Source organism: Aulonocara sp. 'chitande type north' Nkhata Bay, linkage group LG22 (assembly GCF_057382095.1).
Source record: "Aulonocara sp. 'chitande type north' Nkhata Bay isolate Kocher_YH1m ecotype deep benthic linkage group LG22, A_spYH_male_GT1.1, whole genome shotgun sequence".
NCBI classification, from domain to species: Eukaryota; Metazoa; Chordata; class Actinopteri; order Cichliformes; family Cichlidae; genus Aulonocara; species Aulonocara sp. 'chitande type north' Nkhata Bay.
Window position 1 is genome coordinate 233,737 of NC_141364.1, and position 70,551 is coordinate 304,287.

The window sequence follows — 70,551 nt, forward strand, 5'->3', positions numbered from 1 at the left end:
CATCCAAGCCTCACATTTTAGACAATCCACAGTATCAATGAACTAAATTACTCAAATATGTTTTTCTCACCTTTCCAGTTGGTCCTGATAATGCTTTCATTCAGATTTGTGATGATGTCCTCACCACCAGAGAGCTGAAACACGCAGTCGTACCTTCCCCAGTCTTCAGGTGTGACTGATAATCAGTGTTGGGACTAACGCGTTATTAAGTAACGCGTTACAGTAACTACGTTATTATTGTGGTAACGAGCACGGTAACTAGTTATTATGCCAAAATCAGGAACGCGTTAGTCGTTACTGGGATTTAGATAGGGTCGTTACTCGTTACTTCGTGTGGTGGCATCGCGGAGCTTCCACAGATTCAGTAACATTAGCAAGTGGTGGAGGCCAGCAGGTGGATGAAGGAAAAGGGGACGCAGAAGGAAAAGAGACCCGAGGCGGCCGCCGGTCCAAGTGTGAACTGAACTTCAGGTAAGAAGTTATGACCTGCAGTCTCTCTGGGTCAGATATAAACCAAGTTTAGGTGGAGTTTATTTTCGTTATGCTGACTTTTTCCGTACTGCGTGCTAGCTAGCATGACAGAGTTTCTATACAGCTGGGTGGGTGCTATGAAGTTAATGATGTTGAACTTTATTTTGTTCATAAGTTATTAGAGTTGCCAACCGTCCCGTCTGGTATTCAGAGAAAATATTATGCGTTTCTTATTGAGGTGAAAAGGAACAGTTTGTCCCGTAATTCAGCTACAATGAAAAAGACACAAAGCTGGAGTTATTCTGTGTCTTTGCTGCACAGCTGCCTCTTCTTTCATTCTCCCCCCTCCCTCTCCCGTTTCTACTTCAATCATGAAAACTGATCAATGATCAGCTGATCGGCTTTTCTCTCTTGTTTGTTTATCGCTCACTTTGCGCCGAAAGAGGAAACCAGCGGATGTCGCGCTAAACAACAGCAGCACGTTTAAGCTTGATCAGCTGTTGTTAGAATTAATTTAATATTAATTTCTAGTATCAGCTGATGTTTGCTGGAGCCACAGCTGCAAAAAAGCTGCTGGTCATGATATTGGTTTGGTTATCTGGTGAGAGGGAAACATGAAGATGAAACCAGGAGATGTCCTTACTGGATCATCAGAGCTGAACAGGTGATGGAGAAACAGGTTTATCTTTTAGGTGACATGAATGAGTTGAAGGGAAGTTATGAACTGTTTCTGAGAGACAAATAAAACCAGGATCCTTTTTTAGGTAGCTGACAGCTGGTAACTGTGCAGGTGCGGATCTAGCAAAGTGTTGCCAGGGGGGCATGTAGGGCATTAACAGGGAGAGGGGGGCACAAAGAAATACTTTTCTTTCTTATTCTCATTTAAAATGTCTAGCTTTCAAAAAATAATTATCTGAATCTTACAACAAACGATTGATAGATTGATGCATATATACCATCAGAACAGTGTACATCACTGTCACAACAGTGTTTATTTTCATTCAAAGGCTTTATGATTTTTCCTATAATGGTGTATCTCTAGTCAAAATGTCTGGGCCAATTTTCTGTCCCAGTCCAGCTCTGTATGCAGCTCATCTGCAGTCTGGTGTTACCTACATCTTCCTATTCAGAAGGCAGAATTTCCGAGTTCTGAGTACAATCGAAAGCACCACGACTACAGTTTTTGTGTTGGATGTAAAAGGCGCACATGACGCTGTGACGTAGGCTAGAATCATGGCAGCAGTCAATGACGGTCCAGGCGTGGGATTTCTCTCGTGGAAATATGCACATTATCTTTTCCTTTCTATTGGTAGGTGGCACAGTGCACTTGTGGCAAGTAAGCAAGCTAGAAGACTGGCAAAGTTATGGAAGAAACACATTAACAAGAGAATTCTGAGTAAAACCAAAGTTACTTTCCCTAGTAACTTACTTTGAAAGTAACAAGTAACTTGAAGTAACTGAGTTACTTTTGAGAGAAGTAACTAGTAATGTAACTAAGTTACTATTTTAAAGTAACTTACCCAACACTGCTGATAATACACTCAGGTCAGCATTCATCTGGAAGGTCTCATCATTGTTGGGGAGGATTTCTCCAAGATAAACATCTTCATGAATCTCCTCCCCATCTTTCCTCCAGAACATCTTGGCTCTGCCAGGATAGAAACCTCTAGCGTGGCAGCTGATTGGAGAGGAGGGAGTCTTCTGGAGGAGAGACACTGATGGAAGAACTGGAGAGAGGAAGATAGAAGTTGTGTAGAGTGAGTGAACGTGGATGAAAGTAGTAGAGAAAGTTGAGAAAGAAAAACAGGGGGACTGCTGTATTGCAGCATTGAGCAACTGAGAGAGTGCATGTGAATAATCTTGCAGGTCTTCCCCATCTAGTTGGCGGCATGCATAGAAAACATGCAAGAGCTGTGGTGTGGTGCGCTTCCCTCTAAATGCCTCCCTCAAATATGAAAAGAGATCACTAAAGATACAATCACCTTTTCTCTTGGAATGTACACAAAAGATCTGGTTGGAACATTACCCATGTTAGCAATAGACATAACAGCATCATGTTTCCTACTCAGTTCGTTAACCTTTGTTTGTAGCTGCACCAACGGGTTACCTGCACTGTCAAACAACGAGGCAGCTTGACTGTCTTCAGTGGGGATAGCTCCGGCCCCTGAAGGACCTTCCTCCTCGTCCTCTTGCGACATACTGCAATGTCTCTGAGTCTTTACTGCAGCAGATTCCCACAGTCACTTGTAGATGAGATCAGTCCAAAATCTGTGTCAGGCGCCCTCCTCGTCCAATGGCTGAAGCAGGCTCCTGTTGTACCAACTGCCACTGCACAGAACCACCTCGGGACATCCACACTGCGGTTGCCGCCCTCTGGGAAGGACTGGGATCTTCTCAGCCATTACTGTTGTCTATAAAGCCCCACTCACTGTGTCTCTCTATACTGAAACTCAAAACTAAACTGAGAATCCCACTTCTGACACCAAACTATGTGGCCCAGTCATGGGGAATGAGACAGGACACAGGAAATACTCTTTTGTGGGGTTTTTTTTTCTCCAACTGTACTCGGAGGAGCACAGTTTTAATCCTGTAGTTTTGAGTGAAACGGCAAAATTTAACTATTCCACTGGCTCAGCCTAAAACTGTCTTTCAGGGTCTGAGACAACAGTAACTATCATATGTACACGTTGAATTCAAACAGTATAGACAACAGTAGTGACCTGTCAAGAAACAAATACAAAAAAAAGAGAAAACAAAACAAATAAACACATTGTTTACATCCCACAACTTCGCAGGTCAACTGGCAATAAAGTACACTGTAAACTCTCTTTTAAACATACATTTCTATGGGAGAACATCATGAACTTTCTTCGGTTTCTCCACACAGTTACTGTGCTAGGACAAGCACACACACAGGAATCACACAGCAAGTGATCTCCCCTCTGAATCAAACAGAAACATACAGAGTTATGCAATGTGAATAACAGTATAAACTTAACAACTTTGAAATCTGTTAGGACACTGTCACTACTCACGCCAACGCGCTCTTCAGTCCCTTTCACAGCACGTGACCATTAAACATACACCCGTCGCGCATTAAGAACTCTACAGAAATGGTCACAAACATGGGGTCATCGCTAAAGAAACGTAGCTAATTACAGTCTACTACAACACTGGTGACAATATTTTGCAGTATGCTACACTTTTTAGCACATTTACCTCTTGTGTAGCTAGCTACAGAATCTTTTGCAGTCTCTAACTCTCCAGTGCTCCCGCTCACAGCGTTCAGTGTGTGACGCAAACTTGAGTGCATGCGTGCTCTGGCTTACGTCGGCTCTTAATGGGACAGTATACCCCCAAAATGCGAGGTCTAGTCATCACCATGACAACTCTACAAAATACCTCTGGTAGACAGGCAGCCAGTCAAAAACACAATCCCCTCTTTTTAAACCCTTTCCATGTGTAGTATTAGTTCACTTGGCTACATAGAGAAATCAAATGATATGATGTGGAGCGATGGTCTATTAATTAAAATTAGGGAAATGGGTATAAATGGTCAAATGTTCAGATGGATTAAGAATTTTTTGGAAGGAAGACAAATAACAGTATGGATTGGGAGGGGTTATTCAGCAAGTTTGCCAGTAGAAAATGGGACACCACAAGGGAGCATAGTTAGCCCATTATTGCTTTCATTGCTGATAAATGATGTGTTTAAGAAAATCGAGGGTGGGATGGGGTTTTCACTTTTTGCAGGTGATGGGGCAATGTGGGCAAGAGGAAGAAGGGTAGAATTTTGGGTAAAGAAGGTACAGGGGGCAATTGCAGAAGTAGAACAGTGGTCATATAAATGGGGGTTTAAATTCTCAGTTGATAATGTTTTTACAAGGAAAAGAGTTGGAGATGAACTCAAGGTCAGATTATATGGACAAAAACTGGAAATCATAAAACAATTTAAATTTCTGGGTTATGGGTTGATGAAAGGTGTCGTGGTCCTGGGACTTCTGACTGGTGTTTTGAGTTTTGTGTGTTTTTTGGTATTCTGTTAAGTCCATTTGTTGTTCTAAAGATTTATGGTAGGGTTCTTAGGTTCTGTTTAGTCTTGTTTATTGACTTTTCCACCCATGTCCAGCGGAGACAGGAGGCTAAACGGACCCCTCGGACCCTCCTGCGGAGACAGGAGGCTGAACGGGCTCCTCGGGCCCTCCAGCTGACGAGGCATGAGGCCGGACGGGCTCCTCGGGCCCTCCAGCTGACGAGGCATGAGGCCGGACGGGCTCCTCGGGCCCTCCAGCTGACGAGGCATGACCAGTAGGTGCAGAGGCTACCGGCCGAACAGAAGGCTGAGCGGGTGACGGAACAAGTGACTGAGCTGAACAATGGGGAGCTGGCTGAGCTGCACAGTGGGCTAAGGGCTGAGTTAACGGAAGCACAGGAAAGTGTACTATGGACTGGGCTGCCAACAGCGCTAATAACTGAGCCAAAGACTGAAAGGCATGCAGTAGTGATGGTGGTGTTGGTTGCGGACTGAACTCTCCTGAGCCTTCAGTAGAAACAGGAATGGGTGCAGGCACCTGCTGGACACTAGCCACTCCCACCCGAGGAGTAGGTACAGGTGCGGAGACGGGCTGTATCCTGGCTGACCTCACCCTGGGGACCGGCATGGGTGCAGGGGTGGACTGGTTCACAGCCCCCCTCACCCCGGAAGCCGGGACAGGCACCGGCAACGGCTGGGCAACTGCCCTTCCCACCTGAGGAGCTGGTACGGGTGCAGAAATGGACAGAGCCTCAGCCGGCCTGGAAACCAGAGCAGGGACCAACTGGGCCTCAGCCTCCCCCACCCAAGGAACTGGTACGGGTGCAGAGGTACGCTGGGCCTGAGCTGCCCCGGGAGGAGGAACACGAGCAGGAAAAGGAGCAGGCTCAGAAAAAACAGACTTAGAATCGGCAGGCTCAGGGTCAACAGGTATTGGGTCGACAAAAACAGACCTAGCAAAAATGAATCCGCCATCCTTCCCACCATGTTTTACAGTCTTTGTATTAACAGGCTTCGAAGTCCTTGGGTTAACAGTTTTAGAGTGAGTTGACTCGGGGATGACTGAACCAGACCTGACAAAACCTGAACAGACGGGATCTGAACTGAGTGTGTTAGACCTGGTAGAAGTGTTCACAGTTTTTCCTTTAACCGCATGTGCAGACTTAGGCGAGCGGGTATTGTCTTTGATCTCACCCTGTTCAGAGGGAGCAAAGCAAAATAACTTTTCCCAGTCCATGTTATCATCCATAAGGGAAGTTCCCCACGGATCAGAGGTGAGGCTGTTACTTTTAATGTCAGACGGGACGTGAGAATAGGAGTCATTGTCACTCACCACCGTGAGTTGCTCAGCAATGTCCAGTTTATGGCGGCAGGCGCGCCGCTTCCTGTGAACAGAGGAAGCTGGCGGAGCGAGCGACTGAGCCTCTGGTGCACAGAACGGTGACACCGAGGCTGGAGCGTGAGCGCCTGAAGCCACACGGAGGACTCCCACCTGAAGCGGGCGAGGCTTGGATGCAGGCAGAGCAACAGGCGGGGACTTTCGGCAGCTCTTGGGACCTCCGAGAGCTAGCCGAGTCCCGTGGAAAATGCACTCGTAGTCGGGGGCACGCCACGGCTTCCAGCGGAGCTCTTCCTCCAGTTGGGCGAAGGCTGCCTCCCGACGCTCATAGAGCTCGCGGTCTGCTGAGTCCATAGTAGGGTCAGGTCGTACTGTCACGGTCTGTCTAGGGCAGACTGTATGTGTTGCAAAAGAGGACTCAAACGCAGACCAAAAACGTGGCGTGGATTAACAAAAACAAGCCGTTTATTGAGGCTAGCAACGAGGGTACAAACAATAGGGCATTGGTGAACACTAAACACTAACCTAAACTGGGTGAACTAAAACTAAGCATGAAAAACCTTAAGCATAGTAAACTGACAGAGATACCTGGAGATGAGACATGGATGAGCAGACGACCTGACAAAGAATGACTGAAAGCACACGGACTAAATAGACACAGGAGGATAATGAGGAAAGTGGCAACACATGGAGAAACAGCTGACACATGAACATAACGACGTCACAGTGGAAGAGTAAAACTGAACACGATGAACCCAGAAACACCAGACCTCTTCACAATAAAACAGGAAACATAATGAGACGCAGACATGACAACCAGAACTTGACAACGTAAGACACAGACATGAAACACATGAAGAGCCGGGGAGACTTAACAAGGGTTGGAAACGCGAGGGGGAATTAATAAGAACTAGAACCACCTAGGCATGGTAACAAATGAACCTAGAAAACCTGATGGGCTTCAACATAAACTAAAACTCAAAACGCTGGGTCAATAGACCCAGGATCATGACACCCTCTGTGTGTCTGTGTTTATATTGTGTGAGGTCCCGTACCTTGTTTCCCCTTGTGTTTTATTCCGTCTTGTACACACAATCACACTCCCCAAGCGTACTCTACAAACCGGGTCTAGGTACCCTTGCCCCTGGAGGGGGGAACTGCACCCAGACCCAAGTGGTGTTACCCTTTTCCCTGCGGTGGGGAGAAGCAGACCGCCCCGACTCAGCAGCAGCAGGGAGGCCCCACATTCCAGACCCCAGTCGGATGGCCAACTCCTCCTCCTAGCCCCCCGCTCCAGCAGGCCACAGAGAATGGGGGTGAGAGAAGACTCCAAACCTCCCTCCACCCGCTCATTGTAGTGTTGATGCATGTGTGTTCTAAGGTGCATTTAAAACCCAGGAGGGCTTGGAGCTACCTGCCAGAGAGCAGCAGGTAAGCGCATAGTCCCTCCTGTTAGCCCTCAATGTCTACGTGTATTTAAAATTGAGAGGTGGGCAACGATGCCAGGGGTGAGGTGTACACCCTGATGGTAATTTGGATTCCGTGTAGCGTGCCCACCCCCAAGATCCTATATGTATGTGTAATGAGAGTGTGAATAATGTGAATGTCTAAGTTGTGGGATAAAATTGAGGCAGAGGCAGCCAGAAGGGGACAGAGGGGGGGGGGGGTAGCTTCCTCTGCACCCTGGTGGCACACCCCTACTCCAAGGCCCTGCATGTGTGGGTGGTTGTGGTGGAGCGGGAAGAGGGAGGCAGCTGGAGATGGGGAGGGAAGGAAGGGAGGGGCAGGTGACCCCCATACTCCGCGACCCGCCAGGGAAAGGGGGCCCAGGCCCATCCAGACCGGGGCCCAGTGCAGCCGCGCTGCCCGGCCCCACAGAGCCCGGGACAGTCCGCCCAACCCCACCACAGAGAAAACTGCACCCACCCCATCATCCACTCATCTTCCAGACTACATAAGACAATAGACACCCAGGCTGAGATCTTCCTCCACCTCTTCTGTATCTCCCCCTCCTGCAGAGAGAGTTCCTGAAGAGAGGAAAGCTCCTGCAAGATGTGACAACCTCCCCCACCAGTTGAAGAGCCCCCCAGGTGGCTCGATGCACCGGCGGCACCCTGCGCCAGGGCTGGGCCCCCATGCACCCACCCGCCCACAACCCCAGCAACACACCAACCAGGACCCAAGCCCCCGAGGCCCGGCCAGGGCCCCAGCCCAGAGCCGGAGCGCCACCAGAACCTCACGCCCATCCCGGACCCACCCAGGGGCAGCCAGGCTACCAGGTCAGTAACCCACGTCCGTCAGCAAAGACCCTCCCCTAGCCCCGCTGCACGCAGCCACGAGGAAACCGTCACCTAAGAGCCAACAGAGCCCCTAATTGGCCATGACCGCTACCCCGGGTTGAGCCCCCCAAGGAAGATGTCTCCGGGGAACCCCCCGACGCCCTAAGCCTGTCCCTACCCCCACACCAATCACAACAGTGAAGGCGGGACCAAACTATGACCCCCCACCCCCACTAGGTGATGGAGCTGATCAAAGGAGCCCAGAGCAATTGATCTGATGTGGTGGCAGAAGCTGTATCAAGACTAATGTAATCTAATAGATAATTTCTATATTGGTTAGAATTAAGATTATTTTTATTTTTCCAGTTCATGAGGACTGTTTTCTTGGCTATGCATAGGGCAGTGAAAACCATATGGGCGATATTCTTTTCTGAAGTGACATTATCTAAGCTGCCCAACAAACACACTAAGGGGGAAGTTGGAATGTTACATTTCAGACACTTTGATAAGTCTTCACATATCTCGCGCCAAAACTTCTGAACTGGTGGACAGAACCAAAGAGCGTGGATATAATTGTCCGGTGAATTGGTTTGGCAGTGTGAGCAGTTGTTGGTAGACGTAAAGCCCATCTTGAACATCTGATGACCTGTATAGTGCACTCTATGTAATATTTTGTATTGAATTAATTGAAGACTGGGATTTCTGATTAGATGAAAGGTTTTTAAGCAAATCTGAGACCAGAAGTTTTGGTCTAAGTTAACTGATAAATCCGCTTCCCATTTTGCAATAGGAAGTGATATTGATTCATCTGTTTTAGAAAGCATTCTGTATATTTTGGATAGTAATTTGGGGGTTTTAAGAGTAAGAAATTGAACCACACTTGGTGGTGTTTGTAGTTCAACTTGACCCGGTTTGAATTTCTTTTTTACTATGGATTTAATTTGTTGATATTCTAAAAATCTTTTCTTGTTGATCCCATATTGTGTAACTAGTCCATCAAATGAAATAAATTCTGTTCCTTCTAGTATATGTTCTAAATATTTGATTCCTTTACCATTCCAATCTGAAAAGTTTATCATATTATTGTTTTGTAATATGTCAGGGTTGTTCCAGATAGGTGTACGTTTGCATGGGATTAATGAAGACTCCGTCAATTTTAGAAACTGTTGTTGATGCATTTAAAGCATTCATGTCGTTGGATGTTTGAGCTGATAAATGGTAGGTCTGAGCTCTCTAGATTATTGCAAAGTGCTTGTTCTACATCTAGCCAAGGTTCATCTAAGAGGGTATGTTTTAGCCATCCTGAGATAAACTGAAGCCTGTTGGCTAAGAAGTAGTGCTGAAAGTTATAGTTCTGGGGTGGGGGTTTATTTTTCCAAAGGAATTTGGACATACATGAATCTAGAGATCTGAACCAATCTTGTGGCGGTTTAGTTGGGATCATTGAGAATAAATAATTTATTTTTGGTAAGACCATCATTTTTATAGCGGCAACCCTTCCCATGAGTGATATTGGTAGACATTTCCACCTAGCCAGATCACCTTCTTCCTTCTTTAAAAGTGGGATATGGTTTAATTTAGTTAGATCTGCAAGCTTGGGAGAAACATTAATACCTAAATATTTTATATTTCCCGATTGCAGTGGTGTAGAAGAGGAATTATGGAGGGAGCAATTAATCGGTAGGACTGTAGATTTTGACCAGTTAATTGAGTAATCTGATATTCTTGCAAAAGAGTTTATCAATTCAATCACCCCAGAGATATTGGTTTGTGAATTTTTGAGAAAGAGTAACACATCATCCGCATAAAGGCAAATTTTATGTTCCACGTTCTTGCATTTTATGCCTTTAATTACTGAATTCTGTCTAATTGCTGCTGCTAGTGGTTCAATAAAAATTGCAAACAGTGAAGGGGAGAGTGGGCATCCCTGCCTGGTGCCCCTCAAGAGACAGAAGCTGGAGGATGTTTGGTCATTTGTTCTGACACAAGCTGTTGGGGAATTATATAATATTTTTAACCAGTTGATGAAAGAGGATCCAAAACCAAATTTGTGTAAAGTTGCAAATAGAAATTTCCAGTTAACTCTGTCAAATGCTTTTTCTGCGTCTAAAGAGAATATTGTAGTTTCTAGGTTTTTACTGTATGAGTAGTCTATCAAATTAAGTAATCTGCGTGTATTTGTTGATGAGTGCCTACCTTTTATGAAACCAGTTTGGTCAGGATGAATTAAGAGGGGGGTTATTTTCTCCAGTCTCTTTGAGAGAGCTTTGCAGATTATTTTAAGGTCTACATTTATAAGGGATATTGGACAATAGCTTGAGGGATATAGAGGGTCTTTGCCTGGTTTTAGCAGGAGATTAATGTTTGCAGAATTCATATTTGATGGAAGTCTGCTATGCTGCCCTCACGACACGTGACCCTGTGAGGTTAGACAGCTAGCGAACAAATAGAAGAGGTCTTCCACACAAGGCTTGACTTTCTTGTTTTTATGTAAAAAGACGAACGTTTTCCGAGGTGCGAACGTGTAGAGCACTCTTAGCGTGAACATGAACTAGTCCCTATTTAATAACTGCCGGAGCACTTTTTCACGACATCATAAGCGAAAGGGTACATCAAAGATAGGTTAGTGAACAGGACGCTCCCTCGCTCCATTTCCGCACATAGGATACAAAGATCTCTTGTGGAAATGATGTCTCACTCTGAGCTTATTTATCACTCTGCTTATGTGGCTCAATCAGCACACACACCAACCGCTGACTTTTGACTCAAGGGCATAACACTCCCCGCTTGATATACACACATTATATCACAATAAACATCAATACAACATATTCAAACATCATCTAGCATTGAAGAATATTCATTCAGTCTCTGCAAGCAAAACAACAATCTCTGAAACTGGTCTGAGAAACATTTTAACAGTCCCATCTTTTACAGTCCGCACTTCCACTTTTCGGACCTTCTTGTCGCTGCTGGGGAATGTTTTTACTATTAGTCCCATGGGCCATTCGTTCCTGTTGGCTTGGGGGTCCTTTAGCAGGACCACATCTCCTTGTTTGACATTAGGTCTAGTCTCTGTCCATTTTGCACGACTTTGTAAGGTGGACAAATATTCTCCTTTCCACCTTTTCCAAAAAGTGTCAGCGAGGAGTTGAACATGTTTCCATTGTTTCCCAAACAGCTGCCCTGATGAGAAGTTCCCAAGTGGGGCGGACACAGCACTCATCTTCTGCGTTAGTAGCACTGCTGGAGTGAGTACTGCAGGACTGTCAGGGTCGGTGGATATGGGAACAAGAGGCCTTGCATTAATAATTGCCATCACCTCGGCCATGAAGGTGCACAACACTTCATGAGTAAGACGTGTTTGTTCAGTTCGTAACAACATTGCATCCAGAATGCGCCTGGCAACGCCTATAAGGCGCTCCCACGAGCCTCCCATATGAGACGCATGAGGGGGATTGAAAGTCCAAACACACCCTCTCTCTTGCAGGTACTTTCCTACTGCTTTGTTTCCTGAGTTTAGGTCTAATTCCTTACAAGCGCCCACAAAATTCGTGCCTCTGTCCGAGCGCATAACATCTGCCCTTTTCGTTGATTTCCAACAACGTTCTGTAAAAAACTCGTGCTAGAATCGACCAGAATTCTTTGTAGAATTCTGCAGGAAAGCCGTCTGGACCTGGAGCCTTATTATTGGGCATACTTATCAGGGCTTCCTGGAGTTCGCCTGGTGTCAGTGGTGAATCCAGTGCCATTGCTTGAGTGTCTAATAATTTTGGAAGAGTTATGTTGTCCAAAAACTGATCAATTTCTTTTTTAGATGGGTTTATTTGTGGTGAATACAACGTTTTATAGAAATCCCTGAAAATGTTGTTTATTTGTATCGGTTCATATATTGTGTTCCCAGATGAATCTTGAACAGCACATATAGTTGTTTTTTCTTTATTTATTTTTAGCTGGTTTGCTAGAAATTGACCGGATCTATTACCATGTTCATAATTTTGTAAGCGTAGTCTTTGTACTAAGAATTTTGCTTTTTTATCAATTATGTCATTTAATTCTAGTTTTGTTTTGCGTATTTTGTTTAATGTTTCCTGATCTTGGTGGGACGCGTAGGCATCTTCTAGTTATTTTTTATTTTTTTTTCTAATTCCTGAATATTTTTGTTTTGTTTTTTCTTTTTATGTGATGAGAAAGAAATTATTTTACCTCTCATTACAGCTTTCCCTGCTTCCCATAGAACAGAAGCTGATGTTTCGGGAGTGTCATTATAGTCTAAATATGAAGTCCACTCTTTTTTAAAATATTTAATAAAGTCTTCATCTTTAAGTAGTGATATATTAAATCTCCAGTTTTTACTTGGCGTAGTATTATTCTTGTGCATTAGTGTTAAAGATACAGGACCATGATCGCTGACAGCTATAGGGTGAATCTCAGTGTCTGAAATGTCGTTCAGCAGTGAGCTGCTGACCAAAAAATAATCCAGACGAGAGTAGGAGTGATGGACATGTGAGAAAAAAAGTATATTCCTTACTGGTGGGGTGAAGGGAGCGCCATGCATCGCAAAGACCAAAGTCGCTCATATACTGTTTAATTACATTTGTGGACTGCCAATTACGCTGAGTTCCTGCTGTATTGAGCCTATCCATTTCTTCATTTAGTCCAAGGTTGAGGTCGCCTCCAAGAACAAGTGTGCCATCTAAGTGTTCAGAGAGTGCACTGAAAAAACCGTGAAAGAATGAGGGATCATCAACATTTGGACCATATACACTTGCAATACATAGCTTTTTATCAAGTATAGAGTAGGCTTGGCTTAATTGTGTGTATCCTATACGACTGTGTGCGCTGTCTGACTGCTGTAAATGTGCTGCCGTTGAGCTGATGTTGTTTGTGGATGAGTGTCGAAGCAGGTGATCGAGGCAGTGAAAGAAATAAAGAAAGAAACCAAGGACAGGGGTGAGCAGCATAAAAACAAGAGGGGGAAAAGAGAGAAAAAAAACGAGAAGAAAAAAAACAAAATGTAAACATTCCAATTAAATCACTGACGGAGAGTGACGGTGTTAATTCTGCTATGAAATCACACTTTAAGATGCGATTTGATACTGGTAAGTTAAACAGATGTTAATGCAAGTTAGTGTGAGTGGATAGGGAAAGGGTGTAGCTGATTCTTATCTGTCCATCCATCCATTCGCTTCCGCTTATCCTTTTTCAGGGTCGCGGGGGGCGCTGGAGCCTATCCCAGCCGTCATAGGGCGAGAGGCGGGGTACACCCTGGACAGGTCGCCAGTCTGTCGCAGGGCCAACACACAGGGACAGACAACCATTCACACCTAGTGACAATTTGGATTTTCCGATTAACCTATCCCCACAAGCTGCATGTCTTTGGACGGTGGGAGGAAGCCGGAGTACCCGGAGGGAACCCACGCAAACACGGGGAGAACATGCAAACTCCACACAGAAAGACCCTGGCCTGATCGTGGAATTGAACTCAGGACCTTCTTGCTGTGCGGCAACAGTGCTAACCACTGTGCCACCGTGCTGCTCTGATTCTTATCTGGTGTGAGGTTAATACAGCCACGGAGTGATGTTGGGGTCGCGGTGGAGCTGTCCGTCCACGTGCAGCCGGTCCACAGCGATGACAGCGCGGGAGCCCTTCTGGATGAAGCCGAGTCGGATTGGGAAGAGGACCCTGCGTCGTTCCAAGATCTCTTTGGGGAACTGGTCGTTCACGCTGAAGTCCGTTCCTTTTAATTCCCTGCCGCGGCTTTTCACATGTTGCTTTTGTTTGAAGTGGCCGAATTTGGCCACGATAGGACGTGGGCCGTAGCCCGAATGGGGCCGAGGCGATGCACCCTATCGAAAACGATGTTCTTCACCTTCACACATGTCAAGTTCTCCTAAGTACCACTATGAAAGCATGAAACTCATAAATCTTACAACACAAAATTATTATTATTAAATTAGTAAAATTAGTATCTGCAATAAAGATTTTTCCATACATTGAATACATTCTACCACAGGCAAAGTTGCCTCCATTTTTATAGTTTTTATTAATATTTTGTAATAATTTATTCTGTTTTGGGAGTGTTTTTTATGTATCTGTATTATATTATACATACACATTAAAAGTGAATCTCTGTCCAAAAAATGCACTCAGTTTACTTTTTACTCACTATGAGCTTTATTCATTATTCTCCCCCAGTAATTAAGGTTAGGATATGTATTTTTTCTATTCCAATCCATTCTTCTTTTGCAGCATTTAAATAACCTTTATCAAATTTGATGGTTTTGTTACAGACTTTTCAAAAAAGTGTTTTGCTTTTCTTTCACAAATGTGGGGATTAAATTGTGTTAAAATGCACAAAACAGTGATGTCATGTTTTGTGATGAGGACCCAGGCACAGAGAGACTTGATGAATTAAGAATCTTATGATTTAATGAAAAAAAGAAGTCTAAATATCTAAAGTCAAGGGGAGTCACGTGAGCAGACTGTGTCTTGCAACCCATGAGGAAGTTTAAAAAAGGAATAAAACACTCAAGCAGGTCAAGCAAGTTTTTATGTTTGGTTGAGATCACTATTACTGACAAGCAGCCCAAATGAAAAAACTGAAATACATAAAAAAAAAAATCAACAAAAAAAAAGAAAGATGTTTAGTTTGTGTGTATGTTTTTTTTTCTTAATTGTATTTATCTCCTTTTAAGTGATTTATATCTTTGTTATAAACAAAGTTGAAAAGTTGCTTTGGATTCAGCCTAAAATACATAAAGCACAATTATAATTAAAAAGCCCTACTTCTTTTTTAAATTTTACTGTGTAAGCTCAATGATGAAACAGGCTGATGCTTTGGCACATCCAACTGTATTGCACTCTTCATTTTAAAGACAATAAAACAAGCGAGTCTTAATATTGTTTAAGCAGCATGTGTGAATTCAGAATCAGGCGAAGTTCAGAATCCACTTAAAAATCACGTTTTTAACATATAAGGCTCCACATGGACAGACCAAGCTTAAATATCAAAGCTTTGGCGACCTTATCATTGAAGCTTTGCCTTTCAGGTCCTCTAACTAGAGTGCATAACTATCATTCACTCTAATTTTCAAACCAAAGGTGTGTCGGAGCCTCCCTCTGCCTATCAGGTCTATGTTTGTTTTAAACAATGGCTGACTGCTTATAGGTTAGTGTTCCCTCAGTCTTTTTTCCTTTCTTTTGGGCTATAGTTTACAACTGTTTACAGACTGTTTACATTACACGTGTATATGTTGGAATGAATGCCTGATTATGTGTCTGTTTATGTCTCTAGGTCTATGTTTGCACATGTATAGTTTTAATGTGTTCAAACTGTGAAACACTTTGTAACTCTGTGCTTTGAAAAATGCTATACAAATAAAGTTATTATTATTATCATTAATTATAATAATAATAATGATGATGGTGATAATAGTGATCATAATAATACATTTTTCCACTAGCACAAGTAGGACAGTGAAAATAAGAAATACCCCTTAATTCAGTGTTTCACCTTGATAGTTGTGAGTCATGCACAGACCATTAAGTCCAGTAACACAAAGACATCCAGAGTGGAGTCTAGACTAGACAAGACACTTACTGTGAATTTATAGAATAGGTTTGCTTTACATATCAATACATATAAAATACTTACTGATTCCTGAAAGTACTTAATGTTAAACAGTGCTGAAACAACAAGAGCTTCTGTAATTACTGAGTTTTTAAGGTGTATTTACAAATCTTTTGCGAGAAAGATATTTAGTAGAGCTGGAAAATCAATGCCAAGGTGCACTGAAGCTTTTCTTGCAGCACATAATAAACCAACACCTTACTGAGATACTGTGGGCATTTAATGTAGATTTTAAAGGGTTAAAATCCATCCTACCTTTTAAAGGAAACTATTTTTAATATGGTCTGCCTATTGTAATACATAATCAAATACATAACTGGATACATACTTAGAATACATTATCGTTTTTATGGACAGATTTTTCTCTTTTACCTGCAGTTTACAGTTGGCTCTCTGTCAGTATCCAGCTGTTGTTAACACACTCAGTAGCTGCTTTTATTATATTAACATTAATTACCAAATCAACAATTAAACATTGATGTGTGACTTAAAAATCTAAATCAAAATAAAAAAAATCTAATCATTTTCCTAACTGTTTACACAGTCCCCGTGTCCCCCTAGTGTTAAACAACACTTGCATTCAATTCAGTTCATTTTTATTTGTGTGGCACCAACATTTTCCCCAAGGTGCTTTATATTGCATGGTAAAGACCCTACAATAATACAGAAAAACCCCAACAATCAGATGACCCCCTATGTTGTCTTTGGCAACAGTGGGAAGGAAAAACTGCCTTTAAACAGGAAAACACCTCCAATAGAACTTTCTGCTGTGACCAGGTTAGGGTGAGGGGAGGTAAACAAAGACAAAGAGATGTTGTGTAGGAGGGCAAGAAATGAATAATAAAAATTAATAATGCAGACACATAAATATATTACATCTGATGAACCCCGGAGAGTGCTGTGATTGTCTGTGTTCTCTGGATTCAGAGTTCCGACCTGGTGTCAGGAGCTGTAAGATCCAGAACATACTGTTAGTCCACTGATCTTGAACTGGATTCTGCCTATAAAAATAACTGGTCCAGTAAATGAAAACACATTATATTAGAAGTAAATAGTTTTCCTTTTTTTAAGGGTTTTTACACTTTGCTCTGAATTCATTTTAAGCAGCTGGTGATTGGACATCCACCTTGAAGGCAGTCACCTGTATGTTTTAACTGACTAACAGATTTCTCACCTTCATCATTTCTTAATTCAGTTTTCCTCCAGTTGGTTCTGATCATTGATTTATTCAGTCTGGTGATGGTGTCACTATCAGAGAGCTGAAACACACAGTCGTATCTACACCAGTCTTCAGGTGTGACTGATGAAATGTTCAGGTCAACTCTCATCTGGAAAGTCCCATCATGATTGGATAGGATCTCTTTGTGGTCCACATACTCATGAAGCTCCTCTCCATCTTTCCTCCAGAACATCATGGCTCTGTCAGGATAGAAACCTGTAGCGTGGCAGCTGACTGGAGAGGAGGGAGTCTTCTGGAGGAGAGACACTGAGGGAGGAACTGGACAAAGATGTATTTTAAATAATGAAATTATTTAATTATAATTAAAATATATATTTTCAGATATATTTTCCTGTGGAAAATGAAAAAAGAATGTTAGTTTACCTTTTCTATGCAGAAAATGTATTGCATAGTTCAAAGGTATCTTCATCCCATCAGGGCACATATTTTTTAAAAAGTACTTCAGTAAAATATTTTTGGCCATGTTTCCATTCCACTTTTTTTTTGTGATTTCAGCCTCCACATTTGAAGTGATCCATGTCCCAGTCTCAAGATCAAATGCAATGAAGTCTTCTCCATTATATCCAAATAGATTAAAACCATTAATCTTTTCAGTCTCATCGTCCCATTCACAGCCTAAAATCTGCTGGATAAGGTGGGCACCTGAAGGAGAAACAAGGTTGAACTAAACCAGAATGAGATTCAGGTTCCCTCCTATTATAAGTGCTATTATATATTTCAAAGTTTTTCTCAACGTCTTCAATAAATGTACCAGATATTGTCAAGTAAATAATAAAAATAACATACCCTCAATTTCATTTGAGTGCTGTTTGAAAATTCTAGTTTCATCAATCAAGATTTGCTGATAATTCACACAGTTCTTAGTGTATGTTTCCCATTGCCGAGGATCATCTTTTATGAACTCTCTTACCCAGTCTTGTTGGGGTTCTAATGTTTTCATGTTTATGTTGTAGGAACCCATCATAACATCATCAATAGTTACCACTGCTAAATAATCAGGGGTATTCGGGAATTCAGAAGATATCATGACATAAAACTTCCAGGAGTGTTTTGCTGTAAGAGAAACAGAATTTGTTATTTTTTTTCACTAGTTGTCATGTCAGCAAGTGAGAATGAGTTTGGCTCTGTTTCTACTTGCAGAGTGGTATTTAACTAGTCTGTATTTAGTTGTTGTTTACTCAGTTGATTAGGTAGACCTAGCTGCTGACACAACTTTATCACACACTTTTGCTCCATGTTTTTCTCTTTAGGCTAATTTTAATTTCAAATTTAGTTGATAACAATAGTCTCATTGAGAAAATTAGAAATTAAAATATATCTTGATTGTTGATCATGATCTTACCTGAAGATGCAGCATGACATAGGAAAAGGAGTATCGTTAGCTCCTTCATCATGTTTAGACAGCTGGATTCACACTGAACAACTGAGAGAAGTGTGAGATGGTTTTACAGGTTTGGTCAGTCTAATAATGTTTCCTGGTTTACTGGAGTTTTTTGAATGGCTCAACGTCAACTGACACCCTGCAGAATAACATGGACTTTGCTCCAACGAATACTCTTTCAGTTTAACTGGTTCAGTAATGAAATGAAATAGACTTCTTTGTTATGTTCAAAACTTTTTTTTTACATTTTTACTTTGATTCATTTGTTGCTACTTGTCTTGTGCAAAGTTTAAAATAAAGTAAATCATGCAAAACATAAACTGAAACTTTAAAGATGTGCACCATAGCCATGACTGAGCCAACAAATATGTTGGTTTTCACAAGTAACTTCTATATAGAGCTTCATATAGGTACACAAATATTGTGGGTTTATTTTGGCTATCGTATATTGTTCTGTGTGTTTTGAGATATTCGCCTCTGCTTTTCTGCTGCTAAACTCCACAGCATACCCGGTTATGTTAAAGGCTGAGCATTTTCGAAAAAGCAAAATTTAAAAAAGTTAAAAAAAGTAAAACTTTTTTATTTTTTTAATGTTAACATTTTCAGCTACAAAGGAGTTTACCAGACAGTTACTATAGTTTATTATAGTTTATTAACCTCCTTTTAAACGTCTTTTAATCTCTAGCTGTCATCTGTAGCCGTTTCCATTGTTTAAAAAAAATTACTAAACCTGTTTCATCAGTTCCTGCTTCTATGCTCCACATGAATAACAAGAAAATGTTTCCAATTTCCTTGTTATTAACCCAGGTGTTGGCTTATTTGCATTTTCAAATTAGCATCTGACTTCCTTGTAAGTTTCTTAAAGATCTGCAGAGTAAACAGGAAGCACTCCGAGAGCCCAAAACTCTGCCAAGGTGGATGCAAAACACCAAACACCAAAAAACATAATCTCCTTGGCACAGTTCAAAAGTTCCATGTGTAATGGAAATGTGATTTTAACACACGAGATAATAAAACAATTCATCCAGACAGCTTGCAAAGTAAGAAAACTGAAACTCCTAGAATTTTTTTTTTATTTTTTTACAGAAAATTGTATCAAGGTGCACAGACCGTATAAACAGTTTTCACAGTAAGGTGCATAATTACAATGAATTACAATTAAACTATGTAACAATAGGTATAAGGTATAATTTGCAAGCTCCTTTGACTACGATGACCTGGATGACTGAGAACCTTCACAGACAATAGGTATAATGTAATTTTTCACATAGAAACCAACTTTAAATATAATATCTTTATTGATTATGTATTTTTTAGTAAATAAACATTTATTTCCAAGAGGAAAAAATGAAAGTAATGAAGTAAACAAAAAAAATTGTACTTATTTCTACAACGTTATCTTAATAGTCCCATAACTGAATTAAGAAGGTCTTTCATGCAGCCTTAGTGAGTTTGTGACAGCTTCAAAAATTCTTTATTCAATAAAAGCAAAAACAAACGAACTTGATTGTAAATAATAGACAGTAAATAAACACTGATGTGTCCAAACTGTGCAATCAATAGTGACTCAAGCACACACACAAATGTACATATCTGTTTATTTATTTGCACTGTATTTTCTGTTTTTATTAGAATTTTATTTTCAACTTTTGTATTTCTGTGAATAGTTAGATTGCTTTCTTTGCTTTCCATGCTTTTCTTTGCACTGAATGGGACAGCATGTAATTGCATTGTGCTTTTGACATAATGACAATGAAGGAGTCTGATTCTAAACTCTTGATGTCACTGTATGTCCGGGAGCTGTGTTTGCTTATGTGGTCTCTGGATTCAGTCTCTCAGAGAGGTCAGAGATGTTGACAGGTGCTGTAAGATCTAAAACACATTTTAAGTCCACTGATCATTGATTGGATTTTATTTATAAAAAAGAAATAGCAATTGCAATATAAATAAAATGTTTCTTTTCCCTACATGTTATACTTACACAAGTTGGTGCTTTTGCCTAAAACAAAATGGAAAAACAGATAATTTCAGTTCTTACATTTTTAAATATAAAAGTCTTCCTTTCTATACTAAACCATGATCTATGTAGCAAACCAAATCTTGATTCTTAAAGAGAGAATACAGAGAGAATAACTGTGTGTGGTGCTGCTGCTGTGTTTTTTTTTATTTTTTTATTATCTTCAGTTTTGCACAGTGGTAAAGAACACCAGCTCAACTCTTTAACTGCTTACCTTTCTTTCTTTTGTAACCAGCAAATCCAATAACAACAGTGACGATGGCAACAAGAACAACCATGGCAGTGATGATAGGAACGGATCTGTCTAAAATACAAATAAACCAACAATCATCTGCAGTTTATAAGAAAACATTCTCCTTTAAACCAAAAGCTGGTGTGAGGTAATAAATATAAAGTGGGATAGACCAGGGATTGGTTGTCACAATTCTTACTTTCGCATGAATTGCTGATCATTGAAAAATCTTTCAATATCCATTCCTTATCACATCTAGGAATAAAGTGTTGGCTCAAAATGGGTATCAAGGAACAAGCAATGTGACAATCAACCCTGTTATTACAACTGAAATGAAGCACAACCATCTGACAGTACTGTTTTTCTCACCTTCATTATTTCCAGTTTCACCTTTGTCCCAGTTGGTTCTGGTGATTGATTGATTCAGTCTCGTGACAACATTGTCCTCAAAACCAGAGAGCTGAAACACACAGTCATACCTTCTCCAGTCTTCAGGTCCGATTGATGAAATATCCAGGTCAACACTCATCTGGAAGGTCCCATCATGGTTAGGCAGTATCTCTTTGTGGTCCACATCCTCATGTATCTCCTCTCCATCTTTCCTCCAGAACATCACGGCTCTGTCAGGATAGAAACCTGTAGCATGGCAGCTGACTGGAGAGGAGGGAGTCTTCTGTAGGAGAGACACTGAAGGAGGAACTGGAGAGACATTCTATGTTACAGCAACAGTTTTAGTGTCACATCCCATTGTTTGAGCTACTTGTAACTCTTAGGCCTTGGATACTGGGCACCAGTTAGACTTTCATGTAATGACAGAAATGTTGTGGAGGAAAATGATAGTAACATGATATGTAAATATATGTAAAACCTTAGAAATGATAATGATTATGTGGCAATGTTAAACATGTCTATTTGATGTTATAATGACAGTAATCAGACATCAAAGTATTTTCTGTAATTATCTCAACATGCACAAATGAAGCAACATTTTGACAATACTTTACATATTTTATTCATTAAAACATGTAAAGTATTATAAGTATATATATATATATATATATATATATATATATATATATATATATATATATATATATATATATATATATATATGTACAAGATCTCATCCCGTGGGGTCACAATGATCATGACAACGGTGAGCAAAGATCCCAGAACCACACGGGGGGACCTGGTGAATGACCTGCAGAGAGCTGGGACCAAAGTAACAAAGGTCACCATCAGTAACACACTACAATGGCAGGGAATCAAATCCCGCAGTGCCAGACGTGTTCCGCTGCTGAAGCCAGTGCATGTCCAGGCCCGTCTGAAGTTTGCCAGAGAGCACATGGATGATACAGCAGAGGATTGGGAGAATGTCATGTGGTCAGATGAAACCAAAGTAGAACTTTTTGGTATAAACGCAACTCGTCGTGTTTGGAGGAAGAAGAATACTGAGTTGCATCCCAAGAACACCATACCTACTGTGAAGCATGGGGGTGGAAACATCATGCTATGGGGCTGTTTTTCTGCCAAGGGGACAGGACGACTGATCCGTGTTAAGGACAGAATGAATGGGGCCATGTATCGTGAGATTCTGAGCCAAAACCTCCTTCCATCAGTGAGAACTTTGAAGATGAAACGAGGCTGGGTCTTCCAACATGACAATGATCCAAAACACACCGCCCGGGCAACAAAGGAGTGGCTCCGTAAGAAGCATTTGAAAGTCCTGGAGTGGCCTAGCCAGTCTCCAGACCTCAACCCCATAGAAAATCTGTGGCGGGAGTTGAAAGTCCGTGTTGCTCGGCGACAGCCCCAAAACATCACTGCTCTCGAGAAGATCTGCATGGAGGAATGGGCCAAAATACCAGCTACTGTGTGTGCAAACCTGGTAAAGACCTATAGTAAACGTTTGACCTCTGTTATTGCCAACAAAGGTTATGTTACAAAGTATTGAGTTGTATTTTTGTTATTGACCAAATACTTATTTTCCACCCTGATTTACGAATAAATTCTTTACAAATCCTACCATGTGGATTCATGGATTTTTTTTTTTTCACATTCTGTCTCTCACAGTTGAAGTGTACCTCTGGTGCAAATTACTGACCTCTGTCATCATTTTAGGTGGGGGAACTTGCACAATCGGTGGCTGACTAAATACTTTTTTGCCCCACTGTATATATATATATATATATATATATATATATATATATATATATATATATATATATATATATATATATATATATATATACATATGTGTGTGTGTGTGTGTGTGTGTGTGTGTGTGTGTGTGTGTGTGTGTGTGTGTTTGTGTGTGTGTGTAATGTGACTGTACCTTTTCTATGCACAAAACTTTCAGCATAATTCATATACATGCTGGACCATGCCGGGAAAGTAGTTGCGAATACGTTCTTCCAAAACCCCTTATTGGTGTGTGCGTTCCATATTTGTTTTGTGATTTCAGCCTGTGGGTTTGAAGAGATCCATGTCTCTGTTTCGATGTCCAGTGCAATGAAGTCTTCTCCATTATAACCAAACTGTTTAATCCCAGTGACCTTTTCAGTCTCATCTTCCAACTCATAACCAGTCAACTCCTGGATTATGTGAACACCTGAGAAAGAGAGACTGAACTATTATTCAGGGTCCAACACAATTTAAAGTAACTGATATTACACTTATAGTACATATTTTCATAACAGTAACTTATCATAGCCTAATGATCATCTCCCAATACCAATTTCCAGACTATGTAGCAATCATCGCACTGTCACAAATGTGACAAGACTGCAAATAGTCAAGTAAATTGGACTCCACAGCCATGCTAGCAGTTGCACCCTGTTGTTACGCTAATATCAAGATGCTCATGTTAACATGTTTATGATTAGCTGACAATGCTCACAACATCACCTGAAAAATTGTTTTATTTGGTTTTATACGCTATTGTTATCAGCTATATTTAACACTACAATACAGTATGGAAATTTAAGCAGTTTTGTACATTTTAAAAAATTTGAACAGAAGAATGTTTCTTTTCTTTTTTCAGGTCATAGGTATGCTTCCTCACTGCTCTTTGCATGTGGCACAGTACGACTAAAAGTGCGAGTGATATAAAACATTTTGCAACTTTGCCCTTTAGGATTGCAATGCAAGTTGACGTGTGAACACATGGTACTGTTGTTTTAGTGGTTTTATTCTCTTTGCACTAGTCATCCTTAGAATTGTTCTATCTAAAAAAAAATCAAACAAAAAAAGGAATACAAGTGAACGTACCACAGAAACATGTAATTATTAACAGGGCCGTGCAGAGAGGTTTAAAGGGGCGGGTGCTCAAAGTTAAAAAGGGGCACATTGAACCAGGCTGAATAACAACAACACACATTCATCAAGAATCTAATATGGGAAGGGCAGGGCTGTGTTGATCTGAGACTGTAGACATTAAAAAGTCCATAGGAGAGATGGTAGCTGATTAAACAAGTATCATGAGATAATAACAAAATGCAAAGATTGGTGACAGCGCTTGGAACCATAAGGCAACAAAAAACTGTGAGAAATAAATTAGGCTCTGCCTGTTAATCACTCTTTGCTTCTCTTCTTCCTTCCATCCCATCATTTCATATATCACTCTCCACTTGCTGTCTATCTGAGAACAAGGCACAACTTGCTATTGCAATAAACTATAATCTAATTATCCACACCTAACAACTCCAGCACTTAATCTATAATAAAATGATGACAGAAAAATGTTATAGCCCTGCCTTTAGTAGCCTCACACAGCTCCTGCTGTTTCCTCCTCATGTCCTTACCAGCCATGTCTGGACAATGTTATATCATGAGTAATATTTGTTTTAAAAATCCATCTAAATAAAACACACACATGCACACACAGTGACATTTCAGACCTTCTTCAGAATACTGTATATACTATGGGCATCACGGTGCTGATCCAGAATCCTTACATTATTATTTATTACTAGAGCTACAATAATAAAGCAAAGAGGAGGGGGAAGTAATAAATATGAAATAATGTATTTATGATGATTCCATTTGTTTCACTATCCACTCTGTGCAGGGGCAAAGCTTATTACATCTTTAAACTGTAGAGATACAATCATTTTACTGCTGTAAAATCCAACTTTTGTCTTATTTAAAATATAAATCTAATATAATCTGCTTCTTAATGTATGTTCTTTAAAATACAGCTTGTGTTTTTTAATATATTATAATTATTATTACGTGGACATGCATATTAGATCGTTTTTTAGTGAAATATAATCCCTCCAGAAAGGCAGGAAAAGCCCGGAAACTTACTTTAAAACTAAATATGTTTCTAAATACTTTAAAACTAAATATGTTCCCTAAAACGGTGACAGAGCTACAGATCCATGACAGCCTTACACAGGTAGCCAGCAGCTGTGACCAGCACTACTTGTGCAGTTAATAAAAGGACAGGTAATGTTTGTCGCGCTGTTGCACACACAGCACGCTCGTTTGTTTCAGTTCGTCAGTTGCCACAAGACAGCTTACCAACGTGTACGTAATAAGCCAATACTCCTGTGTGCTACACACTACAGTGTACGCTGTACACCTACTTACTGGGTTTGTCGCATCAGTCTGTGTCTCTGAGTTAACTTGTGTTTCTCTTACAGCTCCGAACCGCTAAAAATGCGCGTGCTCTTTGTGAGCTCGTTCCCGGCTCGTAACCAGCTCGTTCTGCCGTCAAGGGCGATCATTGGTTAAATGTGATCATGTGACTGATGCAAGCCAGATCCTTTTATTTAGCAAAACTGTGATTAATAGTTAAATATTATTGTTGAGGGGCACAGACAGGACTCCGCACGCACACACACATTAAAAAAAATAATATATATTTTTTTAAAAAGTTGCCTCAACAAAAGGGCACTTTGGGCACCCATCAGGAAAGGGGCGGGTGCTCAAGTCCCTCTAGCCCCCCCCCCCCCCCCCCCCCCGCACGTGCCTGATTATTAACATACCTTTAGTTTGGTTTGTGTGCTGCTTGAAACTGGCAGTTGCAACTTCTAACATCTGCTGATAAAGTATGATCATCTGACCATGCTCTTTGCATAGCTGGAGATCCTCTTTCTTCACTTCTTTTGCCCAGTCCTGTCTGGGTTCAGGTTCATTCATGTTGCTGTTATAGTAAGCAATCATAACATCCTCAACATTTACCGCTGCCAAATATTCGGGAACATTTCGGACTCCAGATGATATCATAAAATACATCTTAAAGGAGCGTATTGCTGTGGGACAAATAGAATTTAAGACATTTAAACATCATTCAGAGTTGTGACAAGTTGAAATGTTCTTACATTATACTCAGTATATTGTGAATTGAACATATTAAACGGTCTTGTAATGAATTCAGTATTATAACAAGCACTAAGCATACCTTTTGGTTAATGTCACAGTTGCCACATTATTACTGTTTACACATCATCTAATTTATGATTAGCTTTAAAAGCCTCCAGCGTTACGCAAATTCCAAACTAATATACTTATTAAAATGGATCACGATCTTACCTGCAGATGCAGCATGGCAGAGGAGGAGGAGAAACATAAGTTTCTTCATCATGTTTAGAGAGTTGGCACAGAACTGAACAAGTGGGAGAAGAGTTAGAGAGTTTTACATGTCTGTTCAGCCCAAAGATGTTTCCTGGTTGAGATTACATTCGGAGTATCTGATGCATGTTCAACTTGGACTGATTCCCTACAGCTCCTTGTTTTAACAAACACTACTTCAGTTTGACTGCTGTATAGAGTTATTTTGGGTTGTGTATTCAATAGGGACCTTTTCACAATTCAAGTGTATGCTCAGGGTATTTTTCTATGAAGATGTTTATCTTTGCTTGTCTGCAGTTAAAAGCCAAAGCAGATCATTCATCTATCCAAGAATTCTCTCCCGCATACCCAATCCAAATCACATCATTTACACAGAATGTGAAACACTAGACTTACTCAACTTGACACCTGCAGAAGTTTTACTAATAATAAAAAGTAGAATACTTTTAATTAAGAAACCCCATGATAAACCGTGAAATACAAATTGGTATTGTGGAGCAGGGAAATTATTTTACTGCTATTGTTAAATAATCATCATCATTACCATTGCATTAATAATAGAATCTGCAGCATTGATATTGTATTCAGAGGTTTAAACAGTGTGTGTCTTTTAGAAAGAATAAGTTGCAGGCTGACAGGAAGTTGCAGAGAGTTTGCAGAAGGGAAAGCAGAAGTGAAAGCAGAGTCTAAGTTATTCTGAGCAGGTTAGATGAGGCTATTTGAATTACTAGGTTATTCAAATTGTCTGTTATACTTTTATATTCTTTTACTAAGCCCTTAGTAGAGGTTCTTTATTAAAACATTTATTCAACATAGTACATAGTAGTTTCAGTTAGGTTATTACACATAAGGATGAGCCTCTGGTCTGGTAAAAGGTCAGAAGTGCAACGGGTGAGATGAGAGGGCATGTAAGGTCAACATATACATACACACACATTAGTAGACTCATTTATAGGTGAGAAGTTGGTCATGTTTGTCTCTGGAAAGAGGAACAGCGTCTGGCAGGATGTGGGGCTCGTGTTCCAGACGAGACAAAGACAACGTTCTTTTAAACTGTGTTAAAAGTCATTGTGGTTTTGATTTGACGTATGTATGTATTCTGTCTGTGACGTATGAAGGGGCGTCATTAATTCAAACCCTGATGCTATAAAAATCTGTGTATGCTTTGATTAAGTTGAAGATTAATTCCTGTCTGCGTACAGATTATTCTTCCCACGCGTGTATTCATTAAAATCAATTGTTTGACCAAGATCTTCTGGACCAGGTTGTTTGTACTCTCCTTCCTCAATTATGTGAACCTTAACATTTGGGGGCTTTGTCCGGTGGTTGAGGAGGGAGAGAATTGGAGGTGTAGATGGAGAAATTCGGTGGTCTGAGGTGGTCGGACGGGCAGACATGAGTGCCAGTGGTCGAAGTGAGTGGGCAGAAGCCGGCTTATCCAAAGGTAAGGCACTACCTGTTGAATTATTTCCAAAGTGTGCCAAATTGGACATGATAAAATTTAAGTCTACTCACTGAAATTACTGGTGGGTGTCTGTTTTGATTTTGATGAAAAAATCTCATGAGTTGAAGCAGTTAGAGTATGCTAAGAAGAAGTTAAAGCAGTTAGAGTCTGCTAAGAAAAGTTTAAATACTGGGTTGAAGTCCCAAAGAAATTGAGTTAGAGTCTCAAGTAGTTTGGTAGGGAATTTGGTCATTTTGTGGGTTAAAGTCCCGGTTGGTCATTAGGTCAGACCTTTGTTGGTCATTTTGTGGGTTAGAGTCCCCATTGTCCATCAGGGTAGATCTGCCTCAGTCATACACTTGTTTTGGGTGTTGATTGTTGTTTCAAAGTATTATAAATTATTCTAGAACGGCAGTTAGAGTCTGCTAGGAAGCGCAGAGCCCGGAGGTTACGCTCCCTCCTTGTCGTGGACGCGCGACATTGACCTCTCGGCGAAGAGGGTTAGTTCAGTTTGGCTTGACTGTGGGGTACAGGGAATCCTGGAATTAAGCTAGGAGTTAGAGTCTCCTTACCGTTTGGAACGGTAGTCTGTGCTTTTTTGGCCAGCAGAAGTTGGACTTCGGGCATGTAATTTTAACTTAAAACTTTGGGGTAAGCCTTGGCTGTGAAACGCCAAAAATAGAGCTTCAGGCAAAGTTTGGGTTGGTTGACGCTTTTAAATTAACTTAGGGATGTTAGAGATTAGACCAGAAACAGTTAGAGTCTGATACTGGTGAATTGGTCGTAAAAAACTGAGAGTTTATCCGCTGGGCGGTTATTTTAAATTTGTCGAAATTGTTTAGGCGCTAAAGCTGACAGATCTGACAGTGGTTGTAAATATAAGACGTCTTTGTAATATAAAATAAGAGAGTTTGGTGTGAGAGGAGGCTGTGTGTCGAGTCAGCAATGCACTGACTGCTTGCTGCTATTTTTAGACGGTGTGTGTGTGTGAGTGTGAAAATGCAAATGAGTAAGCAGTGAACTGTTTAAGGCACAGTTGGTTTTACAAATACTGCTGCAAACATTGTTGAGTGTGTTTAAAATGCCATTTATGTTCATTAGAGGGTTATAAATAAAGTTTTGAGTTGCCGTAGTGGATGTATAGTAATTGACTGAGTTTGAATGTAGATATATAAATATAGTGAGTGCACTGTATATATTTAAGATTAACATATTACTTTCAGTAGTAACTTCTCTCCAGCAATAGTTGCTGGTGTGTTTTATTTTTTCAATTTCTTGTGTGTGCAGTGAGAATTAATAGAGGTTTCAATTGTTTTTTGTTTTTTACTTGCTCCTTCTGATTATGAAAGGCATGTCTAAAATACTCTGAATGAATTCAGAATGAACTCTTTTGAGTACAGTGGGGCAAAAAAGTATTTAGTCAGCCACCGATTGTGCAAGTTCCCCCACCTAAAATGATGACAGAGGTCAGTAATTTGCACCAGAGGTACACTTCAACTGTGAGAGACAGAATGTGAAAAAAAAATCCATGAATCCACATGGTAGGATTTGTAAAGAATTTATTCGTAAATCAGGGTGGAAAATAAGTATTTGGTCAATAACAAAAATACAACTCAATACTTTGTAACATAACCTTTGTTGGCAATAACAAAGGTCAAACATTTACTATAGGTCTTTACCAGGTTTGCACACACAGTAGCTGGTATTTTGGCCCATTCCTCCATGCAGATCTTCTCGAGAGCAGTGATGTTTTGGGGCTGTCGCCGAGCAACACGGACTTTCAACTCCCGCCACAGATTTTCTATGTGGTTGAGGTCTGGAGACTGGCTAGGCCACTCCAGGACTTTCAAATGCTTCTTACGGAGCCACTCCTTTGTTGCCCGGGCGGTGTGTTTTGGATCATTGTCATGTTGGAAGACCCAGCCTCGTTTCATCTTCAAAGTTCTCACTGATGGAAGGAAGTTTTGGCTCAAAATCTCACGATACATGGCCCCATTCATTCTGTCCTTAACACGGATCAGTCGTCCTGTCCCCTTGGCAGAAAAACAGCCCCATAGCATGATGTTTCCACCCCCATGCTTCACAGTAGGTATGGTGTTCTTGGGATGCAACTCAGTATTCTTCTTCCTCCAAACACGACGAGTTGAGTTTATACCAAAAAGTTCTACTTTGGTTTCATCTGACCACATGACATTCTCCCAATCCTCTGCTGTATCATACATGTGCTCTCTGGCAAACTTCAGACGGGCCTGGACATGCACTGGCTTCAGCAGCGGAACACGTCTGGCACTGCGGGATTTGATTCCCTGCCGTTGTAGTGTGTTACTGATGGTGACCTTTGTTACTTTGGTCCCAGCTCTCTGCAGGTCATTCACCAGGTCCCCCCGTGTGGTTCTGGGATCTTTGCTCACCGTTCTCATGATCATTTTGACCCCACGGGATGAGATCTTGTGTGGAGCCCCAGATCGTGGGAGATTATCAGTGGTCTTGTATGTCTTCCATTTTCTGATGATTGCTCCCACAGTTGATTTTTTCACACCAAGCTGCTTGCCTATTGTAGATTCACTCTTCCCAGTCTGGTGCAGGTCTACAATACTTTTCCTGGTGTCTTTCAAAAGCTCTTTGGTCTTGGCCATGGCGGAGTTTGGAGTCTGACTGTTTGAGGCTGTGGACAGGTGTCTTTTATACAGATGATGAGTTCAAACAGGTGCCATTCATACAGGTAACGAGTGGGGGACAGAAAAGCTTCTTACAGAAGACGTTACAGGTCTGTGAGAGCCAGAGATTTTCCTTGTTTGAGGTGACCAAATACTTATTTTCCACCCTAATTTCCGAATAAATTCTTTACAAATCCTACCATGTGAATTCATGGATTTTTTTTTTTCACATTCTGTCTCTCACAGTTGAAGTGTACCTCTGGTGCAAATTACTGACCTCTGTCTTCATTTTAAGTGGGGGAACTTGCACAATCGGTGGCTGACTAAATACTTTTTTTGCCCCACTGTAAGTACAGTAATGAAGTATTTGTACTTTGTTGTTTCCCACCTCTGACTGTATTACATATAATTTAATAACAGAAATAACACTGATAAAAATGATTAAATAAACAGATAAAAACATTTATAGATAATTTTTAGAGCTCATCTTAAAAAAGCAAAATGTATTTGGCACAACAGTGCATGTATATCATAATTCTGATTGCAAATGCTGCCAGACAGGATAGGATAAGAAAAGAAGGAAAGAAAGAAAGGAGGAAAAAAAAGGTGATTGGTGTTCACAGAGCAGCATCATGTGACTCTTGTTCTGCAATAAATGAAGCAATGGAGTGGAGCCTCCTTAAGGCAGAGAAACAGCTCACAGAGAAAAAAAAAACAGAATTAGAAATATAAATAAAATAAATTTATTGCTAATATTAATAAATTCATTGCTTTTGTTTTGCAGAGGTATGACCAGGATCATGATAACGTGTCTCTTTGCTTTTTTATAACTACCCCACACATATAAACTGTATAAAGTTGAGTACAGTAGGCTCCAAAATATAATTCTACAACATGTGTAAATTATCCAAAAACAAATATTGCAATATTTATACTGAAAATAATCATTGTGGCTCAAGAGTTGGGAGTTCGCCTTGTAATCGGAAGGTTGCCGGTTCGAGCCCTGGCTTGGACAGTCTCGGTCGTTGTGTCCTTGGGCAAGACACTTCACCCGTTGCCTACTGGTGGTGGTCAGAGGGCCCGGTGGCGCCAGTGTCCGGCAGCCTCGCCTCTGTCAGTGCGCCCCAGGGTGGCTGTGGCTACAATGTAGCTGCCATCACCAGTGTGTGAATGTGTGTGTGAATGGGTGGATGACTGGATATGTAAAGCGCTTTGGGGTCCTTAGGGACTAGTAAAGCGCTATATAAATACAGGCCATTTACCATTTACCATTTTTGTCTCATAACATTTATTAAAGTATATTATTTGTAAAGTTAGTGCACAGCATATTTTGAGGACACTGGGCAGTATAAGAACATAAAAGAGTTATCAGTATACATTAGATGTACTTGATATGACTCCTCTCAACTATGTTCAACTTTATGTTTCAGTAAGCTGAACGAAATACAGACTGAAACTGGTGAAAGTATTTCACCTTCTGAAATTATATTGATCACTAAAGCAGATATATATTTGATATAAATGACCATAACTTGCAGCAATAAAGCAACCAGCACAAAATCAAATAATTTACCATTCATTAACAAAACAACACATAAGCAAGTAACACTCAGATTTTGCTCCAGGCATGCTTCAGATGTTTTCTTGTTATTTTTTTATTTTGTTCACTGACAATTTTTCAATGGTAAAACATGTTTGTTTTATGCCTAACAACCAAACTGTCATTGCATAACATACATTAAATTTAATACTTGTTTTATAGAAGAGTGATGATTCTAGTGCATGTGTACAGTGAAGCAGATTAAAAAATCAAATACGTCTAAACACAGACAGCTGGAAAAAAATTTCCGTCTACATACGAATATCTAATTGTGCACTAATCTACAGCAGGTGTAGCAACCTGTTCAACAGTGGTCTTTAAAATGCTTTCGGTAATTGTAATGAGTAAAACATGACTAGAGTTTTTAATGTAAGTCTTTGAACTGTAGAAGCTGATGAAGCATCCAGAGGAAAGCCATACAGAGAGTGGAGAGCAGAACTGCTTGCAGGCCAGTCACATTTGATTTAGTCTCTCAGCCTGCTCAGAACCATTATCAGGTACTGTAAGATCAAAAACATACAATCTGGATATTTTCAAAACTTTTCAAAGGTGTAATATGCAGTGACTGGTGGTTTCTGTTTGCAAACGTGCCCCTGCTCCCCAGTTCAACAGAGAGACGATTAGTTATGGTCAAGCAAGCAAGAGTATAAATAACAAAGATGATCTGCACTGGCAAAAAGGTTTTGCTTTTGCATAAATCTGTGCATGTCTTAAAATGTAATCCTTTAATATCTTTAATGACACATCACATCTCACAAATTACATATATAATACAAGCAGGTTTTACTTACTGGGCGGAGAATATTCAGCTGAAATAAACAAAAAACTTTTATCAGTTGTTAGAGTTTTTTCATTTCACATACATTTTGTGTGCCTCCGTCATCTATTGATTTTTGTGTTCCTCTTTCCTGTTCAGAATGAAGAAGCCCATTTCAATTTCTATTAATTTGATTGGTTTGCTCTCACATCACTATTATACTGTCATGGTCCTATGGCTCTAAAACTCATACTCTCATTTTAGATTTTGGCCATTTGTAACCAAACTCATGTGACAGTATGGATTCACGAATTCAAAAAATAAAAATAAATATTTCTCCCATTTAGATTTCTCACCTTTCTTCTTTTTGTAAGCTACAGATACCACAGCTGCGATGAGGATGAGGATGAAAACTAGAACAACCATTGCAGCACTGATGAAGATCACCATGTCAGTGGGCTTCTCTGCTGAACAAAATATTTCAACACTTGACATATGTCAATAGTACAGAAAAAATGTGTTCAGGTATTAAAGAATGAGTTAAAAATGAAAAAGAAAGGACCTGATAGTTAATGAGTGTCTGAGTGAAACAGCAACACACCACTACTGCTGCTCCATTACATTTACTCTGATCCCAGTTTTAGCCATGACTTATATTGCATGTTAATATTTATTACTTGTCACAGTTGGAGTAAGCCAAGTGTGATAATTTGAAAGCTCAAGAAAACCAAATGATATTTTCAAAATCCCTGCAGGTTTCAGTCTTACCCCGGTTGGTCCTGATCACTGTTTTGTCCAGTTTGGTGATAATGTCGCTACTAACTCCAGAGAGCTGAAACACACAGTCATACCTCTGCCACTCTTCAAGTGTAAGTGATAAAAGTTTCAGATCAACACTCATCTGGAAGGTCCCGTCATTGTTCGGGAGGATCTCGCCAGGATCAACACCTTCATGGATCTCCTCTCCATCTTTCCTCCAGAACATCAAGGCTCTGTCAGGATAGAAACCTGTAGCGTGGCAGCTGACTGGAGAGGAGGGAGTCTTCTGGAGGAGAGACACTGAGGGAAGAACTGCAGAGAGACAGGTTTTTGAAATTTACTGTAAATTTAAAAAATTAATACAAGAAGGCAATATGAATTCTCTTTTTTACTAGATGAGATTCTATAATTCTACCTGCTGTCTGCAGAAAGTTCCTCCCATAGTGCACATATTTCTTTAGTAAATCAGGGCATTTAGAGGTGAAAAAGTTTTTATTGTATTCCAATCGAGTTTTTTCAGTATTCCATCTCATTTTGGTGATGACAGCCTGTGGTTTTGGAGCAATCCATGTCACTGTCTGCAGGTCAAAAGCTAGAAAGTCTTCTCCATCATAACCATACTGATTAAACCCATTAATTTCTCCAGTCTCATCATCCCATTCACAGCCATTCATTCTTTGCAAAATATGAACACCTGAAAATAGAGACAGCAACATTAATTGCAATAAACAAGTGAGAAACAAGCAGATATCACACCTAATCGATGAAGAAACAATGCAAACACAAAATCAAAGGCTCTACACCTGCAACTGGTACAAAAATCAGTCTATCAGCGTTGAAGATTCTTATTTTTTTCCCTCTGGCTTCTGGCTACTAGTCAACCTGTTTGCCTATTGATCCCGCTAAACTGTTTTGTTAGTTAGTTAGTTTGTTTGTAACTAATCCTCTGCACTTTATGATTCACTGTCTTCCATGTGTCAACTTCTCTCTCTCTCACATTTTCTTCATTCATCCCCAAAGTACTCCTTCCACCTTCCTAACATATTCTCTTCTCTCTTTAGTATATTTTAATTTCTATCGTTGATCATCCTAACCTGCTGCACATCATTTCCAGCTGAATCTCTCTGCCTAGCTGATAAGGACGAACTAGTCCCCAATAGTCCAGTTCCTATCGATCCTGCTTATCTGTTCCACTTGCACTTGCGCTACAATCAGCTGATTTCAGTTTGTGTTCCTGAGAAGGAAAATAGTGGTGCAACTGTTTCTATTACAACATCTCATAGGTTCAAGGAATTTCAAACAGGACACCCTCTCACATCAGTTCTCTGACATCAGCCAGCCTTACCCTGTTCACGGTGGGGTTCCTAACATGGGATTTGGAGACCATTAGAAAGGCTCTGCGAGATGAGCCTGATTTGAGTTCCAGTACCCCCAACCGTTGCTATGTGACACTCTGCTGTGATCCATTAGGCTCACACCACCCAGTTTCCCTGTCACCATGGTTTGATAGAAACCTCTCACTCCTCAGACCTTACTTCTAGTGGGATACTCTGGAGAAAGACATCAAGGACTATGTGGCAGCTTGTTCCATCTTTGCCAGAAATAAAAGCAGCTGTATGCAATAGAGAAAGATCATGACCATGCCCTCTGTATACCTACAATAGAGCCAGTAGATCTGGACTCAGACCAGAGAGGCTTTGCTCACAACCACTAAACAAATTAAGGTGTATACCGATTCCCACAGGACTCCCACTCCTAGCTTTGTAACTATTCAAAAGGTATGGCTTTCTGCTAAAAACATTCCTTTAAAATCTCTAACTTATAAACTTGCTCCCATTACATTGGACCGTATGAGACTGACTCAGTGATCAGCCCCTCTGCAGTGAAACTCAAGTTGCCTCCATCCCTACAAATTCATCCTACATTCCATGTCTCTGAAATCAAACCTGTTCAGTCTAGTCCATTATGTCCTCTGTCCAACCCACTATCACTTGCCCATCACCCGGCCTACACCGTCAGCCAGATTGTAGACAGCTGACATCGAGGCATCACCGGTTTCTCATTGACTAGCAAGGATATGGCCCAGAGGAGCATTCCCGAGTACCCCGTTCTTTAATCCTTCACCCTTCCATAAGCTCTGATTTTTCAATCAGTCATCAGTAGTTTTTTGAGTAATAACTGCAACAACAAAGAGGGGAAATACCTCCAACATGCAAAAACATTTGACAACACAGCATGCAATTAATTTGCACAAATGTAATATGGTTGATAGTGATGGTGGTGACTCTTAAAGTGGAGCCAATGAGAACCAAATGAGAATTAATAAAGAATAGAATTGAGAAGTGATATCAATAATTGAATTAGAATCGCTAAATTCAATTCCCATTACTACTAGCCAATCAATACAAGTCTTTTCCTCCTTCCTTAGTGTCCAGCCTTACATACAACTTGCTATAAGCCTTTTCTTTCTCTTTGCTACACACCTAGCCTCCCAGTACTCCTGTCTACTGTCTTCATCTCCCTGGCTATTCCACTTTCTCTTTGGTGACTGCTTCCTTTAAATACTTTCCTGTACTTTCTAAGTCCACCACCAAGTTTACTTGTCCTCTTTCCTCTTTCTAGAGAATACACCAAACACCTTCTTAGCAGTTTCTCTCAATACAGATGTACTTTCCCAGTCATCTGGTAACTCTTCCTTACTACGCACAGCCTGTCTCACCTTTGAATTCTATGCAACATTCTTCTTTATTCAACTTCCACCGTTCAGTTGTTTGCTCGTCTTGATTTAACACAATACCCTATGTACTGTACCTCCCTCTTCTTAAAGTAGGTGTTCACCATACCCAAATAATTTTTTCTCGTTTTTATATAGCCCATTATAGAGCACTCAAAGCACTTTAACATGCCTCTTTCACACTGCAATGGATGCATCAGAGACCATCTTGTGGTTAGTATCTTCCACAAGGATATTTGGCATTTACACTAGAGCAGCCAGGGATCATCCCACAAATCTTCCAATTAGTAGATGACTTGCTCTACCTCCTGAACCTCACCCACCACTCTTCACCTTTGCTAAATTCACCCACTTGACCCATTCAACATCAATCTTGTATTTTAAAATAAACGAATAATAATAATTTCAACAATCATCAGCAGTCAAATGAAACAAATCCATACCTTCAGTTTGGTTGAAACGTCGCTTTATCCTCTCAATGTGACCTTTGAAGAACTGATGATTATCTAAACACTGAAAAATGTACCACTCCAGGTGTTGAGGATCATCCTTTAAGAGATTTTTAATCCAGTGTGCTTTGAGTTCTGGTCCCCTTCCGCTGCTATTGCAGTCACCTATCTGAACTTCATCGACAAGTGCAACAGCCACAAACTCAGGGATGCTTTGGATTTCAGTGGTTTCAGTGAAGAAATACTTCAAGGAATGTTTTACTGTAAAATTGATGGGACTTTGTATTAGGTCATTTTTATGTATGACTGTCAATAGTATAATCAAGAATGTTTTTGTTATATTTTTTTACTTGGTGTCCATACAGAAAGGGAAATTTTTGTGTGGGGTTATGATTATTTGTGTGAATGTGTGTGTGAATGGGTGGATGACTGAATGTAGTGTAAAGCGCTTTGGGGTCCATAGGGACTAAGTAAAGCGCTATACAAATACAGGCCATTTACCATTTACCGTTTACCATTTAAGAAGGACAAGCATATCAGTCAAACTTATTTCGTGTTTAGCATTAACTTGAAAACACTTTAACTCATAACACTGTTACTGGAGTTTACATGGCTGCAACTGGATATATCACTAAAAAATATCTGTGACACATATTTAGACTTACATGAACTGTGGCCTCTGCAACATTGGAAAACTACACCCTGGATTAAATACTAACCGTTTGATGTGGTTTTTAGTATTTATGATATATAAATACTAGCTGTTGCTGCTAGGTAAAATTGCATTAATGGTCAACAAGTAAATGAAAATTTAAAATTAACTCTTAGAATTGCTAATATCATTTTGGCCTATGCATCTATTTTTATTTATTTATTTATTTTTTTTGTAAAATATCAATGAAACTAAACATTTTTTTATTTATTATATTTATCACATTATTAAAATGAATTTAAATGAAGACTTACTTTTTAAAAGAAAAGATCATTTAAATATGCTTTGAGTAGAATATGTATTTGTGATTATTTTGAAATATTACAATAAATAGAAATTCCGGGTGGGGAGGGATCTCAAATTGCAGCTGTTAATTTCAATTGTATTAAAATTAAATGTTTTTAACATTTTTGCCTGTTTAGGCTCACATGTGGTGATTTGGACATGAGAATATTCAATGGCATATTCATCATTCACTAACCGCTGAAACATTTTAAAGAGCTACAACTCTCTAACCAAGTAAGTAAACTTGCATTTTAATCAGTGATAAACTATACCATAAAAAAGGCTTTATCTATACAGTCCCTCGAAAATAATTTGACATGTCAGGGGCTTTTTATCTTTCCTCTGAACTTGAGAATAACTAAATGAAATTGCAACAGCTCATAGTGAAACTAAAAGTCAAAGTCGCTTGCAATTTAAGCTGCTATAAGTTAAGGAGAACTTTATAAAAAATACTTGAAATATGATCTTACCTGGAAACACAGCATGACAGCAGAGGAGTACTATGAACACATTCTCCATCTTCTTTTGCATTTTTCTGTTTGTTAATATAAGAAAAACAACTGAGAGAGCTACTGTGTAACTTGTCCAAGTTCCATTTCCTGTTTGTGTGTGCCAAAGTTTTCTGAGTCAGAAAAAATTAAAGATTAAACAGGTTATGTGCTTTCAACAGCCTCCCTGCTTTTCCCAAACATCTAAGTCTACATCCACTGTGATGTGGCTCCTCCTACTTAAGAAAATGGAGACCTATTTAGCTTTCAGTTAATATCAGGGAAAAGACACAGTTATGGAAAAATAATGGAGGTCCTTCTCAGTGAAATGGATTCTTTTAGTCATCTGAAAAAATAATCATTCAGGTGCATCTGCTTATTACCCAAACATAAGCATACTGGTAACTTCACTATTTATTATAACTTAAACATTACACATCCCCTAAATCATCATTATCAAGTTGTCACAGTAGATGTAATCATAAACATAGACAGAGAAGACAGGCTCGGATGTGATAGTTGTGACAGTACAAAATGTGAAAGCCAAAGATACAAAAAAAGAGATTCAGGCAAGTTCTGTTCAAATATATCATTTTGAAAAGTTTATCAGATTTTATTGGTTCAGATTGGATTTTGTTAGTGAAACAACTCACAAAAAAGTGACTGCATCTGGAGAACAATTAAGAGATAAATTTGTTTTAAGAGCAATGTTTTTGTCTTCTGAGAAGTTGTTTTCTTTTCAGTTATTTCCTTCTTCTTTTTTACCCACAAGCAATATTGGTGCAGGATAAATGATGTAGTGAAGTAAATTCTATCCACTGTCAGATGAACTTTTACCTGTACTGCTAAATAAACTTAAAGACAAACCAGAAAACCATCAAAAATGCATGTTGCTTGAATTACAGCACAGCACAGGCAATCAAAGGTCAAAGTCGTGGAACCTCACAAGTCACATGCAAGAACTCAAGCAATTCATTCTCACAAAAACATCTAATAAAATAATAAACTGATAACATTTTATTTCCAGACGGAATTCTGTTGCTGGCATGCTTCAGATGTTTTGCTGCTATTTGGTAATGGGTGTCTGTGTTCTACACTGTCCATTTGTTAGTGGCATAGCATACTGTTGTTGTTAGATGCATGACCATCCCTATAGCTAAAAAATATGCTTACGTTTTGTAGAGGACTTGTGCTGATGCCAGTGCATGTTTAGTCAATTAAGAAGATTCAATTCAAAAATGCATGTATCACATAGACAACTGGAAAAAAATAATTAAAGTCTCTACAGGCAAATATCTAATCTACAGCAACGGTCTAAAAAATGCTATCAGTATCTGTGGATAATTTTCAAAGATGTCCATGTTTTATACATATAAAAGAGAAGATGGGTGCACTGAGACTCCAAACGTTGACACATGACACCAAATGTCCACCGTGATGAAACTACAATGTGAAGAAGATGGATTGGTGATCTTACTTCACCAGTGTTCCCTTACCCATTTATATAACCTTGTCTTATGAAGGTTATATAAAAAGGAGCAGCCTATAAAAATATCTCTTCATTTCAAAGGTTGGAATTTTAAAGGAGGAACATTTAGGGCGTGATTTACTAACGTCTGCAGCAGCACAAAGCCTTTTTTAGATTATGCATGTCTGGTTGTAAGAGTTTCACTTTTAGGAGGAGCGGGAGTCACAAGTTCAATTCCCACCCAGCATCCAGTAAGGGTCCGGGCTAGACCCCACATGCTAAAAACCAAGCCCTGGAATGGCGCGGCTATGTCTGCAGCCTGTCCGCAGCTCGGACACAAGCATTTCACTACATGCTGTACTCTGTATGATTGCTAATGTGACAAATAAAGGTTGTTTGTTTGTAATATTTCAGTGAGTTACACAAAAGTAAATTACAAAGTCTGAACACAATTTACTCCAAATTGTACAAAAAAAAACACCAAAAGAAATCCTTTTATATGCCTGTTATGGTTATGATAGCAGCTAAGGGGCTGTTTATTAGAATAAGTGTACTTTGCGTGGATGACTAAAAGTTGTTATTGCAGTGGCAAAAACTTGTCCCTGTCCTAAAACTCTTCAGTCTTCATGCTGCGTGCTTAGAGGTTAGCCCCATCTTTTGCATCTCAGTAATACTGGGACTAAACTGAAACAGAGCAAAAATTAATTGAATGGAACTTTTTCTTAGCAGTGCACACACATTGACTTTAATGAATAATGTACAGTAACAGTGTGCTATTAAAAATACAAAGCAATTCACGCATTTATGCACATGGCAGAGACTTTATCTTGCTGTTTTCAGAAAGACCCACATTTGTGATTTTAAATCTGAGTATACAATAATTTATTTTGGACAGGGCCTACATCCCTCTCTACCTCATGCCTCCTCCTCAGGTTTGCTGGTTTTTACTGAAGTTAACTGGCTGCAAATAAATTATGGCACACTGTTGGGAGATCATCCTGGGATTGCAGCATCACAATAATTTGCTCCACTTTGTAAATCTTACCCATAGTCTGTAAAATGAAATACATCTCTTTTTTTTATATTTATCTAATGTGATCCAGTGGAACTCCTTTCATCCTCTCTGCTGAGGATTTCTGTGACTGCAGTAAAATTCCATTCATCCATCACTTATCCAAGCCAACCTCAAGGAAAATGTAATTTAGGATAATCCTAAACCTTGCAAAAGAACAACAAACCTTACTAACTAATTATACAGAACCTTAAACACACTTTGATCAGTTAATATAGATTAGAGAGGTCATATAAATCTCTGTTCTTTGTGCAAGGCAACAACTCAACAAGAAGTAGTTTTTATTATAACAGTGTTGTTGTAACAAGGACCCAGACTGACAGGCAGTTTTGCCAGCATGTGAATGTTCTTATATATGAGCACAGTGTTAAGCACATTCAGCGGCACGCTCCTGCTCCAGCTAAGGTCATGATCCTGGGCCATGTTGGCCCAGCATTCTTAGTTTTCGTGTGTTTTGTGTTTTGTTCTTTATTTATGCCATGGTTTCTAGGTTGTTCTGTTGAGATGTTCCTTATTTGATTACCCCCTGTGTGCCCCTCTGTGTATCTGTGAGCCCTTGTTTCCCCTCCTTGTGTTTTATTCCATGTTTTCCCCAGCACGTTATGTCCGTGCTCTCCCCGTGCTGTCTCTCCTCCTGTCTGAACCTCTGTGTACTTCCTGTTTTACTTTGACAGTCTCCCGTCAGTGTTGCGTTCACTCCTGCCATGTCTTGTTATGATTATCAGTGTCACCTGTGTTCCCCGTGTGCTCCCACTTCCCTCGTTAACCCTCTGTGTATTTATGTCTGCGTCTCCCTCAGTTCTGTGTCGCGTTCTCCCTCATTCATGGCCATGTGTTTCTCCGTGTAATATGTTATAGTTTCCAGTTTAGTTTGTATGGTTTTTCTCTCCAGCAATAAAGCTGTGTTTTGAGTTCATTCCTGCCTCCGTGAGCTTGCGTTTGGGTCCTCATCCTGCCTGCATACAGCCGCAACCATGACAGCTACCTACTAAAATAGAGAAAGCATAACCACCAGATCGGTCCCAACTACCAGCCAGCCTCACTGACACTTTCCCCTGAACCCACTGCCCCACCCACAGCATGAAATGGAAAATGCATTTACAATTAATGTTTTCATAAATAGTGTTTACATTTACTTTGTTTATAATGTTGTGGCAGGGAGGTGTGATCTTTGGCTCCGCTGCAGAGGAGGGATGGTGCAGCGGGCTCGAGGGGCAGTGCCAGGAAGGCTGAGGTTCAGGTGGAGGGAATTAGCGTGATGAACTGTTCCTTTTTTAGTAATGCCAGGGACCGGCAGTGGAGAGTGGAGTGTGGAGCCAGCTAGAAACCTGTCCACGGAAAACTGAGAGGTGCCAAACTGGAAGCATTGTGTGTGCCATAACCTTTGAATAAAAAGCAATTAAACAGTTACTGAACACTGTATAGGTCCGAGTCATTCACAAATGTTAATTGTTTTCATGAGTGGTTTGGCCTTTGCAATGAGTTATGGGATGGCATTTTCCCCTATTTGTTAAGGCTGGTCCCAGTGTATCCTATCTTAAAAGAGGATCCTATGCTTAGCATTTTTTATTTTCAGTGGAGAAGACTTTCTTGAATATAACATGGAGGTGGAGCTATGGACCGCTTCAAACCCTGCGGCTAAATGAACTAAACACCAGTAATTTCATCTTGTTGACTACCTTCCATCAGACTGCAATTTCTGATATTATTTGTGTGTAGACACATTTAAGTCAAAGTACTTGAATCACAGATGGTGATAAAGAAAATCAGTGTTAAAACAATATTTACATCCTCAGTAAATTTAATAATCTAATTCAGTCAATATTGCAAGGACTGCCTGCTCACTGTTGTACTATTGGTAAAATTTGTACAATTTTAGGTAAAGATTTACTTCAAGTCTTTATAGAATAAGTACTTATTCTGTTTTACTATTAAACACTTTAATCATCATAGTTTATAAAGTCAACTATTCATGAGCTAAACAAAAAGAGCTTGTAATAAGTTCCACTAAAGATTTGATATAATCTGCTACGATAGTTTTTTTTTTTTTTCCTTTCCTCTGTTACTGTAGCACAGTTCCTGTTTGTCTTGGATCAATAAGGCTGTAGCGCCTCTTAGTGGCCATTAAATACTGTACATTTCAATTAATGCACTGATTAAAATGAAAGACGCACTGATAGTTATTTAAATAAACATTATTCCAAACTAATGATACAAACTTTGTTTCTGATGTCTCTCCTCCAGAAGAGTCCCTCTTTTATAATCAGATACCATGGTACAGGTTTGTTCTGGAGAACAGACGAAGATGGGTTTTAAGAAGGCATGGACCACAGAGAAATACTCTCTAACTATGATAGGACTTTCCAGATGACTGCTTATGCGAGTCCTTCATCAGTTTGTGAGTTACTGTGTATTTTAGCTCTTTGGTGTACATAAGAGTAACATCATCACCACAATGAACAAATTAGTGAACAAAACAAACTCAGATGGACCAGGTATCTACAAGGAGGAACAGGATGAGCACGACCAGAGCCCTACAAAATGATCTCCAGCAGGCTACAAGCGTGATTTTCTCTGACAAAACAATCAGAAACGGACTTAATGAGGGTGACCTGAGTGCCCAACGTCCACTAGTGGGCCCTGTGCTCACTGCCTGGCACTGTGGAGCTCAATTAAGATTTGCCAAAGAAGAGCAGAATTCAGAATTACCAGGTCCATCACTGGTGCCCTGTGCTTTTCACAGATAAGAGCAGGTTCACCTTGAGCACATGTGACAGACATGAGAGGTTCTGGAGAAGCTGTGCTTCTATGATTTCTGCAGTGATTGTTCTTGTCATCCTCATTTATACTCGTTATACTGGTGTCATTAAATATTGTTCCATTTCATTTTAAGGCTTTCCTTGAACTGCAGTCTATTTAATCTATTTTTAGATTTGTTTTTCTAAAAGAAAATAACTATGCGATGTCTGTTGTCTGTTTGTTTTTGATTTTTTTTGTCTGGCAACAAAAAGTCTTTGCATACAAATGTCTGACCATGTACTAATTTACAACAAGTTTACAACATGTTCACAATTGGCCTACAAAATTTTATTATTACCTTTGGGTAATAATAATGTAATGCATTTCTTTGCACTCTGGGAAATATTGTGGTAGCTTGATCAAAGTAATGCATGAGCTAGCTGTGCCCCGAGAGCTGTTCTTTAAGTGATGATGTATGAATCCTGCTTCCGGGCCTAAACTACTCTGTGTTTATTAAGCCTGTTGTGTTGTTAAAATGTTTTAATGCTTTTTATCTTGTTCTATTACATCTGAACAAGCCCCTAAAAACAGTCAGTGATCACTGTCAGCCTAGCCATCAGAAACCCTTGCATTAACTTTTATCAAGTAGAAAAAAGTTAGCATTCATCCTCCAGCTTCACTGTGTTTATATTATGCTAACATAGCTGTGTCAGTAGCGATCACGTAGCACATCATTATATACCAGCTAGCCCAACTTCAGTAACCCTACAGAAGTCACTGCTGTTTAGTTTTCTGTCTTCATTTATGTTGGACGTGGTAGCAGAGCTGGTATATCATGTTTAGGTGGAAACAAGCAACTTATAACTCTGTTAAATTTCATATATTCTGTTTTCATGGATGCCTGGATGTTACACCTGGTAGAGCAGCCACACTGATCATTTTTATTAAAGATGAAAGAATTTAGACAGTTTGTAACTCTCAGTGATGCCGCAGAGTTCCTTTGACTTTGGGATCTGCAGCGGAGTTTGGACCTGGAAACGGCTAATGACATCAGACTTAATGGCCGGATAGCATTTCTATTGCTTAATGCATAATTGTGTTGTGAATATTCATCCTTAATATGTAAAAAAGCATAAGGTTCAGAAAAATTATAGTAATTACAAAATGGTACATTTCAGGCTAGAATGGCAAAGGGGAACCTGTCAGTAGAGGAACAAAAGAGAAGGAACAGGGATAATCAAAAAAGAAGGAGAGAAAAAATTAACAGCCAGCCTGAGTTGAAGAAAGAGTTTCTCATAAAGGAAAGGGAAAGATGGAGAAATAGAGTGAAAGAGGGAAAAATAAAGAACATCAGTGATCTGAAAGAAAGAGAAAAAAGGCAGAAGAGAAGGTTTTGGAAAAAAGCACAGAGAGTCAAAAGGAGAGAAAGTCCAGCAGGGTCTAAACACACAACCACAGAGAACTTTAGGAATCAAGGAGGAGTAGGCAGCTACTTGCTGGTGAACTATTAAGATGTAGAACTTAACATGTGCAAAAACAGAATTGTTATGATGTGTCTTGTGATATTACAAAGGTTGTTCAGGCTTAATGGTCATTTTGAAAGAAATAATATCTTGTTTTCTATTAGTGTGTCACCACCGTCAAATTTGTGTCACCACTGTCAGCACCTTGTCAACTCCATAATATGGAGTTTTTGTTTATTTTTCTCTTTTGGAGAACCATATATTTTCCTCCCTCATGATCTTCCAATAAAAATACGTAATTTTCTCAATAAATGTGTCATTTACATGCTGCTTAATATGATTGTTTCTTATAGAGATTAAATACAAGCTTCTGAAAATATGTATGACTGTAACTCTAATAATAAAAAGCCAAAACAATCTTACTTTTAAACATGATATAATTCGTTTGAATACATATGTGCATAAACAATAGAATAGAGAAGCTGCTAATAGTCAAAATAGCTGAAACAACTTAATTTAAAATATATATTTTTGCATTTCTTTGTGTCTGACGGTGTTGACACAAGCCTTGCACTTCTCCAGCAAAAACATAAATTATTAAAAAATGTTACACCTGGGAGATTGTACCAAAACATGGTGAGACAGCCAAAACTTTGTGTAACAATTATATCTAGATATGTTTTTGAAAACTCAAAAAATAGATGTTAGAAAATTAAAACCTGTTTTGTCCCTAATCTCAGGAATCACTGGTTGAAAATACTATTTAACGTGCAGCCTAAGATGCACTCATTAAAAAAAAATTATATTCCCTACTCTAACATTTACACATACTTACATCCGCGTCGGCTTATCCTTTCCAGGGTCGCAGGGGGCGCTGGAGACTATCCCAGCTGTCATAGGGCGAGAGGGCATAGGGCAGCTGCACACCCTGGAAAGGTCTCCAGTCTGTCGCAGGGCTAATACATAGAGACACAGACAACCATTCGCACTCACATTCACACCTATGGGCAATTTAGATTAATCAATTAACCTATCCCCACTAACTGCATGTCTTTGGACTGTGGGAGGAAGCCGGAGCACCAGAGTACCCGGAGGGAACCCACGCAAACACTGGGAGAACATGCAAACTCCACACAGAAAGACCCCGGGCTGATGGTGGAATTGAACTCAGGACCTTCTTGCTGTGCAGCAGCAGTGCTAACTACCATGCCAGCGTGCTGCCTGTATTTACACATACTTAAAGGACAAAATGCAGCAGCGAACTCAGTGGACACACAGCAGCAGGTCTCTCTTCATCCTTGTTTTGCACAAGTAAAAAACAAAAATTGATGGTATAATTGATAAAAGGCAGTCTCGATTAATATTTTCCTCATTCAAAGTAATCAAAAAAAAACTTAGGGGCCCTTTAGCCCTAAGAACTAATACTTAGGGATGTTGCAATTAGGATGATTTGAAGTTCTGTCTCCACATGCTAATTTAACTGAAATCAGCCATGTTCTTGCCAACCAAATTACGATTCGTCTTGTAAATAAATATTGTTTCATTAATGCTAGTTCAAATGTGTTTATGAGTTAATAAAATATGAAATTGTCAAATCACAATTGTTTTTCTTATTTTTTAAGTTAATAAAAAATAAGAAAAAGTTAGATGATATAAGCTGTAAAATCAGCAAACAAAACTCTCAAAAGTGGCCCGGCTGTAGTAGGTCTCGACCTCCCGTTAGCTTCGAGATGGTGGGTGTCAGATCTCCGAAAACGTCGGAGCACTTTTGCAAATATGTGATGTCTTGTAAACCGAGCAGATATCTGACGTTTACACAACTACATTCACGCCTCAAAATAGCTTAAAAGTGTATTTTGTGACCCAGAAAGAGTAATATTACAACTAAGTAGCTGCCGCCATTGTTGGAATGCAACTTTTGCAAGATATCGCAAAAGTCCGTCTTAATTTTTTTTTCTCCCATGTCCCCTGCGGGGCTCCGTAGTATCGGCGGCTCACCCACATGTTGCAAAAAGGGCAGTGGGCTCGGTACTGAAGCACTCATCCTCGTCGCCAATTTGTTAAGTTTGTAATTAGGTCTTTAGGCGACGTCTGGGTTCAGCACTTTATTTCAGGCTTTACAGCGGCACTCCATCTTTTCTCTCACCTGCTTTCTTCTTCTCCCCTCTCTCTTACCAGCCTCATTAGCGGCACCCCTGGTCTGACAGGGTAACATCGTGTAATAATTTGCCTCCTTTGTTATAGAACCTTGTCATGCAACACAGAGCACCTGTATAAAAAAGCCCAAAGCCGACTGTACTTCCTCAGGAGGCTGAGGTCTTTTAACATCTGCAGGAAGCTCCTGAGGATGCTTTACCAGTCGGTGGTTGCTGGAGTACTTTTCTATGCTCTGGTGTGCTGGGAGAGCAGCACAGCAAAGAGGGACTCATCCAGGCTGGAAAAACTGATCAGGAAGGCTGGCTCTGTGGTCGACATGAAGCTGGACACTTTGGTGACAGTTGCAGAGAAAAGGACACTAAAGAAATTGCTAGACAAGAAATGCCACCCCACACCATTACTGACCCACTGCCAAACTGGTCATGCTGGAGGATGTCGCAGGCAGCAGAACGTTCTCCACGGCGTCTCCAGACTCTGTCACTTCTGTCACATGTGCTCAGTGTGAACCTGCATTCATCTGTGAAGAGCACAGGGTTGTTGCCCTCCTACGACTTCCTCCACATCTCCTGATGCACTGGCCTGTCTCCTGCTAGCGCCTCCATGCTCTGGACACTACACTGACAGACACAGCAAACCTTGCCACAGCTCACATTGATGTGCCATCCTGGATGAGCTGCGCTGCCTGAGCCACTTGTGTGGGTTGTAGACTCCATCTCATGCTACCACTAGAGTGAAATCACCGCCAGCATTTAAAGGTGACCAAAACATCAGGCAGAAAGCATCGGTACAGAGAGTGGTCTGTGGTCACTACCTGCAGAACCACTCCTTTATTGAGGAAGTCTTGATACTTGCCTATAATTTCCACCTTTTTTCTATTCCATTTGCACAACAGCATGTGAAGTTGATTGTCAGTGTTGCTTCCTAAGTGGACAGTTTGATTTCACAGAAGTGACTGACTTGGAGTTATATTGTGTTGTTTAGTTGTCCCCTTTATTTTTTGAGCAGTGTATATATTTCCACTAAATTAGATTTTTTATTTTTTTATTATTATTATTTTTTTGTGGTATTGAGAAACCTCTATGACAACAGCTCAGCAGATCAGATGGATCCTGAATCTCACTCAAATTCACTCAAATTCACTTTACATTAAATATGAACTTTCTGCAATTTCTGATATTATTTGTGTGTATTAAAGTTAACCTATTTGAGACACAGGTTTTAATAAAGAAAATTACTGGTCGAATAATGTTCAGATAGTGCCTAATCGTTGTCGTAATCAATGGGGCTTTACATAAATTTTGTCAAATTTGGTGTACGTGTTGGGTCTTGCATCTCTCAACTTTCTCTTCACAATATCCCACAGATTCTCTATGGGGTTCAGGTCAGGAGAGTTGGCAGGCCAATTGAGCACAGTAATACCATGGTCAGTAAACCATTTACCAGTGGTTTTGGCACTGTGAGCAGGTGCCAGGTCGTGCTGAAAAATGAAATCTTCATCTCCATAAAGCGTTTCAGCAGATGGAAGCATGAAATGCTCCAAAATCTCCTGATAGCTGCATTGACCCTGCCCTTGATTAAACACAGTGGACCAACACCAGCAGCTGACATGGCACCCCAGACCATCACTGACTGTGGGTACTTGACACTGGACTTCAGGCATTTTGGCATTTCCCTCTCCCCAGTCTTCCTCCAGACTCTGGCACCTTGATTTCCGAATGACATACAAAAGTTGCTTTCATCCGAAAAAAGTACTTTGGACCACTGAGCAACAGTCCAGTGCTGCTTCTCTGTAGCCCAGGTCAGAAGCTTCTGCCGCTGTTTCTGGTTCAAAAGTGGCTTGACCTGGGGAATGCGGCACCTGTAGCCCATTTCCGGCACACGCCTGTACACGGTGGCTCTGGATGTTTCTACTCCAGACTCAGTCCACTGCTTCCGCAGGTCCCCCAAGGTCTGGAATCGGTCCTTCTCCACAATCTTCCTCAGGGTCCGGTCACCTCTTCTTGTTGTGCAGCGTTTTCTTAAAACAATGAAAGGCTTGAACTACTTCAAGTGTGTGTAATGAATCTAAAATATATGAAAGTCTAATGTTTATCAGTACATTGCAGAAAATAATGAACTGTATCACAATATGCTAATTTTTTTGAGAAGGACCTGTATATGAAACACTCATGAGGTAGCTACTCTGATATGAACTGTTTGACAGTTTAGCAGCAGTAATGGCAAAGGATCACATACACGTATTATTAATTTTATTGTTAAGTTAAGTTACTGTGTTGTGTTGTGTTGTACATAGTGCCAATGTGGGACAGTTTTCCCATTTTATTGTAGTATTGTACTATGTATGAGTGTGCAATGACAATAAAGAGTTATCATATCTTATCTGTCTCCTGTTTACAACTCAAAAACATGAAGTACCACAAAAGCTGCATTCACAGAATACTTTAATATAAGAGGTTTAAATCTCTTAGTGCTATGTACTCTCTGTCACCATCTATGGAAGTAATTCTATGGAATTAATGAACCCGTGGAAACGAAACTTGACTTAAGTGAGGATAAGCTGTTTATTCAAAAACTGGTGAGCAATACAAAGCAAAAGGCAAGAGGAAACTAAGGCTAAACTAACTGGATTAAACACTGGAATATCATGACATGACAACATGAACCCTGGATATGAACCACTTAAACACGATTACCTGAACATGACACATAAATAACATAACCTGACAATGAACAAAGGAAAACTCACGCACTTAAAACACAGAGGGGTGACGAGGGAAGTAGAAACACATGGGAACAAAGCTGGGACGAACAGACATAACGAACCAGGGGAAACAAAACTAAACACAATGAACACAAAACGAGAGACTGTCAAAATAAAACACACAGCAAGAAACAGGCAGGAACATTAGAAGAGGATTGACTGGGGAGACAGAGGAAGGAAACACAAAGAGGGAAGGGAGACAAGTCATGGAGGGAAAGAGAGAGAGCTGGAGAAAGAAGGAGAGATGCAAAACGGGCTGTGAAGAACATACATAAATACACACGAGAGACAGGGGTAACATGGAAACACAAGGGAGGCAACATTAAATAGAAAAGGGAAACAAGACGCAAGGACATACACACCCACAGACCGAGAGAAAGCGAGGGACACAGGACAACGACACAGAGGAAACCTCAAAAACAAGAAATTACAGGAAAACTTTGCAGCAATAACAAGAATAAATTCAGGACTGACTAGTGAAACTTAAATCATAATAGCACAGAAATACTCAAACAAAATAAACTCAGTCCAAGACCCAGAACCTTGACAATATCAGGAATCTGTATGCTCCCAAAGCCAGAAGGCAATTTACAACATTCAGAGTGAGAAAACTATGAATCCATTTAAATCAGTGATAGATAGAAATGTTCAAATTCTGAAGATTAAAAAAAAACAACAAAAAAAACATCAGAGAACATTTTTATTAGAGCATCAAAGCAGAGCTCACATCTGAAGCAACATTCTTTACTTAACCGAAATAAAAAGTATATGAACTATTTTTAATCAAAATAAAATTTAGAATTAAAATAAAAGAAACACAAATAAATATATAAAATTAATAGGAACAAAATCTAATTGTAATGTTTCAACCAACTGTTGCCAAGTCTTTGTTCATAGGGGGTCATGCGATTCAGTGCATCTTCAATATGGAGAATTTTCATACAACTTTATAATGAAATAATAAAATGACAAAATTTCATTTCCAAATGAGAGTCTGTTGCTGTCATCTTTCAGATATTTTAGTGTCATTTGGAAAATACCACATGCTTTGTACGATTCCAATTTCTCAATAAAATTACACACTTCAGTTCTACCAAACAGTCATCATCAGATACATATCTATCAATAAAGTTAGTTTTGCTTTGTAGAAGACTTGTGATACTGCTGCATCGATACTATGACTACATACTGAAGCAAAATAAAATCACAAATGCATGAAATGTACACACAGGAGCTGCATACAGATGTCTGACCATGCACTAATTTACAACAAGTGCAGAAGAATGTGATCATTACCTGTGCCTAATTTATTCACTGGTGTTTTTAACATATGTATTTGAAACACTGAGGCGACAGCAGCAGCTGGAGGAAAGTCATACAGAGAGCGGAGTGAAGAACTTCTTAGGACACTCAGCTTTGTGGATTTAGTCTCTCAGACTGCTCAGAGCCATCGTCAAGAGCTGGAAGATCAAAAGCATACAGTTTACACATATTTTAGCCTTTTCAAGGGTGTAATTTCTAGTGATTATTGAATACATGGCCCTTGCTTCCCAGCTATGAAAGTGAGAGGGAGATCAGGGCTGTTCAAGTGATCAGATCATGTGTAACAAAAAAGAACAAGTCTGTACTTTGTTTTACAATTAAATAATGCATATTATATCTCTAATAAATGTTCTACATTACTTATGGGATGTAGAACATTTAGCTGAAACAAACTAAAATCAACCATATCTGTTGTAATTTTGTGTCAATTTCCTTTTTACTTTGATTATTTCCTTCTCACCTCATCCTTCTACTGCCCTATAATCATTTTACTTGACATGAACTTGAACTAAACTTTAGATTTCTCACATTTTTTATTTATGTAGGTCAAAAATGTCACAGCTGTGATGATGGTGAAAGCTAGAACAATCACTGCAGCAGCGATGAAGGTTCCCATGTCAGTGGGCTTTTCTGTTGAACAAAATATGACAACACTTATAATACTGAACCAAAATGTGTGCAGTTACTAAAGAATAAGTGGAGAGAAAATCAAGGACCCGATAGTTGATGAGTCTAACATCGCTAAATGTCACACAAAGCCATCAAAACTTCATTACTTAAGCATTAGTTATGCGCCTTGTGCACTCTAAAGTAGTGATTCACCATAATGCAAATGGTACTTCATTACTTTAACCCAGTTTGAGATGCCATTTTTACGCCAGACTTATGCTACACTTGTAAAGACTTGTCTTTATTGATCAATAAGAATGGAATTAAATTTGACAACTAAACTGTTTAGTTAACAACTTCATAATATCAAACTCAGTTTTCAAACCCTGCAGGATCCAGTCTTACTCCAGTTGGTCCTGATCGCTGTTTTGTCCAGTTTGGTGATCATGTCCTCGTTCACACCAGAGAGCTGAAACACACAGTCGTACCTCTGCCAATCTTCAGGTGTGACTGATGAAAGTTTCAAATCAACACTCAACTGGAAGGTCCCATCATTGTTGGGGAGGATCTCTCCGGCATCTACACCTTCATGAAGCTCCTCTCCATCTTTCCTCCAGAACATCAAACCTCTGTCAGGATAGAAACCTGTAGCGTGGCAGCTGATTGGAGAGGAGGGAGTCTTCTGGAGGAGAGACACTGAGGGAAGAACTGGAGAGAGATTGGCAGTTGTCACATTCTTTTTTGAATTTTATTTTACTTTTAATGCAAGAAATCCATATTAACTTTCTATTCTATTATGTTTCATCAGATTGTGTAATCCTACCTGCTGTCTGCAGAAAGCTCCTGCCATACTGCAAATACTCCTTTAAAAACTCAGGGCACCGATGACCTAAAAAGTTTTTGTTTAATTCTAATCGAGTTTTTTGAGCATCCCATCTCAGTTTGGTGAGGACAGCCTGTGGTTTTGGAGTGATCCATGTCAGTGTCTGCAGGTCCAATGCTAGAAGGTCTTCTCCATCATAACTGTACAGATTGAACCCATTAATCTCACCAGTCTCATTATTCCACTCACAGCCATTCATCCTCTGGATGATATGAACACCTGAAAAGAGAGAAAGTAACAGTAACTGTGGTAAAGCAGTACAATGTCAGCACAGCATAGTGAAACTGCACCTTTGGGACAAATCAACATTACAAAAGTAACAAGTGAAACAAATCAGTACCTTCAGTTTGGTTGAAACGTTGCCTCAAAGTCTTAATTGTAGCCTTAAAGAAGTGATGACTGTCATTAGATTGTAAACTATACCACTCCAGGTGCTGAGGATGATCCTCAAAGAATTTAATCCAGTCTTTCTTTAGCTCTGCTCCTCTTACACTGTTGAAGTCACCTATCTTAACTTCATCAACAAGTGCACCAGCCACAAACTCTGGGATACTCTGGACTCCAGAGGTTTCAGTGGAGAAAAACTTCAGGGAGTGTTTTACTGTAAAATTGGCAGGACAAAATCAGATGACATTTGTATTATATAATTTCTGTACCATTTAAGAAGGATAAATAAAAACTAAAACTTGGTTCAGATTCATCATTTTAATTAATTAAATTAACACCTTTAAATCTCAATCTTGAGTGAGAGAATGGCCATTCAACAGGGTGTGTGTGCAATGAAGTTAAAGCTGAATGCTCTTTCATATGTGCACCTTTTAAATGACCCAAAAGTGACATTGCTAAAACATGTAATGAACACATAAAAGAAAAGAAACATTTTCACCACATTGTGTAAGTTAAAAGGATAAAATAGAAAATAAAAGATCAAGTAACCTGCTTTTAGAATAAGTTAATATTTTTTAAATAACTTAACTGTGTGTATAATGTTCTGTAACACTCTGTAGTGCTTTCCTTTCAGCTACAGTCCAGTTTGTGAAAAACACAAGGATGTCACAAGAGAGGATACTTTGAACAAAAGATCTGTAAAAGCATAGCCACAGCTGCTGATCTAAAATTCCTCTTCTATATGCTTAAATATCTCCCTGTGTCTTTTTGACAAGTTAGGTGTTGTTAGTAGTCCATGTCAGGCGTAAAATGGCGACAGCTCATAGCAAAAGTAAAAGACCAAATCTCTTACAATGCAATTTGCTGTAAGTCAAGAGAAATATTTTTAAATAAAAACTTAAATAAACTTTGAATAAAATATCTTACCTGGAGATGCAGCAGGAGAACAGAGGAGTAATATAAGCACACACTTCATCTTTTTTTCCATTTTCACATTCACTAAAACAAGAAAAACAACAGACAAAAACAACTGCAAGTGGTTGCGTGACTTGTTCAAGTTCTGTTTTCTGTTAGGCTGTGGTGAAGTTGTCTGAGTCAGAAAAAATTAAACATTAAACCGACTGTGTGCCTCCAACAGTCTCTCTGTTTTTACCATGGCATGCACACTGGATTCCACCTGAAAGCATAACAAGGACACAAGACAGGACACAAACTCTGGTTTCAGATACTTTAGAGAGATTTATTTTTTTTATAAATACTACTTCTGCTGCTTCAATTGAGTTGCAAAAGTCAGCTTGGTTAATAAGAAAAAGAAAAAAACCCTGCAAAAATGTTAAACATTATTATTTAGTAAAACTACATCCCCTATATACTGCAGGTTTCAGGCAACTGAGTTACAAGTACTTATGCAAATAGATAATTTAATATGTTTTATTTCTTATAATTATAGCATCAAACTCGAAACCTGCACTGAAATTAGACTGTTTAAATGGAGCTACTTTAGATGAACAACTTAATGATAGAATTATGAGGACACACATTTGTGTTTTGGGGGATTTTTGTGGAAGTTGTTGCTATTAGTCTAAAATGAAGGCAGGCAGGTTACACAAGTCCAAGATCTTTTAATGCCAATGTGAATTTAAAGGATGCAAACTGCATGCATAACATTTTTTGTGTCATTAAATGTGTAATTCAAAGTCAGATTGATATTATGATTGTCACAAATGGTGTAGTTTTACCTAAATTATGATTCTTCCCTAAATGAACTGATTGTGAGTTTTACTCTACCTGAGCAGTCAAAGCATTTTATACAACATGCTTCATTCACCCCTTCACACTTTCGATTTCTTTTTATGCAACATTCATATACACTATTCATATACACTATGCTCTCCACTCAACAGTACCAATGCCACATCAGCTCCACTAAGGTGCTATTGAAGGCTCTTAGGGTTCTGATGATCTTGTACAGTTCCAGGAATTCCAGGATCAATGTGTGAGCCACTGTCATAGGCTTTCTTGTAGTCCACTTAGGCAGTCTACAGGTTGGTCAGTCTAGTCTACAGTCTCGAGTGACTGCTTTACCTAGCAGGAACTGGTGTTCTCCGCTGGTGTTACTGGTTATTCCTGTCTTGGCCCCACTCATGTATTGAGCTATGTGTCTATTCACCAAATACACTTTATTTACAGCATAAAAATACCCTGATCAGGGAAGAGAATGATTCAAAACAAAACCTAAAGACCCAAAGGTCCCAATCGGGCTCCGCCACACTTCTTGGCTGTTAATGACCTTGTAGTACCATGTCACCCTATTAGAGCACTTCGCTCTCGCTCTGCAGGCCTACTTGTTGTTCCTAGAGTATTTAAAAGTAGAATGGGAGGCAGAGCTTTCAGTTTTCAGGCCCCTCTTCTGTGGAACCAGCTTCCAGTTTGGATTCGAGAGACAGACACTATCTCTACTTTCAAGATTAGGCTTTATATTGTACAGTATATATATATATATATATATATATATATATATATATATATATATATATATATATATACTGTACAATATAAAGCGCCTTGAGGCAACTGTTGTTGTGATTTGGCGCTATACAGGGAGTGCAGAATTATTAGGCAAGTTGTATTTTTGAGGAATAATTTTATTATTGAACAACAACCATGTTCTCAATGAACCCAAAAAACTCATTAATATCAAAGCTGAATGTTTTTGGAAGTAGTTTTTAGTTTGTTTTTAGTTTTAGCTATTTTAGGGGGATATCTGTGTGTGCAGGTGACTATTACTGTGCATAATTATTAGGCAACTTAACAAAAAACAAATATATACCCATTTCAATTATTTATTTTTTACCAGTGAAACCAATATAACATCTCCACATTCACAAATATACATTTCTGACATTCAAAAACAAAACAAAAACAAATCAGCGACCAATATAGCCACCTTTCTTTGCAAGGACACTCAAAAGCCTGCCATCCATGGATTCTGTCAGTGTTTTGATCTGTTCACCATCAACATTGCGTGCAGCAGCAACCACAGCCTCCCAGACACTGTTCAGAGAGGTGTACTGTTTTCCCTCCTTGTAAATCTCACATTTGATGATGGACCACAGGTTCTCAATGGGGTTCAGATCAGGTGAACAAGGAGGCCATGTCATTAGTTTTTCTTCTTTTATACCCTTTCTTGCCAGCAACGCTGTGGAGTACTTGGATGCGTGTGATGGAGCATTGTCCTGCATGAAAATCATGTTTTTCTTGAAGGATGCAGACTTCTTCCTGTACCACTGCTTGAAGAAGGTGTCTTCCAGAAACTGGCAGTAGGACTGGGAGTTGAGCTTGACTCCATCCTCAACCCGAAAAGGCCCCACAAGCTCATCTTTGATGATACCAGCCCAAACCAGTACTCCACCTCCACCTTGCTGGCATCTGAGTCGGACTGGAGCTCTCTGCCCTTTACCAATCCAGCCATGGGCCCATCCATCTGGCCCATCAAGACTCACTCTCTTTTCATCAGTCCATAAAACCTTAGAAAAACCAGTCTTGAGATATTTCTTGGCCCAGTCTTGACGTTTCAGCTTGTGTGTCTTGTTCAGTGGTGGTCGTCTTTCAGCCTTTCTTACCTTGGCCATGTCTCTGAGTATTGCACACCTTGTGCTTTTGGGCACTCCAGTGATGTTGCAGCTCTGAAATATGGCCAAACTGGTGGCAAGTGGCATCTTGGCAGCTGCACGCTTGACTTTTCTCAGTTCATGGGCAGTTATTTTGCGCCTTGGTTTTTCCACACGCTTCTTGCGACCCTGTTGACTATTTTGAATGAAACGCTTGATTGTTCGATGATCACGCTTCAGAAGCTTTGCAATTTTGAGACTGCTGCATCCCTCTGCAAGATATCTCACTGTTTTTGACTTTACTGAGCCTGTCAAGTCCTTCTTTTGACCCATTTTGCCAAAGGAAAGGACGTTGCCTAATAATTATGCACACCTGGTATAGGGTGTTGATGTCATTAGACCACACCTCTTCTCATTACAGAGATGCACATCACCTAATATGCTTAATTGGTGGTGTTGGCCAGAGGGGCCGATGGCGCGATATGGCAGCCTCGCTTCTGTCAGTCTGCCCCAGGGCAGCTGTAGCTACAACTGTAGCTTGCCTCCACCAGTGTGTGAATGTGAGAGTGAATGAATAGTGGTATTGTAAAGCGCTTTGGGTGCCTTGAAAAGCGCTATATAAATCCAATCCATTATTATTATTATTATTATTAATTGGTAGTAGGCTTTTGAGCCTATACAGCTTGGAGTAAGACAACATGCATGAAGAGGATGATGTGGACAAAATACTCATTTGCCTAATAATTCTGCACTCCCTGTACTGGTGGCCAGCAGCTCGAAGGAGCAGCACATGTTCCATCTGCGTCAGGTTTTTCAGCGTTTGGCGGAGCATGGACTCATTATTAATCCGTCTAAATGCCAGTTTGGGTTGCCGGTTCTCGATTTCCTTGGGCACCGTATTTCCGCCGAGGGTGCGGTTCCGTTGCCTGACAAGGTCCGAGCTGTTTCGGACTTTCCGCGTCCCACGACTGTTAAGGCATGGCAGGAATTTTTGAGGATGGTGAATTTTTACAACCGTTTTCTCCCCAGAGTGGCACATCTGCTGAAGCCCCTTTATGACATAGCGGTGGGTGCGGTGCTGGAACAGCGAATCTCGGGTGTCTGGCAACCGCTCGCCTTTTTCAGCCGTACACTGCGTGACAGCGAACGCAATTACAGCGTTTTTGACAGGGAGCTACTGGCGCTCCACCTGGCGACTCGTCATTTCCGTTTTTTTCTCGAGGGTCGTCACTTTACCGCATACGTGGACCACAAACCCTTGACGTTTGCCATGTCCAAGGTTTCTGATCCATGGAGTGCATGCCAGCAGCGCCAGTTGGCAGCCATTTCTGAGTTTACCACGGACATTCGGCACGTGGCTGGTAAATCCAATCATGTGGCTGACTGTTTGTCCCGTGCGCTGGTTTCTCCCGTCTTTCTCGGCATAGACTACTCCGCCATGGCTGCCGTACCATCTTCACTACCTCTTTTGCAGTCTGTAGCTCAGTCTCCCGCTCTGCCCCCTGTAGCACAGCCATTAGCTCTGTCATCAGCAGCTCCATTCACACCTGAACCATTAGCTCAGTCGTCTTCAGCTCAGTCTCCCGTGCAGTCATCTACTTCACCACCATTAGTAGCTCAGCTCCCACTCTGACCTGTGTCTCCAGTAGCTCAGCTCCCACTCTCACCTGTGTCTCCAGTAGCTCAGCTCCCACTCTCACCTGTGTCTCCAGTTAGCTGCCCAGCAGCCACTCTCTGCTCAGTCTCCTGTGTCGCCAGTTTTGCTCATTCACTCCATGCAGGGAGGTCATTTAATTTCTGCTAGGGGTACTTTTCATGGTTTAGCCGCCGTTGGCACAGTTTGCCACTCCAGGGCTTCCCCAGAGGCTAGGTCTCAGTCCCCAGCTGATTCTGGACCCCTGAAGTTTAAGCAGCCCCCTAAGAACTGCACCATGTTAGCATTGCCTGGGCAGAGTCAGTGCTTGGTGCAGCGCCAGTTGTCCTCATGTCAGTCACAGGACTTCATGCCTGTTGGCTTTGTTTTGGCCTCCGCAGGAGGGTCCGATGGACTGCTCCGGCCTTTGCCACCTGTCTCCGCTGGAGGGTCCGAGGGGCCCGTTCAGCCTCCTGTCTCTGCTGGAGGGTCCGAGGGGCCCGTGCAGCCTCCTGTCTCCGCTGGAGGGTCCGAGGGGCCCGTTCAGCCTCCTGTCTCCGCTGGAGGGTCCGAGGGGCCCGTGCAGCCTCCTGCCTCGTCAGCTGGGGGTCCGGGAGGACCCAGCCAGCACATCCTAATGTCTGCGGATGATTCTGGCGAGACTGTTCAGCCACCACCGGCTCCACCGCCTGCAACCTCAACATCCACGCCGCCTGCAGCATCAGCATCAGCTTCTTCTTCCGCCGCGTCTGGTCCAGCCTTTTTGCCTTCGTCCACGCCTGGTCCAGCCTCTGTGCCTTCGTCCACGCCTGGTCCGGCCTCCGTGCCTTCGTCCACGCCTGGTCCAGCCTCCGCTTCAGCTTCAGCCTCGCCTGGTCCAGCTCCGGCTTTGTCTTCGCCTGGTCCAGCCACAGTGGCTTCTTCCTCGCCAGGTCCGGCTTCAGCATCCGGTCCTGCCTCGCCAGGTCCGGCTTCAGCATCCGTTCCTGCCTCGTCTGGTCCTGCCTTGTCTGGTCCTGCGGTTGCCACACCGTCATCAGTTCCAGCTCGTCCTGTTCCACCTCGTCTCTGCCGGCCGCTTTCCTGGCCTCTAGTTGGGCGTCGTCGCCGCTGTGGACGACCTCCTGAACGCCGCCACTGCCTTCCGCGTGGCCGGCCTCCGGACTTGCTGTTGCCACCGCTGCCATTCGCACGGTCGACCCCCAGAACTGTTTGCCCGTCACCGCCGCTGCCTTTCGCACGGTCGGCCTCCTGAAGCAAACTGTGCTGGCCTTCTGGCCTATCGGGCCCCAGGCCGACCTCCTGACATACGTTTTGGACTCTGCTCCCCTGTGTGTTTTTTGGACATTTTGTTTGGTTTTCTGGGGGGGCTCTTCTTTTGTTCTGTTCTGGGCCCTCCGTCCTGTACCTCCCGCCGCCCACCCTGGCTTGGTGGTCTGTTTGTGTTTTGGGGCTGTCGGGGGCCAGCCCTTGAGGGGGGGCACTGTCATGGTCCTGGGTCGGTGACCCAGCGCTTTAAAATTATTATTATCATTATGTAGTTATTATGATGATTATTATTGTTTGAGTTTTCTTCGGTCTGCCTCTGAGTCTGCGTCTGTATCTCTGTCTGTCTATGGTGTCACTCCGTCTGTTTGTGAATCTGTCTGTTCAGTTCAGTGTCTTGTCTGGTTCCCTGTGTCTGAGTTTCCTGTTTTATTGTGAAGGTCTGTGTCTTATGTGAGTGTGCTCAGCTTACGTTTCCCCTGTCTCGTCAGCTGTGATTTTTCCCAGGTGTGTTCCCCTCCTGTCTCTCATCCCTTGATTACTACCGTCTGTGTATTTAAGCCCTGTGTTTCTCTGTGTCAGTATCGCGTTGTACCCTCAACTAGCTGTGTGTTCTGCTTCTATCTTCCTAGTGTTTAGTCTCCTGCTCAAGTTTAGTATTTCTTTTCCAGTGTTTCAGTCCTTGGTTCCTCTGTTCAGACTTTTGTTTTTCTTTTGGTGAGTTTAGTTTGTACGAGGTTTTTCCCAGCAATAAAGCTGCACTTTAAGTTTCACTTCCGTGTCTGAGCTCTGCATTTTGGGTCCACCACTCCTGCTTGCCTGCCACACAGCGATTCATGACATTCATGCTTTTCTCCTCAACGGAGAGCTTCCCCCAATTGAACAACAGCGCCGTAAAATAAGAAGAATGGCGCCTAATTACAGACTTAATAATACAGACTTAGTAATATGTCAGGTGCCAGATTAAGTGTTTACTGACAATTGACAGTAATAGTGGACATCACCATCACTACTCTAATCAATCCTCTCCACACAGACAAGCATAAACACACTTGACTATCAGTAAATCAAATTTAACACGCATACACAAATATGATTTTTAATGACGCACATTCAGTTTACCATAGGGCTCATTCGCTGAATGAAACTTCTTTTACTTTATTCGTTACCAGATACTTGTTAGGAATTGTCCATACTCTTTTCCAGTTATTGTCACTGACAAAGTGACAATAACTTTCCAATAAGAAATCACATGTGGAACAGATGGAGATTCTCTCTGGAACAAAGCACGAATATTCTTATTACCTTTACTATGGTTTGTTAGACAGATTCTTCCAATGTGTGAATCCACAGGGTTGGGGAGAAAAACAGGTGATATGCAAGGTTGAACTGACTCGTAACTATCGTAAAATGCTTCAAGTGGAAGTAGGCGCCTTTCGCACACGCGTGGTACGGATCGGATTTCCGGTTAAGATCGGGTAGTAACAAACCTATATAGATGACAGCTGGAGAGAGCGTGTGTTGGGTCTAAACTCAGACGCCGCTGTATCCAGGACTTATTCCCGTGAAAGAAAAACAAGGCAACAGCGATCGATCGTTTCACTTGCAAGGGAGGCCTCGTTGATGTCTACCACGAAATGACCCCAAATCCGGCCTCCTCCCGCTGCCTTTTATTGAGAAACAGTTCACACAAAACACATCACAGCAAAGCAGCGCCCACATGGTTCTAAGACAAGGCATTGTATGTATATGTGTATGTGTGTGTAAGAATGTGTGTGTGTGACCTCCTGCTGACCAAAGGGTCATAAAAGCAGGAGCAACATCACAAGAAACAGATCTTCCAGATAGGATGTATCTGCCATAAAACATTACAGCCCCCCACCCAGAACCTTGAGAATCTGGGGAGGGGGACAGTGGAATTCCTTTCATCAGAGTTGGCAAGCATAAAAATGACAACATTTAACAATTCACTCTAACAGCGTGTTTGGATGCGTGGTCCCGCTCTTGTATTTCTGATACTTAATTCCCCCCCAAAATTAAAAACAAGAAATTACAAAATAAAAATTTAAAATAATCAATGTCATGTAAAACTATTGTGTTTTATATGTGGGTCTTTCCAACGTACATTAAAAAACATTTTAAATCCCGTCTGGGGGTGACGGTACCTGGACCTGGGTGTATCCAGTCTTTAAGTCTGACGCCATTAGCCATTTCCGGGCCCAAACTCCGCTTCTTGTCCCACGAACGAACACTGCAGCATCACTGAGCGTTACAAACTGTCTGAATTCTTTCATCTCTAATAAAATGACAAGTGTGGCTCCTCTACCAGGTGTAACAATTGAGCTTAGCATCCAGGCATCCACCAAAACAGAATTTATGAAATTTAACAGAGTTAGAAGTTAGCCAGGAGTTAGCTTGCTAGTTTCCACCCAAACATAATATACCATGTTCTGACTGAGGGATTTCTGAAAAATTAAAACGTATAGCTCTGCTATCACTTCCGACATAAAATAAGACAGAAAACTAAAAAGTAGTGACATTTGTAGGGTTACTGAAGTTGAGCTAGCTGGTATATAACGATGTGGTGGCTAGATACATAGCTGCGGATGGATGAACGCTAACTTTTTTCCAATCGATAAACGTTAACGTAAGGGTTCCCGATGGTTAGGGACAAATGCAATTGCATGTCAGGATGCTGTAAACAGACCAAACTTCAGTCAGGAGAACAACTGAGCTAATCCATCCACAATACGAGGTTAGTAATTAATATACTGCTGCATGGGCTGGGCTGTACTTGCATCCTAAGATTTTAAAAATCTCCGTTTTCAAAAATACCCGTGTACGTGTGGACGTAGCCTTAGACTCCACCTCTCTGGGAACATGTCAGGCCCCCCAGGTGTAGGGGCCTATCTCCACCCACCACACTCCCTGTCAGTGGCTGATGCTCTCAGTCTCTGCTCTATCCCCCAGTCATGTCTGTTCTGTCTGAACAAGTAAAATAATAATAATAATGATGATAATAAATAATTTTAAAAAGATTCAAAATGCATTTTTTAATGAAAAACAAGTCAATTATCCTCATTAAACGAAGATCTATGAGAGTTAAAGAACACCATTACATCAAACATTGATTTAAATAGTTAGTAATAGAGTTAATAATGAGACCCATAACAGGAGGGTTAAACAATGCTTACATTATTGGATGAATTATAAACAAACGGTTGTGAGTGTCATCAAAAACGTGTTTATTTGCACCACAAATAATGATTAAAGTGATTAAATATAGTTTTACTTTAACAGTTTCCATTGGTAATTAATTACCTATAGTCACTAGAATAGATTAAATCATTAATCTATTTATGAGGTAAACAGCCAATGGCAATTTGACATTCTGAAGTTTTTTTTTTCTCAAAATAAAATTAATTTTGATCTCAAAATGAGAAATAATATATTTTTTCCTTAATGTGGCCGCAATAATCCTTCATAGGGTTTAGGCTGCAAGTTTTTCAGAGTGGTTCAAAGTCCCGGTCAGTTGTCAGCAAAACCTTATTAGCAGAAGACAGTTGTGTTTTGTGTTGACTAATGACTAAAAAAAAAAAAAAAGAATTTAAACATTTCTAGCATCAGGCTGCAAAAAATTTTTTCTTTTATATTTACCTACTCCATAATCATCTCATGAGTTTATCAGGAAGAGTGTCTGAGTTTCTGTGTTTGTGGTCTGTGAAGTGCAATTTAACAAAAAATATCACAAAAAGAAAAATGTTAGAGCAAACACTCCTTGGATTCCAGGATTCCTGGTCATGTTTTTTCATATGTATGTAGTGATGGGAAAGAAATAGTTCTTGGAGAGAATCAGTTTTTTATTTACTTGAATTTGTCTGCAGACAAATAAATAAATAAATAAACCATGGTAAATAAACCATGGTGGTTCAGTTTGTGTGCTGGATGAGGAAGACAGTGAATGTGCATGATTCACCACATAAGAAGATGACATAAGGGAAACAAAATTAAAAGCAAAGCACAAGGAACACTGAATCTCAAAACAACAGGAAGTGAGAACACTTAATGGGGAAAACACAGACATGTGGTGAAGGAACTTTAATACAGGAGGACTGACTCAAGGGGATGGAACACTGAGGAGAACTAAACTCTAAAGCCACCAGGAGTAAAGGACAAATATTTGAAGTCTTGTTTCATACTTTTAAGCCAAGTCCACCATATTTATGTATTTAGTCTGCATCTCTAAGGAAAAGGAAAAAAAAATGAAGTTTGTTTTGTTGCTTCTCTTCTGTCGTGATTTATTTGCAGGTAAGCAAAAACGTTCATCTTCAGCTGTAACAGTATCCCATTTGACCTTCAGCACCTATTTGTACCTTTAGTTAGTTAGCCTGAACCCTATAAACTTAACTGATTTCCATTTTTATTACATAAAACAAGATATAAACAAATTCTTTTTTCATAGGTTGTGTTTAATGGGATTTCATTTTCTGCTCTCAGTGATATATAGTGCAAAGGGCTTGCAATATAACCTACAGCATCAAAATTGCACAGTAAAAAAGTTTAATATCAGATTTATCCTGTTAAAGAATTGAGTTGTATAAAGACTTAGGCTCATTTGTTTTTTCAATATTTTTGTGATTCAGAAAGAGGAACTGTTTTTTTTTTCTTTCATTTTTCATTTACTGACGCCCTTAATTCTCCATAGATCATTTTCGGTCCTTCCCATACCTTTTCATTTGTCTTCATCTGTCTCCAAAATGTTTTGCAATGGTAAAACTATTTATTATGGACTTAAAGAATCTTGTCCAAATGTTTCAATTTTGCAGTTAATGATTCAGAAGGTAACTGGGTCCACACACGAATGTGCCACAACGCCATTCAACATATCGATTAATGACATCTTAAGGTACAAATAGTATCTTTAAATTGGAAAGAAAAACCCAGTTAGAAAAAGAACTGTACAAGTGAGCTATTCACAACTCAGCACAATTTGACCACCTATACATTTTAATACCACAGACAAACAGAGAACCTTCACAGACATAATGAAGCAGAACATTTAATCATCTTAAATAACCAGAGTTGGCAAAAGTACAGACATTCTGTTCTTAAATAGAAGTACAAATACTACTGTTAAAAATACTCCAGTAAAATTACTGATTCAACTTCTTTACTTAAGTAAAGGTAAAAAACGTACAGGCTCTCAAATGTACTCAAAGTAAGAAAGTAAAAAGTAGCTCTTTGGAGGACATTTCTATTTTTATGCAAAGCACAAGGTGGAATTCAGTCAGTGGATCTCAGCATCATCAAATCACATGAATCTCATGAGTCTCTCTGCTACACCTGATGTAACCTGACTCTGACCATGAAAGCACAACCACTGTGCACCAGTCACACACTTCTTTACTTGTTATTTACTTTAAAGCCATCACGGTACAGCAAACTAAACTGTTTATCCTGCAATAACCTGCAGAGGATTTCATTCAACTTGTGAAAAGCACTTAGTGTTCCTTAGTTTGTTTAGCAGCAGGTTTCACAATATGAAAAAACCCCAAAACATAATGCTGCGAGTACATACCCAATATCTGATTCAAAAACATGACAACTTACACGAAAGCTTTAAATCTGCACTTAATCAAACACCACTTAGCAGTCTTTATTTTTAAATCTAAGCTCTCGTCTTCCTCTCCTGTCTTGTCTTTCTTATCTTTCTAAGTGTCGCAGGCAGGAGGATAGAGGAGACGATACAAATTAGGGAAACGAGAAGCAAGAAAAGCAATATGGAAAAAAAAAAGAGGAAGCGCAAACAAGGACAGTGATACATAGATGAAGTGAAACTACAGTGAAGGCTTTACAGAAAAACAAAAAAACAACAGTTGAATTTGTAAGAAAAATAAAAAGACTGAGTATATCAAGTGTCAGTGTTTTAGATCCGCTGGAAGCACTGAGACTGTAGTAAAGATAAAATTTGAGCTCAGAAAAATACACATTTAAGAAGTGGAAGATAAGCTCCAGATTTTCTTTTCTTCACAAGACATTTAAAGATTGTATTTTCAATTGTGTGGTTACTTTACAGTGACTGGAGGAAGAACCTGAGTTGGGACAAACAGTGGCCCAGAGCATAAAACTAAGTTACCTACAGTCACTCTGTGGTGAACTACCATTTCGAAATGGTATTTCTTGAGCAATGCCATCTGTGTCAGGGTCCTGGGTCTCCTGCCCAGCATGTTTAGTTCTTTGTGATTTTTGTATTATTGTACTTGTGTGAGTTATTCTATGGTTTCTAGTTTCGATCCCTTGCCCTTCATGTTTCTCTGTGTCCCCTCTGTTCTGTGTAAGTCTGTGTCTGCATGTTTGAGTTTCCCTCTATGTCTTTCGGTTCTTAGAGTCCTCTGCCTTATGGTTTATGGCTGTGTTTCTTAGTTGCTGTCTCCACCGTGTCAAGTTCGCGTCTCTGTGTCATACTTCCTGTTTTACCTTGAAGGTCCGTGTCTTATGTGAGTGCGTCCTGCTTTGCTTGTCTCGTCAGTCCTGATTTCTCCCAGCTGTGCCCTCCTTCTGTGTCTCATTTCCCTCGTTACTTCCCAGTGTATTTAAACCCTGTGTTTCTCTGAGTCAGTGTCGTGCTGTCCCTCATGCTGTGTGGATCTCCCTGTGAGTTTAGGGTGTCATTTTCCAGTTTAGTTTGCTTTTCCCGGCCAGCAAATAAAGCTGTGGTTTTGAGTTTATCTCTGTGTCTATGAGCCTGCATTTTGGGTCCAATTCCTGCCTGCCACAATGATTCATGACAATCTGTTTTTGTTTAAATCAAACATTTTTTATAAAAACATTATTTTACTGCTTGCAGCTCATTAAAGATTTTAGTTGCAACAGAATGTTTTTTTTCTGATTTGTAATCAATTTCTAGCAGACTCCCAAACCCTTTCTTGCTTCTGTAGACATATTTCCCAAATGTGTCCAACTCAACATAAATTGAATAAATGCAAATACATACATATATTTAATATTTTTTAGTTTAATAATAAATAAAACAATACATGTTTATAATAAATAATTTTTAAAAATTGTGGCAGGGCATAGCCTGCGACTGTGCTGCACCCGCGCGGCATCTGCAGTTATGGCTCATCGGCTTCAGAGTGTTCAGCTGAGCTGAAAAGCTGCAGCGGTGTGAGTGTGTGAAAGCAGCAACCGTAGTTAACAAAGAAGATGGTGAAAAGCATCACAATGTGGACCGGTCTGCCGTGCTTATTTCAATTTTTTATTAAGTAAAGAAACAATTAATTATTTAATGGCTTCTTTAATTCATTTCGGCTTGTGGCCTTCATCAGGATAACCCTGATGAAGGCCACAAGCCGAAACGCGTTGGTCAATTATTAAAGTTGTTCATCTTCCCTCAAGTGTTGCTGGAATTCCTGCTTTGTGAATTCTTTCATCCTCTCCATGCACCTTGGAAGCAGGTGAAGTTGTGCCAGAAAACTTTTGCTGCGATCTACCTATGCCAAATCACATCTGGCTTTGAAGCAGGCGAGGCATGATTGCAGATGCCGCGCAGGTGCATCCATCACACCTGCAGCATACCAAGCCCCGCCACATACCTCCATTGTCCGAATGAGGCCGGTGAGCCATCCGGGTGAAGTTACCCCTCCCCAATCGAGCAGTAGAGGGAATCGGTTGGACCACTGGCGCCCCAGCCCCTGGCCCAGTGACAGGGGGGTGTCCACTCTGGCTGCCACCTGCGCATCCAGCAGCGTCAGTGACGAGGTGGTTCCGGGGGCCGCCGCATAACCAGCGGGAACCCCAGAGCTGATCCAGAGGCCACCCATGTGGGAAGCAGCAGTGAGGGTGGTTGTGAGCTGGGGCTAACAGGCGGCCGGCATGCAGGACCACCACTCGTCCGTCTCCTCCTCCACCTCCAGCTGGCAAGTTGCGTGGGCCTCTGGGGGAACCAAATGCTCCCACCTAGGAGTGGGAATGGATGCAGCGGCAGGCTGCGTCCTGGCTGGTTGCACCCTGGAGGCTGGCATGGGCGCCGGAACAGTCTGGACCTCCCCCACTCCTATGCCGCCGGGGAACGCTGGTATGGGTGGTGGCGGTGTCGGCCGGGACAGGATCAGAGCTGCCAGATCCTTGATCCTCTGCATCCAGCGCTCGATCTAGTCCATAAGTTCTTCCCGCTGGCTGCGAGACACTGCCGCCCGCTCCCGCTGTGTGGTGCTGTAAGTGGAGTACAGGGGTGGGACACAGTATACAAACCTTTTGCTAAAACCAAATCTCTTAATTAGAAGACAAAGCCCACACAACTAAATCAAATGCTTTTTTATTTTGTCATGTTCTTCTAGACTCTGGACACTTCTTACCCATAAGAACTGAACTCTTAATAGGAACTGTACAATGTCAAGTTAACCGCAGTAACATTGTCCTGCTAGCGCTCACTGTGCTTTATTTATCTATTTTTTCACTTGCAAAGAATTAATTTAAAAATGCAACCATCCACTTAAAGATGCAACCATCTCTTTTGTCTTTTTATCTTACACTTACGATGGAACTAAAGAATAGACAAGCCGCTAAACACCTGGTAAAGCAGGCAGATGAGTCAATACAGATCGTTCTTAGGCATAAGCTTCATTTTAATATTTTTAATTGTTAAAGGCTATCCCTGGTGGTAGCAGGAAATGTAGGAGCCATGTCAGGTTAGTTAGTGATTCTTACTGGGCTGCAGATGTGGATTTGAGAATGCTGCTGTGATCATCTGGTTTACTGGAATTGCATGTTTGGAGGCCTCTTTCATCTTAGGAGTACAGACAATTTTTGGTTACTGGAAAATTAATTTTGTGGCTTCTCAATTTTTTTTATTAAACTTGGTCAGTATTTTTTCAAGATAATGCTGAACCTGAAATAATTTTATATTTAATCTTTTTAAATGATGAAAGAAAATATATAACACCACTGTCATCTAATTTGAAGTCTGATCAATTTTACAGTAAAACATTCATTGAAGTTTTTCCTCACTGAAAACCCTGGAGCCCAGAGCATTCCAGAATTTGTGGCTGTTGGATTTATTGATGAAGTTCGTTTTGGTGACTGGAATAGTAGAAGAGGAGAGGAAGTCAAGAAAGACTGGATCAGATTCTTTGAGGATGATCCCTGGCATCGAGAGAACTATATTTCAGAATGTTCATCTAGTCATCACTTCTTCAAGGAAACTATTAAGACTTTGAAGCAACGTTTAAATCAAACTGAAGGTATGGATTTGTTTCACTTGTTACTGCTGAAATGTTTATTATCATTGTTGGTTTTAAAATAGCAAACACATCAGCATCCACTAAGATATTTGGATCAGGTAAAACAGTAATTTAGAGGGCATAGCAGTGTTATGTTCAGTTTAATTTATTTAACCCACCACACTGCTAAAATAAAAGAATCCAGAGGGGTTTTGAGCCTGTAACAGTGGGTGTAGAACCTCTATTTTTGTGTCTGAAGATATGATAGCAGCTATGGCCTCTGCTGACATCTCATTGACTTGTTGGAGTTATTGTGACTGTATTTCTTTTTTCAGGTGTTCATATTTTGCAAAGGATGAGTGGCTGTGAATGGGATGATGAGACTGGAGAGGTTAACGGTTACAATCAGTATGGTTATGATGGAGAAGACTTTATAGCATTTGACTTACAGACACTGACATGGATCACTCCAAAACCACAGGCTGTGACCACCAAACTGAAATGGAATATGGAACATGCCCGATTAGAACGTAATAATAACTTTTTCAGTAATCAATGCCCTGAGTTTTTAAAAAGACATTTGCACTATGGGAGGAGCTTTCTGGAGACAGGAGGTATAATCAAATAATCTGCTGTAGTAAGAGAGAAAAGTAATATGGCTCTCTTTTTTTCTAAGATAGAGTACAAATCAGAATCTAACATTTGTCGCTTTTTCCTTTCTCTCTGCAGTTCTTCCTTCAGTGTCTCTCCTCCAAAAGACTCCCTCCTCTCCAGTCAGCTGCCACGCTACAGGTTTCTATCCTCAAAGAGCTGTGATGTTCTGGAGGAAAGATGGAGAGGAGCTTCATGAAGGTGTGGATCCTGGAGAGATCCTCTCCAACAATGATGGAACTTTCCAGTTGAGTGTTGATCTGAATGTTTCATCAGTCGGACCAGAAGACTGGAGCAGATACGAGTGTGTGTTTCAGCTCTTTGATGTGAAGACGAAGCGAGACAAGGACATTGTAACTAAACTGGACAAAGTAGTGATCTGGACAAACTGGAGTAAGACTGGATACTGCCACAGTTATGAAACTGTCATTTGGTATTCTGGAGAGGTTAATTTTACACTCCAGATTTCAAATTTAAATCCTTCACCCTGGTGATTACTGTTACTGGGATAAAAATTAATAATTGCAATTTACTGTGAGTTCTTTAAGATTAGATGGGGCCCGGCTCTTCAGGAGAACAATTCTTAAATTTGGCTATGGATTTAACTTTCTCATCCCTGTCAGTATTCTTGCTGTAGCATTTTGGAGATGGGAAATATTTAGAAGACAATGATAATAATAAATTCCAAGAACCAGGCCTAATCTTTTAATTTATGAACTAGTTTTTTAGCATCAATAAGAGAGATGTTTCTTATTTTAGCAATATTACACAAACACACAAACACACACACACACAAAATAAAACAAAAATGACTCATTTGACTCAGAGATTTTTCAGCAATGCCATCCAAACTGGAGATCTGGTTAGAAGAGTTTTAGGACCAAATGTAATAACCTCAGTTTTGTCTGAATTTAGGAGAAGATAATCCTGAGAAATGCAAGCTTCTATGTTTTTAAACTATGCTGGGAGTTTAACTAATAGATTTGTATCATCTATGTAACAATGACTCTTCATTTACATTAACAAACTAAAATCTATCAGATTCAAAACACTTGAAACTGGCCAAATGATCAGTTTTGCAGCTACTCTTCAAGGGAAATTTAAATAAATGGAAGTTTAGAAATTACATCACTAGAGTCTGACATAGAGATTAAGCCGTTTACCCACCAGTGATTCATAGATTACGTATGAATACTTCTATTCTAACCTGCTTCATCTG

The 70,551-nt window shown here is 40.4% G+C and overlaps 7 protein-coding genes across 8 annotated transcripts in view; 2 read left to right on the forward strand and 5 right to left on the reverse strand.

Moving 5' to 3' along the window:
• Nucleotides 1-4,613: 4,613 nt before the first annotated feature.
• LOC147303073 (uncharacterized) lies at nt 4,614-6,197 on the reverse strand. The gene has a single exon (XM_086281192.1). The coding sequence runs from the start codon at nt 6,195-6,197 to the stop codon at nt 4,614-4,616; it is 1,584 nt and encodes a 527-aa protein (XP_086137318.1).
• Nucleotides 6,198-16,679: 10,482 nt separating this feature from the next.
• On the reverse strand, nt 16,680-18,390 carry LOC147303074 (major histocompatibility complex class I-related protein 1-like). The gene is made up of 5 exons (XM_086280620.1): nt 18,339-18,390; nt 17,783-18,049; nt 17,360-17,638; nt 16,931-17,254; nt 16,680-16,705 (listed from the first exon to the last, which is right to left on the reverse strand). The coding sequence occupies exons 1-5, from the start codon at nt 18,388-18,390 to the stop codon at nt 16,680-16,682; spliced, it is 948 nt and encodes a 315-aa protein (XP_086136746.1).
• Nucleotides 18,391-20,187: 1,797 nt separating this feature from the next.
• Nucleotides 20,188-26,216, reverse strand: LOC147303075 (major histocompatibility complex class I-related protein 1-like). The gene is made up of 7 exons (XM_086280619.1): nt 26,165-26,216; nt 25,618-25,884; nt 22,962-23,237; nt 20,996-21,325; nt 20,609-20,698; nt 20,359-20,376; nt 20,188-20,240 (listed from the first exon to the last, which is right to left on the reverse strand). Exons 1-7 carry the CDS (start codon nt 26,214-26,216, stop codon nt 20,188-20,190), a joined length of 1,086 nt encoding a protein of 361 aa, XP_086136745.1.
• Nucleotides 26,217-31,941: 5,725 nt separating this feature from the next.
• LOC147303076 (major histocompatibility complex class I-related protein 1-like) lies at nt 31,942-38,204 on the reverse strand. Of its 2 annotated transcripts, none has more exons than XM_086280617.1 (7): nt 38,071-38,204; nt 36,598-36,864; nt 33,836-34,114; nt 33,430-33,732; nt 33,018-33,125; nt 32,696-32,713; nt 31,942-32,404 (listed from the first exon to the last, which is right to left on the reverse strand). In XM_086280617.1, the coding sequence occupies exons 1-7, from the start codon at nt 38,129-38,131 to the stop codon at nt 32,358-32,360; spliced, it is 1,083 nt and encodes a 360-aa protein (XP_086136743.1). In that variant the 5' UTR covers nt 38,132-38,204; the 3' UTR covers nt 31,942-32,357. The 2 variants fall into 2 exon arrangements, with proteins under 2 accessions (XP_086136743.1, XP_086136742.1); XM_086280616.1 differs by having other exon boundaries at nt 33,018-33,128.
• A 12,714-nt stretch (nt 38,205-50,918) lies between these two features.
• LOC147303077 (major histocompatibility complex class I-related protein 1-like) lies at nt 50,919-53,938 on the reverse strand. The gene is made up of 6 exons (XM_086280618.1): nt 53,878-53,938; nt 52,904-53,164; nt 52,504-52,782; nt 52,086-52,388; nt 51,600-51,701; nt 50,919-51,208 (listed from the first exon to the last, which is right to left on the reverse strand). The coding sequence occupies exons 1-6, from the start codon at nt 53,936-53,938 to the stop codon at nt 51,159-51,161; spliced, it is 1,056 nt and encodes a 351-aa protein (XP_086136744.1). The 3' UTR covers nt 50,919-51,158.
• A 4,554-nt stretch (nt 53,939-58,492) lies between these two features.
• LOC147303078 (uncharacterized) lies at nt 58,493-59,449 on the forward strand. Its single transcript, XM_086281193.1, has 2 exons — nt 58,493-58,774; nt 58,856-59,449. The coding sequence occupies exons 1-2, from the start codon at nt 58,493-58,495 to the stop codon at nt 59,447-59,449; spliced, it is 876 nt and encodes a 291-aa protein (XP_086137319.1).
• Nucleotides 59,450-63,545: 4,096 nt separating this feature from the next.
• The window catches only part of LOC147303079 (uncharacterized), an 18,665-nt gene continuing 11,659 nt past the window's right edge, over nt 63,546-70,551 (forward strand). The window contains exons 1-4 of the mRNA XM_086281194.1: nt 63,546-63,768; nt 68,442-68,702; nt 69,017-69,295; nt 69,411-69,725. Of these exons, the coding sequence (XP_086137320.1) occupies nt 63,684-63,768; nt 68,442-68,702; nt 69,017-69,295; nt 69,411-69,725 (940 nt within the window). The 5' untranslated portion in view covers nt 63,546-63,683. The remainder of the gene's footprint in view (nt 63,769-68,441; nt 68,703-69,016; nt 69,296-69,410; nt 69,726-70,551) is intronic.

Coding starts and splice junctions, on each gene's coding strand:
- LOC147303074 (XM_086280620.1), bottom strand. CDS start 18,390: ATGATGAAGGAGCTAACGATACTCCTTTTCCTATGTCATGCTGCATCT. Junction 17,255..17,359: donor ACATTTTCTGCATAGAAAAG/GTAAACTAACAT, acceptor ATCTTTGTCCAG/TTCCTCCCTCAGTGTCTCTC. Junction 16,706..16,930: donor TGAATTAAGAAATGATGAAG/GTGAGAAATCTG, acceptor TGGATCTTACAG/CTCCTGACACCAGGTCGGAA.
- LOC147303076 (XM_086280616.1), bottom strand. CDS start 38,131: ATGCAAAAGAAGATGGAGAATGTGTTCATAGTACTCCTCTGCTGTCAT. Junction 34,115..36,597: donor ACGTTTCAACCAAACTGAAG/GTATGGATTTGT, acceptor CTCTATTTTCAG/GTGTTCATATTTTGCAAAGA. Junction 33,733..33,835: donor GAACTTTCTGCAGACAGCAG/GTAGAATTATAG, acceptor GTCTCTCTGCAG/TTCTTCCCTCAGTGTCTCTC.
- LOC147303073 (XM_086281192.1), bottom strand. CDS start 6,197: ATGGACTCAGCAGACCGCGAGCTCTATGAGCGTCGGGAGGCAGCCTTC.
- LOC147303077 (XM_086280618.1), bottom strand. CDS start 53,938: ATGGAAAAAAAGATGAAGTGTGTGCTTATATTACTCCTCTGTTCTCCT. Junction 53,165..53,877: donor TTCTCCTGCTGCATCTCCAG/GTAAGATATTTT, acceptor CCAATTTTACAG/TAAAACACTCCCTGAAGTTT. Junction 51,702..52,085: donor AGCGATCAGGACCAACTGGA/GTAAGACTGGAT, acceptor TTTGTTCAACAG/AAAAGCCCACTGACATGGGA.
- LOC147303075 (XM_086280619.1), bottom strand. CDS start 26,216: ATGATGAAGAAACTTATGTTTCTCCTCCTCCTCTGCCATGCTGCATCT. Junction 25,885..26,164: donor CTGCCATGCTGCATCTGCAG/GTAAGATCGTGA, acceptor TTTGTCCCACAG/CAATACGCTCCTTTAAGATG. Junction 20,699..20,995: donor TGAAACTGGAAATAATGAAG/GTGAGAAAAACA, acceptor TTTGTATTTTAG/ACAGATCCGTTCCTATCATC.
- LOC147303078 (XM_086281193.1), top strand. CDS start 58,493: ATGTTAGCATTGCCTGGGCAGAGTCAGTGCTTGGTGCAGCGCCAGTTG. Junction 58,775..58,855: donor CTGGAGGGTCCGAGGGGCCC/GTGCAGCCTCCT, acceptor GATTCTGGCGAG/ACTGTTCAGCCACCACCGGC.